Source organism: Dama dama, chromosome 5, assembly GCF_033118175.1.
Source record: "Dama dama isolate Ldn47 chromosome 5, ASM3311817v1, whole genome shotgun sequence".
Lineage (NCBI taxonomy): Eukaryota > Metazoa > Chordata > Mammalia > Artiodactyla > Cervidae > Dama > Dama dama.
Window position 1 is genome coordinate 102,475,238 of NC_083685.1, and position 72,089 is coordinate 102,547,326.

The window sequence follows — 72,089 nt, forward strand, 5'->3', positions numbered from 1 at the left end:
ATGGGATCTTCCCAACCCAGGGATAGAACCCAGGTTTCCTGCATTGCAGGCGGATTCTTTACCAGCTGAGCCACCAGAGAAGCCCTTGTTTTCACAGGGAGTGGGTCCTTCAGGAAGAAAGGGAGCCTCCGTCAAGTCCTCTCCTCCCGGGGGTGGGGGCTTTGCTCCTGGAGGTCTGGCCTGATTCGACTTCAGCAAATAAAGACATGTGACTCGTATGTATCCTCCAATATCCAAAAGCAAGCATCCTTCACAGTGTTCTTCTCTTTCTTCCCACCACGATCCTTGTTCAGACCCTGCCTCACGTTCAGACGGTGCGAAGCCCCCTAACCACACATCAGAGGATCTCCCACGGAAAGGGAGCTGGGAAACAGGTCGATACACACCCCCTCTCCTGACTTCCTCTGAGGCCAGATTTGTAAAGTGACCTGGGGAGACACCAGAGCCTCAAGCTGACCTTAGGCCCCCTGAGTCCTTCAGGCCTTTTATTCTCAATCTCGCTCTCTCAACTCTTAAGATCACTTTACAGCCTGTCTCTTTGCCATGCTAATAAGCAGAATTAGGCTCAATCAAGAACAGAGGAAACTGCACATTTTTAAAACATCAGGTTGACCATGAGTTGTGAGGAGCTAAACGCTTCCACGCCCTACAAATGTTTCCACTCAGTCCAGCCAGGCGGGGTCCGCGGGGCCAGAGTCGGTGGCCACGCGCACCACCCAGTGGACACAGCCTGGTACTGCACCCACGAGGTACAAGAACCCAGGCCCACATCCGCCTGCAATTTCCTTAAGGATATTTCCACCAATGGCCTCCCACCCCCGGTTCTTCTCTGTGTCGGTGAGCTGAGCAGATCAGATAGACTGGAACAGTATTGCCGCTGGGATAGGAGGGAATTTCAACATTCATGACTGTTCATTTCTCTTTAAAATGTGGAGCAGTGTTTAGAAAAGGCAATTGAGAAGTTGCTCATTATTAACTCGTGGTATTTAGAGAGATATTTAGAGATAATATTTAGAGATAATCACTCTATTTAGAGTGATTATTTAGAGATAATATTAGAGATATTTAATATTATAATTATCTCTAAATATAATAACATTTAGAGATAATCACTCCTGTGTAGTGATTATCTCCTCACATCCACCTCCAAGTCCCAAACCCCAAGTCCTTCATACAGGTTTCACTGTTTCTCTGAGCCAGGTTTTTATAATACATCCAGCATTCCTAATTCTCAATAGGATAAAGCAGAGCCAAAAAACCCAAAACAAAACAATTAAAGAAGTTCCTCCCTGACTCCCAATCTCACAGGTGTACACAGACGTACACAGGTCCACCTAATGATCTACAGTGGCTGTAGCATCTTCTAGAAATTCAAGAAATATATTTGTAGATGTGAAAGTACAAAAAATTAGGAGTTCCCTGGAGGTCCAGTGGTTAGGACTCTGAGCTTCCACTGCAGGGGGCACGGGTTTGATCCCTAGATGCCTGCTCCTTGGAAGGAAAGCTATGACAAACCTGAGAGTCTTCTGAGAGTCGCTTGGACATCAAGGAGACCAAACCAGTCCATCCTAAAGGAAATCAACTTGAATATTCATTGGAAGGACTGATGCCGAAGTTGAAGCTCTAATACTTTGGCCACCTGATGCAAAGAGCCGACTCACTGGAAAAGACCCCAGTGCTGGGAAAGATTGAGGGCAGGAGGAGAAGGATGCACCAGAGGATGAGATGGTTGGATGGCATCACAGACTCAACAGACAGGAGTTTGAGCAAACTCTGGGAGATAGTGAAGGACAGGGAAGCCTAGTGTGCTGCAGTCCATGGAGTCGCAAAGAGTTGGACACGACTTAGTGACTGAACAACAACAAGATACTAAGATCCTGCAAGCCATGTGGCAAAAAAGAAAAACCCACTTAAAAAAAAGTGCAGAAAATCAAAATACACCTTAAATGACTGTCCTCATCCCTTCTCAAGTTGTAAGCTAAAAATTTTGAAAAATGGACCATAAGTCAGGCACAGAACCTCTATGTATAAGTTTAAAATTCTCCCCCAAATTGTGCAAGTTAGCCTGTATCTACCCACACCTACGATTCTTCTTGAGTTCATCAGAAATGGCCATTTGTTCACGTGAATGGTTGTAGTAATCCACCAGCAAGATACTTCCTTCTTGTACCCACTGTTTCTCAAATGCTTTTGGTCAAAAACATTTCACGTGCCCAGGGGCCATGTTTGGGGCTCACGTGTCCTGAACCTGGCCATGTTTGCCCGCATGCATGCTAAGTCTCTTCAATCATGTCCAACTCTTTGCAGCCCTATGGAATTTGCAACCCTATGGATCGAACCCATGTCTTTTGCTTTGACAGCCGGATTCTTTACCACTAAGCCACCTGGGAAGCCCAAAATCAGCTGTACTTCAATATAAAATTTAAAAATAAAATGGGGCTGCAGATATTCACCTCGTGAGATGGTATATGTAGGCGCTGATTCCCTGCTGGGTTACACAAGTGTGTGCGGTGAACGAACCCTTGCAGGTACAGGGTTGGGGGTGGTGGAGTGTGGTCACTGTCGCTCTGAGAGATGTCGGACTTTCTTAACCTTAATACCTCTCCTTTTTTTGCTTTTGTCTTCAGCTCTGGCCCTTGCAGAGATTTCTCCTGGGTCTGAAGTCTCTCAGTCCATTAAGGATGACCCTAACCTGACTCTTTGTGATTCCCTGCAGTTACTGGCCCCACGCTTGTCAGTGTTGTCCACACCTCACTGAGTGGTTGCTCCTCTTTCTTGAGGAAGAAACTGGTTTTAAAATTCATCTGGACGTGTAAAGGGACAGATCGGACCTCCAGGGAATCCCCGAGTTGGCAGCTCGGTGCCTGTCCGCCCCCATCACTCCCGGGGACCGCAGCCCCTCTGCCCGCCATCCTCTCGGTGTTGCTCGAGCAGCTGAGGTTGCTGCCCCATGCCCTGCTCTGCTCTTAGTGCACCTGTGGACAGAATGTCTTTCAAAACAGAGATCACCAACTTTCCTCTCTGTGAGAAGTCTCCCTAACTTTTCTGATGAATGAATTCTACTGTGTGTGCATATAGGTATAATATTCACTAACATAGAGGGCTCCCTAGTTTTTTGATGAATGAATTATACTGTATATTACAACTTTAGAAGACTGCAAAGTACACAATTATACAATAGGGTTAACCCTTAAAATGCATTCCAGTATATAATAGATGCAGACAAATACTGTTTGATTCTGCTTATATGAAGCACCTAGAATAGGCAAATTCATAGAGTCAGAAAGTACATTGGTAGATGCCAATATCTGAATTTTAAAAGCTGGCTGTTTCCAGAGCTCCACGTTCAAGGCATCTGATGAGAATGACTGTGAAATACACAAAACGTCTCTGCCAGTTTTCCTTGAGTCTGATCTCGGCACCCAGACATAAGACCCATGACAGATCCACGTTACCTGGTGAAACCCTTGAAAACTGAGAGCTTATCGAGAGGGACCCTTCATCCAGCAGCAGCTCTCTTGATTCGCTAGCGAGTCCACATTTGGGTCTTTGAAGGAGAAAAGACAGTAATAAATGAGGTCAAGCTGGGATTTTTCAAGCTGAGTTAACAGCTTGGAATGAAGATGTAGGAATGTCTGTCTCTCTGTCCTGTGAAAAATCTGCCAGGGGCTAAACCTTGTTGTTAAACCGACCTCAAAAAGCAAGACAGGTTAGCTGGGGTAAGGAAGAGGCCTGAGAGGGAGGGAAGAAAAACGTGCCTTCCTGTGGTTTTCTGAGGGTCACAGCAGTCTTAGGAAGTAGGGATACTGGGGCCAGCTAAACATATGCTAATAAAATGCAACTTTTCAGAGGGCATTTGTTGAGTTCCTTCATTAGCACCAAGGCCAAGGGCAGTCCAGAGCTCACGCAAAGCAGGTCTGAGGGTTTCCTTTTGTTTGTTTCAAGGTCCTCCCAGCAGTGGGAGTAACGGGGTGAAAAGGCGGGCAGTGCTGGCCTTGAAAAGGAGCAGGACCTGTGAGCGATCCCAAGTCCCTTTGGCTTGAATACCCGCCTTTGTCTCCAAAGGGCCATGGCTGGGCTCCCCGAAGAGAGTCCCAGTAATGAAGCAGTTGATTAAGACCTCATTAAAAGTTCATTGACATTCATCATGACCTGGAGGCATCCCAGCAGCCCAGTGAGAAGGAACAAGTGAGGACCAGACCAGCCAGAACCTTGAACCCTGGGTCTGAAAGCTCTTTCTGCCACCTCGCAGTGTTCCTGGGTGAGTGTTTTGATCCGTTCTGAGTGACTCTGATTCAACGCTGCTGGGAGCAAATTCTTTGAAAGGTTTAGTCCTTTTGTGCATCTTTACTCTTAGCACCACCCCCTTCCTGTCTTCATCTGGTTGTGGTCTTAGCATTACCCCCTCATCTGCTCATGGCAGGCCCTTTAGGACCAGCCAAGACATGCATTTCTTGCATCACAGCACCGTGAAGCTTCTTAAGACACCAGGACCTCTGAGGAATACCACCGGGAAATATGGGATAAACAAGAGCCTCTGGCCTCTGGCAGGTGCTGACGGGACCTACCCTGGCTCCAAGGAAGGAGAAAGTGCAGGCAGAGTTTAGCGTCTCTGCCCGAAGGTGTCAGCTGTGCCCTTCTGCCCAAATTCAAGCTCCTGGCCTCAGACCCAAGATCTAAGGACAACAGCAAGTTGCAAAGTGTCCCCTAGGGATCACTGGTTCTAACAGACATCTAGCCTTCCACCACGGGGCCGGGGCAGGGAAATCTGGCTGCTTTCCCCCAAGGAACCCAGGAATCTTGCAAGGCCACCTTATTTTATTTCACTTTTTAGTAAAATAAAGTTGATTTACTATGTTGTGCTAGTTTCAGGTGAACTGCAAAGTGATTCATATATATACATATATATATACATACACACATCATATATGAATCATAATTCATCATATATGAATCCCCAGCTCCTAGGTCCAAGGGATTTCCCAGGCAAGGAGCCTGGAGTGGGTTGCTATTTCCCTCTCCAGAGGATCTTCCTAACCCAGGATTTGAACCCAAGTTTCCCGCATCGCAGGCAGACTCTTTACCACTGAGCCACCACGAAGCCCCACAGCAATGCTAGCCAACACGCTTATCAGGTCACATAATTGTCATTTCTTCTTTGTGTTAAGAACAGTTAAGATCTAGTCCCTTAGTAACTTAGTTACAGTATTTTTGACTACCATCCTTATGTTGTGCATTAGATATCTAAACTTATTATCAACCAGTTGCCATATGTATCCTTAAACATCATCTCCCCAAATCCTCCACCCACAACCCCTGGTGACCACCAGTCCACTCTGGTGGACCACCAGTCCACAACTCAGTTGTTTTTTCACATTCCACATATAAGTGAGATCACATAGTATTCGCATTTCTCTGTCTGACTTATCTCAGCCTCACACCCTCAAGGTCCTTCCATGCTGTCGCAGATGGCAGGATTTCCCTCTTTTTCATGGCTGAATACTATTCCATTTCCTATCTACAGACCACATCATCTATACCCAGTCATCAACTGACAAACACTTAGGTTGTTTCTGTGTCTTGACTGTTTTGACAAATGCTGCAGTGAACATGGATCTGCAGATATCTCTTCAAGACAATGGTTTATTTCCTTCAGATAATACACTCAGCAGTGGGAATGCTGGATTGCATGGTAGTTCTGTTTCTAAGGAATAACCATACTATATTCTATCATGGCTTCACCAATTTCCATTCCCATTGACAGTGTACAAGGTTTCCCTTTTCTCAATATCCTTGATGCTGGCATATTTAAAGGCTAATCAATTAACAGTTTATCTTCCTCCCAAGTACAGAATGAATAAAAGATAAGAGGAATTAGATAGAGATAAATATTAGCTTGATTACTGATTAAAAACTGAATTGGATGACATGGCCTAGATGCATAGCTAAATGATTTTGCTAATTCTTTGCTGCTGAATTAAATAACTCCCCCTCTGGTCACTGATCCAGCGTGGAGCCCAGAGGCCCTCCCTGTGATGCTGGAGAAGCAGGGGAGGCTTACTTGCCATGGAGAAGCTCATTCTGAAACAGACCCAGCAGGCTTAGTGTCCTCTTCAACACATCCGTGAAGCCAGTCATTTCTCCTCCCTTGGGAAGAACAGAATAAGGAGGGAAAGAATGGGAATTTTCCTTGAAACATGAAGAACCAAAAAACAAAGTGTCCTAAAAATATATATGTGCTTAGTCACTGAGTCATTTCCACATCTTTGCGGCCATTTGGACTGTAGCCCACTGGGATCTTCTGTCCATGGGATTCCCTAGGCCAGAATACTGGAGTGGGTGGTCATTTCCTCCTCCAGGGGATCTTCCAAACCCAGGGATGGAACCCATGTCTCCTGTGTCCCCTGTATTGTTGGTGATTCTTTACCCCTGAGCCATCAGGGAAGCTCAAATTCTATATAGAGAGAGAGAGAGAATTGAAATAACAGCCAGCCCAGCTCCACAGCATTATTTGCTAATAGTATCCTTATCGAGTTCTGAATTCAATTTGCTAGTATTTCTTTTTTTTTTTTTTTGACATATGTAATAGTGGTTTTTTTTTTTCCATTTATTTTTATTAGTTGGAGGCTAATTACTTTACAATATTGTAGTGGTTTTTGCCATACATTGATATGAATCAGCCATAGATTTACATGTGTTCCCCATCCAGATCCCCCCTCCCGCCTCCCTCCCCATCCCATCCCTTTGGGTCTTCCCAGTGCACCAGCCCTGAGCACTTGTCTCATGCATCCAACCTGGGCTGGTGATCTGTTTCACCCTTGATAGTATACTTGTTTCAATGCTATTCTCTCAGAACATCCCACCCTCGCCTTCTCCCACAGAGTTCAAAAGTCTGTTCTGTACATCTGTGTCTCTTTTTCTGTTTTGCATATAGGGTTATCATTACCATCTTTTTTAATTTCATATATATGCATTAGTATACTGTATTGGTGTTTATCTTTCTGGCTTACTTCACTCTGTATAATGGGCTCCAGTTTCATCCATCTCATTAGAACTGATTCAAATGAATTCTTTTTAATGGCTGAGTAATATTCCATTGTGTATATGTACCATAGCTTCCTTAATCCATCCATCTGCTGATGGGCATCTAGGTTGCTTCCATGTCCTGGCTATTATAAACAGTGCTGCAATGAACATTGGGGTGCACATGTCTCTTTCAGATCTGGTTTCCTTGGTGTGTATGCCCAGGAGTGGGATTGCTGGGTCATATGGCAGTTCTATTTCCAGTTTTTTAAGGAATCTCCACACTGTTCTCCATAGTGGCTGTACTAGTTTGCATTCCCACCAACAGTGTAAGAGGGTTCCCTTTTCTCCACACCCTCTCCAGCATTTATTGCTTGTAGACTTTTGGATTGCGGCCATCCTAACTGGTGTGTAATGGTACCTCATTGTGGTTTTGATTTCCATTTCTCTGATAATGAGTGATGTTGAGCATCTTTTCATGTGTTTGTTAACCATCTGTATGTCTTCTTTGGAGAAATGTCTGTTTAGATCTTTGGCCCTTTTTTTTTTTTTTTTTTTTTTTTAGTTGGAGGCTAATTACTTCACAACATTTCAGTGGGTTTTGTCATACATTGATATGAATCAGCCATAGATTTACACATATTCCCCATCCCGATCCCCCTTCCCACCTCCCTCTCCACCCGATTCCTCTGGGTCTTCCCAGTGCACCAGGCCGGAGCACTTGTCTCATGCATCCCACCTGGGCTGGTGATCTGTTTCACCATAGATAATATACATGCTGTTCTTTCAAAACATCCCACCCTCACCTTCTCCCACAGAGTTCAAAAGTCTGTTCTGTATTTCTGTGTCTCTTTTTCTGTTTTGCATATAGGGTTATCATTACCATCTTTCTAAATTCCATATATATGTGTTAGTATGCTGTAATGTTCTTTATCTTTCTGGCTTACTTCACTCTGTATAAGGGGCTCCAGTTTCATCCATCTCATTAGGACTGGTTCAAATGAATTCTTTTTAATGGCTGAGTAATATTCCATGGTGTATATGTACCACAGCTTCCTTATCCATTCATCTGCTGATGGGCATCTAGGTTGCTTCCATGTCCTGGCTATTATAAACAGTGCTGCCATGAACATTGGGGTGCACGTGTCTCTTTCAGGTCTGGTTTCCTCAGTGTGTATGCCCAGAAGTGGGATTGCTGGGTCATATGGCAGTTCTATTTCCAGTTTTTTAAGAAATCTCCACACTGTTTTCCATAGCGGCTGTACTAGTTTGCATTCCCACCAACAGTGTAAGAGGGTTCCCTTTTCTCCACACCCTCTCCAGCATTTATTGCTTGTAGACTTTTGGATAGCAGCCATCCTGACTGGCGTGTAATGGTACCTCATTGTGGTTTTGATTTGCATTTCTCTGATAATGAGTGATGTTGAGCATCTTTTCATGTGTTTGTTAGCCATCTGTATGTCTTCTTTGGAGAAATGTCTGTTTAGTTCTTTGGCCCATTTTTTGATTGGGTCATTTATTTTTCTGGAATTGAGCTGCAGGAGTTGCTTGTATATTTTTGAGATTAATCCTTTGTCTGTTTCTTCATTTGCTATTATTTTCTCCCAATCTGAGGGCTGTCTTTTCACCTTACTTATAGTTTCCTTTGTAGTGCAAAAGCTTTTAAGTTTCATTAGGTCCCATTTGTTTAGTTTTGCTTTTATTTCCAATATTCTGGGGGGTGGGTCATAGAGGATCTTGCTGTGATCTATGTCGGAGAGTGTTTTGCCTATGTTCTCCTCTAGGAGTTTTATAGTTTCTGGTCTTACATTTAGATCTTTAATCCATTTTGAGTTTATTTTTGTGTATGGTGTTAGAAAGTGTTCTAGTTTCATTCTTTTACAAGTGGTTGACCAGTTTTCCCAGCACCACTTCTTAAAGAGGTTGTCTTTTTTCCATTGGATGTCCTTGCCTCCTTTGTCGAAGATAAGGTGTCCATAGGTGTGTGGATTTGCCTCTGGGCTTTCTATTCTGTTCCACTGATCTATATTTCTGTCATTGTGCCAGTACCATACTGTCTTGATGACTGTGGCTTTGTAGTAGAGCCTAAAGTCAGGCAGGTTGATTCCTCCAGTTCCATTCTTCTTTCTCAAGATTACTTTGGCTATTCTAGGTTTTTTGTATTTCCATACAAATTGTGAAATTATTTGTTCTAGTTCTGTGAAAAATACTGTTGGTAGCTTGATAGGGATTGCATTGAATCTATAGATTGCTTTGGGTAGTATAGTCATTTTCACAATATTGATTCTTCTAATCCATGAACACGGTATATTTCTCCATCTATTTGTGTCCTCTTTGATTTCTTGCTAGTATTTCATTTCAGTGTTTTTGCATCTCTCTTCAGAGGTTAGGTTGTTCTCCACCTGTATTCTTTGTGCAATGCTTATGAGATTGCAGGACCAGGGGTGTGACAGGACTTCCATCAGCCCCTCCAGGGCCACCTCCACTTACCTCCACCTGTTGTCTCTCCCCTGGGAGGCTGACTCACAGGGATCACATCAACAGACTCCACTGACCTGTGGCTTCCAGTTGCATTTGGCCAATGGGGAACCAGGAAGGAAATTGGAGGATGAGAGGAGAAGGGGGTGAGGACATCTATTCTCCCAGGCCTGCCCTGCAAGGTCTCAGGAAGCTGACTGGATCCCAGGAGCAAAGATCATAGCTCCTACCAGGCCCTTCTGAGAAACTCTGATAAAGCCTGCTTCCTGGTCCCTTCAAGCCAAGGTGGGGAACAGGACTGCACTGCCACCTAGAACTTCTGAATCCCCCCCACTCCTTAACTGAGCTCTCTTCAAATTAGCCAATGTGAAAGTGACATTTCTTTCCTGCTGGAAACATGATGGACGCATGTGGTTAGGCCAACTTAGTAAAATGAGTTGGAAAGTCTTCTATTTTTATCTGTGCTGTGGAACACACAAAACAGTGCAAGAATCTTCTAGTCTCAGAAGGTCAAAGAGCTAGTTTTTAGTGCCCCCTTGGCCTAGAATTTTCGGGATGGGACAGTCCTTTGACAAACGCTTAAAAATTTTCTCATGGTGATTGCTTTATTTCGGTCTCTTCTTCTTGCATCAACATCTGAATTTCCAAGAAAAGCATCTGTTTCTGTAAGAATTTGAAATGGGTTTGCATGGAATTGTTTACAAAATCCTCTCTTTGCTCTTTTTACCCACTCAGAATCTATGGTCAGCTTTCACATCTCACTTCTAATGTTGTGTATTTGTTGTCCCTTATTTTGATTAAGTTTATTTTGTGTGTGTGTGTATGATCTGACCCAGGGTCATATGGGTATCAGGATAAAATATTTTGTAGTGCCGTGGTAAAGAATCCACCTGCCAATACAGGAGACTCAAGAGGTGTGGGTTTGATTCCTGGGTCAGGAAGATCCCTGAGAAGGAAATGGCAACCCACTCCAGTATTCTTGCCTGGAAAATCTTTGGACAGAGGAATCTGGTGGGCTACAGTCCATGGGGTTGCAGAGTCAGAAGCAACTGAGCAAGCATTTTGGTTACATTTACCCAGTCTGTGTGTATACGTGTATGTATGTGTGTGTGATCTGCCCCAGGTCACATGGCTGTCGAACCAAAATATTTTCTCTGTAGATGGCAGTCTTTCCAAAGCCTCTGCCTGCCAGTCATCCTGGCAAAGAATCAAAATGAGCCTCAGATCTAACCAGAGTCCCCTCCAAGGTGAAAATATCAGGAATCGACTGAAGAAGGAAGTTCTTTCACAGCTCTGGGTCCTTAAGGCCAAGTCATACCTTGGGTAGAGCCTGTGATGTGGGTGATGGCTCTTGGCCAGATCACCAGGCACATGAGAGAGAGGGCAGGAGAACCCCCACTCCGCTGATCAGGGTCCCTTGATCTTCTGGGCGATAATACTTTTAATTTTCATCAGTGTGAGATGCTGTCCCAAACCAGAAGGGGTTTGCCTAATTCATCATGCTCCCTGGCCACACAATGGGAGCCCTGACAGGCAGAACACTGGGCACTGAGAGAAACAGACATCCTGAACGCTCATGAATTGCAAATGATTCTTCGTTAAAGGATGCTCTCCTGCTTGGGACCATCTGCTTGATGTAACAGGGCCCAGGTCCTCAGGCTAGAAACATCTGCCACTTTAATCATTTTACCTCTTAATTAAAGCACACCCACAAGGGGGCCAAACACAGCTATGACCCTGGACATATCAGACCTCAGCCACACAGAGGAGAGCGTACATCTGCCTGGACAAGCCATGAATGAGAGCATGTAGGTGTGCTGTTCACCCAATACATGTGCTCCCCACTGAGATAAAACAAATGTGGGCAAATGAATCCCCTTTCTTTATTAACTTTGTGTATTCTTTCAAAGACACTTTGTCTTCAAATTTAATTGATCTTCCACCCAGGGCCCCCTGACCAGTTGTCTCTGAGCTGCTCTGCCCTGAGGCATCTTTGTCAAGTAGTTAATGATCTATAAATAAACACATTAATACACAGGGGAGATGCCATTTAAAGGAACCCCATGCTAATCCTCTTGTACCACAAAGAATTCTTTTGTAATGCAAATAGTCACCCTTTAATTGATCTATTTTGTAAGTTCAGATTTTCATATCCATTTCCCAAGCGGTGTCAAAGAAACAATGTGTGGAAACACTCCAGTGCATGCCCAGTAAAGCACTTAATAAGTGGTGGGTGACACCATTATTTCTCAATTTGGGATGTGCCCATATTGTTTTGAGCTTAGGTCAAATTGCAAGGATGCCACAGAGATTTTGGGTGTACATCTGTCCACCCTACCCCATTGGTCTGTAGTTTCTCTGAGAGCCTAGATGCTTAGATTTAATTCATTTTGTTTCTCATAGAGCTGTTTTGTGCTTACTTCTGTACCCCAATTGGTAAAATGTTGATATCAATAAAAATCATATATATATCTTTTAATATTTAAAATGCTAAAAAAAAAACTATACATGGATATATACTCAAAAACACTATACAAGATACCTAAAAGAATTGAAAGCAAGATCTCAAAGAGATATTTGTACACCATGTTCACTGCAGCATAATTCACAACAGCTGAAATGTGGAAGCAACTCAAGTATCCATCAATGGATGAATGGAGAAGCAAAGTGTGGTCTAAACATACAGCAGAATATCGTTCAGCCTTCAAAAGGGAGGAGATTCTGACACCTACTGCAATAAGGATGAACCTTGAGGACACTTGTGCTGAGTGAAATAAGCCATCACAAATGGACATGACCTCATTTGTACCTGTTGTGGTCAGGTTCACAGAGACAAAGAAAATTGGTGGTTTCCAGGGGTTTGAGAGAGGAGGAATAGGGAGTTAGTGTATACTAGACGTAAAGTTCCACTTTTCCCAGATGGAAAGAGCTTTGGGGGTGGATGGTGGAGATGGCTGCACCACTTTATGAAATATTTAACACCACTGAACCGAATACTTAAAAATGATTGAGATGGCAAATGTTATGCATACTTCACCAAAAAAAGGGGGGGGGGGAACACTCTAAAAGATCATTGTTTAGACAAACTCTATAACAAAGTAATGTGAGATTGGTAATACATGTGAAAATTAAATATATAACAATAGCACAAAATGCAAAAGACACAGAAGGGCCACAAGGACTTGAAACAGATCAAAGTATGGTAGTTGTGTAACACAGCAGGACACACTGGGACCCTCCTTCCCAGGACAGGTCTTCCCCCTTAGCCTCTGCTTTAGCTCCTCTCAGAAGTACCCAGATAATAGCATTTGATGCAGATTTCCTGAGTTGTTTCAGTTCAGTTCAGTCGCTCAGTCATGTCCGACTCTTTGTGACCCCATGGACTGCAGTACACCAGGCTTTCCTGTCCATCACCAACTCCCGGAGCCTACTCAAATTCATGTCCATTGAGTCAGTGATGCCATCCAACCATCTCATCCTCTGTCGCCCCCTTCCCCTCTCACCTTCAATCATTCCCAGAATCCGGGTCTTTTCCAATGAGTCAGTTCTTCGCATTAGGTGGCCAAAGTATTGAAGTTTCAGCTTTAGCATCAGTCCTTCCAATGAATATTCAGATGTGAAAACCTCCCACCAAACAGAAGATATTAGACGACTTGAGGACCATGAGCACATGGCCCCAGGCCTCCTGGAGCCTCAGGACTGAGAAGGTTAACCCCTGTGACATCACCGTCTTCTCTCACCCATCAGCCAATCAGAGAACTGTACCAGCTGATCACGTACCACCCCTTCCCTCGCTTGACTTTTTAAAGCACTTTGCTGAAACCCTTAAGAGAGTTAGGGACTTTGGGGGACGTGAGCCACCTGTCTCCTTTCATGACCCTGCAATAAACCTTTCTCTATTCCAAACTCCAATGTTTTGGTGTGTTTGGCCTCACCATGCGCCAGACATGCAAACTTCCATTAACAGTAACACTATCTAGTTTCCAGACTTATTATAACGCCACAGAAATCAAGATAGTGTGTTTAAGCATCAAGATAAACAAATAGATCAAAGAAACCAAGTACAGAAATAGACCTAGACTTGCCGAAAAACTGACTTTCCACACAAAAAGTTTAGTGTAGAAAAAAGATTCTTTTCAACACACAATGGTAAGACAACCAGATATCTACATGCAAAAAAAAGATGAAAGGAACTTTAACCCACACCTCACACTATACGCAAAAATTAACTCAAAACAGATGAGAGACCTAGATGTAAAACCCCAAAACTATAAAACTCCAAAAGAAAATACAGGAGAAAATGATTACAACTTTAGGTTTGGCAAAGGTTTCACAGCCACAAACACCAAAAACATAATCCATACAATTAAAAAATCTGTAAACTGGGCTTTTTCAAAATCAAAAACTTCTGCTTTTTGAAACACACTGTTAGGAGAATGGGAAAATGAGTCACATCAGGAGAAAATATTTATGAATCCTGCACCCAACAAAGGGCTTGTAACCAGAATAAATAAAGATATATCAAAACCCAATACGAAAAAAGCAAACAACCCCATTCAAAAATGACAAAAACATGTGAGCAGGGAGTTAAGCAAATATATGCAGCTTGAAAATAAACACTTTAAAAAATGTTCAGCCTTGTAAGTCATTTGAGGGTGAGAGTTAAAACCATAATGAGATACGACTACATACTGATCAGAATGTGTAAAGGAAGAACTCAGTTATCTATCTACCTCCTGTGCAGGGAAAAACCAAGTTCTATTTCTTCTCTGTACAATGTACACACGCACTTCAATCCTGACGCTTCTGGTCACAGAATGAGTGAAGACTCCCCCCACCCCCAGCAATTCTCGGTGACACCAGCTGGGGGGTCCCATAATTTAACTCAATTCTGACACTAGTTACCCAAAGATAGTGTCAAATCAGATGGGTTAAGGGCTCAGTCCCACAAGACTCACACATACACACACACACACACACACACACACACACACTCTCCCCCTCAGACCAGTGATAACCTGGACTTCTGACCAACCAGCTAGAGATGGGAGATTTCAACGAATTCAGTTAACTTGCTAAAGTGGCTCACAGAGCTCAGGAAAAAAATGGGCTTATGCTTATAGGTTTATTACAAAGAATATGATAAAGGCAGAGACATCACTTTGCCACCAGAGTCTGTATGGTCAAAGCTATGGCTTTTTCAGTAGTCATGTACAGATGTGAGACTTGGATCATAAAGAAGGCCAAGCACCAAAGAATTGATGCTTTCGAATTGGAGAAGACTCTTGAGAGTCCCTTGGACAGCAAAGAGATCAAGCCAGTCAATCCTAAAGGAAATCAACCCTGAATATTCATGGGAAGGACTGATGCTGAAACTGAAGCTTCAATACTTTGGCCACCTGATGCGTAGAGCCCACTCATTGGAAAAGACTCTGATGCTGGGAGGGATTGAGGGCAGGAGGAGAAGGGGGCAACAGAAGATGAGATGGTTGGATGACATTACTGACTCAATGGAAATGAATTTGAGCAAACTCTGAGAGACAGTGAAGGACAGAGGAGCCTGGTGTGCTGTAGTCCATGGGGTTGCAAGAGTTGGACACGATTTAGGGAGTGAACAACAACAGGTGAACATGCATGGAGAAGAGGGGTTAGAGCAGGCTATGGAGGAAATGGGGCTGAACTCCACACCCTACTCTGCCAGCATCTTCACATGTACATCAACCCCAACCCAGAAGCTCTCTGAACCCTGTAATTTGGGGATGTTATGGGGCCTTCCTCACATAGGCATAATCCATCATTAACTCCATTTTAGTCCTTCTTCCTTCTCAAGAAAATTGTAGTAGAATGGGGCAGCTGAAAATTCCAAGCTTCTAATCATGACCTGGTCTTTCTGGTGGCCAGCCCTCATCCAGAGTTGCCTCATTAGAACAAAAGACACTCTTATCACCCAGGAAATTCCAAGAGTTTGGGAGCTCTGTGTCAGGAACAGAGGTCAAAGACAAGTATTAGAATGAGGTTCTCCTAGTGTTCTTATCACTTAGGAAATTACGAGGGCTTCAGGAGCTCTGTTCCAGGAACCAGGGGGCAGAGAACGACATATATTTTCTATTATCTCCCAAAACTGCTAAAATCAAAGACTGACCTGAAGATGGTAAGAATGTAGAGGAACCAGATCACTCTTGCCTTGCAGGTGAATGTGTAAAATGATGCAGTCACTTTGCAAAACAGTATCGCTCCTTCTTATAAAGGTAGACTAACCCTGACTGTGAAGTCAGTCACTTTATTCCTACACCCCATGCTGCAGCCCATGGGGTCGCAAAGAGTCGGACACGACTGAGCAACCGAACAACAACAAAAAGGAAATATCAATATGTCTTCATTCAGACTCGCACATGAATGCTCATAGCAGCTTGATATATAATGGTCTCTAAACAGGAACAATCTTAATATCCATTAACAAGTGAATGGACGAAGTGTGGTAGCCAAACAGTGGAACACTTTTCCACACCTAAAAGGAATGAACCGCTGACACATTTTTAAAATATATTTTCACATATTTTAAAAAATGTATAATGAAACAATGAAGTTAATTTCAAAAATATATTCAACCCAGTGTATCTAAAATATTATCATTTCAATTTATAATGTGTGTGTTAGTTGCTCAGTCATGCCTGACTCTTTGTGACCACATGGACTGTATCCCATCAGGCTCCTCTGTCCATGGAATTCTCCAGGTAAGAATACCGGAGTGGGTAGCCATTCCCTCCTCCAGGGGATCTTCCTAATCCAGAGATCAAACCCGGATCTGCTGCACGGCAGGCAGATTTTTTACCATCTGAGCCACCAGGGAAATTTTTTTCAATGTATAATAAGTATACAAAAACACTGCACGTGAATTCAATGTAAATTATTACTGAAGTTAAAAATTCAGCTCAACACACCTACCGCATTGCAAGTGCCTGTTGGACACATGTGGCTGCTTGTTCCTGGGCAGGAGAATGCAGCTTGAAACCACTTGAGAATACTTCACACTTTCCCTGGTTCTGTATTTATGCAAAAAACAAAGGTCAGTTTAATCTTCCCAGTGCTTGCTACCCGCCTACAACGAGTGACGGCGAGTCCACATTTAGCAGCTAAAAGGCAGACATCTCTTTTCTCCTCTGGTGTCTTAACACTTCATTTTTAGAAAGTGGGGCCAGTGGCGTTTGGGAACAGCTGGGTGTGTCCAAGTGGTCCTGATCCTTTGAACTGGCTGTCCCTCCCCACTGGAAGCTGCTAGAGCTCCCAGAAAATAGTCATTTACTTTTGCAACCTCAGGTTCCCGCCCCCCCCACCCCCCCGCACCCATCTCCATCAGTTCAAAGTGAAGATTACAAGGAGAAGGAGCTTTCCACACCTCCTTCTAGGAGGGGTGTCCACAAAAATAACCCCCAACTCAACAACCCCTCCTCTTGCAAACCCTATTTCATTCCCTCCAGACCTCTGGAACGTCCTTCACCCAAAAGGCAGATCATGTAATAGATTAAAGGGAAAAGGGCAAAATCAATGGGAGAAAAAAAAGGAGGTTTAACAACAGCAAATGTTTCTTTTGTCAAAGCAGAAATGAGAGTGACTCTCAGGAGAAGTCCAATCAATAGAGACCAATTGAAGATAACCAGTTCAGCCCAGAACATATGGATTAAAATCTGAAACTGGATATTGAGGGTTATGCTAATAATTTTAGCTTGTATTAGACAAGAATTTATAAGATTACATTGGTGTACATATATTTACAGGAGATTTTTCCCCCTAATTAAAAAAGTTTCCAGTGCCTTGAAGTAAGAAAAAGCAGCATTGGATCTGTCTTTGTAGGTTTTGCTTTCTAAGACATTTTCCTCAACAACTAAATGAGATCTTGTGTCCATCCTCTGTCAACCCTGTCCCTCCCCACACCCTCTGCCCCAGTGTTTTAGGAACAGGAGAATGGTATGAGAACTCTTCAACTCCCTTTGATACCAAGTGATAAATTATGCATACAGTGTAAAGTGGGGGGGAAATTATATAGTGTATTACACATGACAATTGCCTAATTATTCGTCCTACAGTTGTCAGCAAGCTGCAAGGGTGAAGCAGAACTAGAGGATCTCAGGGTAAGAATTTAGGACCACAAAGGAAAGTTGGATTTAATAAAAACAACAACAGCAATAATGCCTAACATATAAGGCTCTTATTATTTGCCAGCATTATGTCACCTGATATTCAATATTCAACCCTGTAGGGTAAATACTGACATTCTCTTGGAAAGGTTGCACAATGCTTCCAAGTGACAGTCAGTGAATGAAAAAGCTGGGATTTGAACGTAAGGCACCTGATTCTGAACCTCAGGCTCTTAGCCTCCACCACCTTCAATTCATTCCCACCACAGGGCTCAGAATGCCCCTCTGGAGGGGACTAGTGAGGCCTAGACTGAGCCAGGATCCTCTGTCCATGGGATTCCCCAGGCAAGAATACCGGAGCAGGTTGCCATTTCCTTCTCCAAGGGATCTTCTTTATCCAGCGATCAAACCCGGGTCTCCTGTATTGCAGGTGGTCTCCTGCAGTGGCAAGCGGATTCTTTACCAACTAAGCCACAGGAATGGCCAATTACCAGGCACCAAAGCCAGGATCTGAACCCTGGGCAATTTTTGCCCTGGGGTCTAGATATAGAAATAGTCATTTGGTTTGTTTCTGCAAAAAAAAAAAAAAAAAAAAAAAAAGTACTTAGTCTACACATAGAGCTGGAATAGTGGGGTGGTGGAGCTCAGTGATAGCGCATTTGACTACAAATAGAGCTGGAGGTGGAAAAATTATGCTAATGAATTCTATTCAAAATCTTCACTTTGTGAGTTTTAACGAAGGTAAAAGGAACACTCTATTACCCAAGCAGGGGCTCCCCCTGCTGGAAATCTACTTTGAAACCCATACAGTGTAATTGACTCTGAATTACCTCCTTGGGAACGGAATGAGAAAAGCACCCATAATTTAACCTTGCCAAGACTGACATCCCCTGTCTATGTGGGTAATGAAAGCCTTTCTGGTGTTATGAAGCCGAGTTGCTGATTTAGTAAAGTGAATGTTCACTTGCTCTCAGATGAATAGGGTGAGTATAGAAAGATGCTATAAGTTTTAGGGAGGCACTCTTAGAGAATGGTTTTCTTGTTGTTAGTCTTAATTTGGCAGGCAATAAAGTTATCCTGGGATATACCTAATGGAAACCAAAGGAGCACAAAGAATAAAGGGAATGATTTTTCATTCAGTTAGAAAATGTGTCTTGGCTGCAGTCCATCGGAGATGGGGACTCACCGTATATTTCTCAGAGATTCAGGTTCTGATAAATAGTGTAGGAGCCTCAAGATGATTCCATGCGTCTCCAGCTCTTAAACCTACATGCCTGCCCGCTATGGATCAGTGGGTTGAAGATTTTACGTTGTAAATCTGAGTGCAGTAATAAAGCTTGGGCATGTTAAAGTCTTGTTTTCGCTTTCTTCTTGGCTCCATTTGGAATTCCAAAAAGAAAAGGACCAATTTAAATTCCAGACAAGATCCACTTGAAATTCTAAACATGTGGAGTTAAATTTTGGAGTCCACTGATCAGACTGTGAATGACAGCGTCTAAACGTCACTATCAATTATGTCAAGTCGATAAGTCAATCGATTGTGAACTGTCTTACAATTTCCAGCAGTCACTTGCACAGAAGTGTGCTTTACATGAAAACTGCCAACTGTACAGAAAATGAGAATCCCCATACTGTACCCCAGAAAAACAAGCCAGTATTTTCTCTGTACTAATACAGATGGAATGCATGTCACTTTTCCATCCTCCACACACACACATCCCTAAAAATCAATCTTATTTACAAATGTAAATACCTTAATAAAATATAAAAAGCCTTAATAAAATGCTAGCAAAAATATTCCAACAAGGGCCTTCCCTGGTGGTTCAGTGGTGGAGAGTGCAACTGCCACTGCAGGAGACACGGGTTCAATCCCTGGTCCAGGAAGATTCCATATTCAGGGGAGCAACTTAGCAAGTGTACCACAACTAGTGAAGCCCTAATGCCCTAGAGCCCATGCTCCACAACTAGAGAAGCCACGGCAACAAGAAGCCCCTATACCACAACTAGAGCGTAGTCCACACTCACGGCAACGAGAGAAAAGCCCTTGAAGCAACAACGGCCCCAAACAGTCAAAAATAAATAAGTAAATAACCCATCAATGTCAAAAGAATGCTACTTTCCCAAAATTGGCCTTTATTTCATTTACAAAATGAATGAGTCAATATTAAGAAAACTATTGATAGGGTTCACCAGAGTAACTGGTTAAAAGTATAACAAAATTAAGTCGTCTTGATAAAGATTGTGGAGAAGGAAATGGCAACCCACTCCAGTATTCTTGCCTGGAGAATCCTGTGGACAGAGGAGCCTGGTGGGCTGCTGTCCATGGGGTCGCAGAGTCGGACACTACTGAAGCAACTTAGCAGCAGCAGGAGATTAAGACTGGAAACATTGGGTAATACGTAATATAAATTCTTGATTAAAATTCCTATTAAGCTGAGAATCAGAAATATGCACTTACCAAAATAAATTATGTTTAAAGAAGTTAACTATAAACATTAGCATTTCCATTAAATTTAGGGGCAATAAGTGAAACCGTGTTTACCATCCCAACTATTACTTGGCATGTGCTGGAAGATCTAGAAAATCAATCAAATAATTTTTAAAATGAAGAACTGTAAATATGGAAAATGGGGAAAAAAGCACATTACCTCTCTCTCTTTTTTTTTTTCTGTTTTTGCATTGCTGTGATTATCTATGTAAAAAGCCAAGATAATCAACTGGATAAATATGGAAAACAGTAAGACAATTCAGTCAAAGAAACAATTATAAAACTGGCTGAGAAAAATCCATGTTTCCAACACACTCACAAGAGCTAACAATAAAACACCACAGAATAAAAGAAATTCATAGAGGCCATAAAGCATGTAAATGATTGAAATAGAGTTAATATAAAAGTATAGAACCTATATAATGAAAACAAAAAAAATGTTATGAAGGTGTAAACAAAGAACAGACTCATTAGAGTTGGTTTAGACTGGGAGTCTGCCTGAGACAATATCAATGTCTCCCGGTTGACATTCATTTATACATTTAAATTAACTCTTTCAGAACTTCCCTGCCAGCCCAGTGGTTAAGACTCTGCTCTCCCAATGCAGGGGGCTTGGGTTCAATCCCTGGTCAAGGAACTAGATCCCATATGCTACATAAAAGATCCTGCATTCAGATAAATAAATTAAATAAATAAATATTAAAAATTAAATGACCTCTTTCAAAATAAAAACTGAACTTTTGTTTTCGAAACAAAAGGGCCTTCTTGTAGAATAGCTTGTAGCATCTTATAGAAAGACAGATTCTTCTGGCCAGGAACTATTAGAAAATCTGGATTAGATTTTTCCTTCTGTTTAGCAGCATTAAGAGATACCAAAGCCTCCAGGATTCAGGAGCTCGCAGGTATGATATGAAACCCTCCCCCGCCCCGCCACTGGGACCAGTCCAACATCTTCTCTTGAATTCCTGCTGAAAGAGTTTGCCAATTAATAAGCAACAGACCAAGAGACTGAAAAGCTGCCCTGAAACCACTTGCTGAGGGCAGGAAGGATAACATCGTTCTCAGGAGCTCAAAGAGCTGGGAGACAAAATTGGACTTCAGGGTTTCTAAGACATGAAGGGTTCAAGGTCTTGGAGAGAAGACAATTGCAACGAAGCCAGCCTGACCCCTCTCTGCACTCACCATTTCCTAAATGGTACCCTCCCTGAGTGCAAAGCACAAAGAAACTGTCAGGAGGGTGGTTTTGAATCAAATTTCCATTGCTACAAATTCTTAAGATTGCATTATTTCTCAGAAGAGCTCAAGGACGGAAAATAAATGTCATTAAAACAATCCTCTGGGAAAACTCAAGATTCTGAGTGAAGAACTATGTTAACTGTTCATCTCCAATATCCTGTTTTGCTTTAAATTGCTCAGAAGGAGTAAGAATCTCTTCCCTTTAAAACATAGATCCAAAACCACAGGAAAAAAAAAGAGGTATTACTTTCCAGAGAGAACAGACTGAATGAGAAAATTAGGAACAGCTACAGCAGACAGCTGTCACTTTTCTTTTTTAGAAACTTTGTTGAGATGTATTTCTCCTCCTATACAATTGACCCATTTTAAGTATACAATTCATTGGATATTAGTATATTCACATCTGTGAAAAGGAAAGCAACCGTCACCGCAGTCCATTTTAGAACATTTCATCAACTTGAACGGAAACATCACACGTGTTAGTTTTTACAACCCTACATCCTCACCTGCCTTTTCCCAGCTCTAAACAAACCATAGAGGACTTTCTGTCTCTAGGACTTTCCAGTTGAGAATTTCATGGGAATTCAATCACATAAAATGCAATCTTTTATGACTAGATTCTTTCATTTAGCATAAGATATCCTAGGTTCATCCATGTTGTAGCACATAGCAGTATCTCATTTCTTTTTTCATGGCCAAGTAGTATCCCGGCACATGGACAGACAGCCTTTTATTCATTCATCAGTTGATGGACATTTGGGTTGTTTCCATCTTTTGACCGCTATAAGTAATGCTGCCATAAACATCCAAGGAACACACAAGTTCCTGCTCAGACATATTTGCTGATGTCTCTTGCTTAAGTACCTAGAAGAGGAATTGCTGGGTCCTAGGGTAATGCTATGTTTAACCCTTTGAGGAACTGTCAAGGTTCTCCAAAGTGGTTGTACCATTTCCATTCCCACCAGCAGCATATCAGTTTCCAATTTCTCCACCTCCTCAGCACCCTGTGCTATCATTACACTTTTCAACCCAAGTTCACCTAGTGGATATGGACTAACAGCACCGAACTGTGGTTGGATTTGCGTTTCCCTGATGACCCATGATGCCGAACATTTTTTTCATTTGCTCACTGGCCATTTGTATATATGTTGTTGTTCAATCACTAAGTCGTGTCCAACTTTTTGTGACCCCATGGACTGTAGCCCACCAAACTCCTCTGTTTATAGAATTCTCCAGGCAAGAATACAGGAATGGGTTGCCATTTCCTCCTCCAGGGCATCTTCCCGATCCAGGGACTGAACCCGGGTCAGCTGTGTTGCAGGTAGATTCTTTACCATCTGAACCACCAAGAAGATCCCTTAATTGGATGGCTTGTCTTTTTATGTTGAGTATGAGAGTTCCTATACTTGCTGGAAGCAGGAGAAGGGGACGACAGAGGATGAGATGGCTGGATGGCATCACCAACTCTATGGACATGAGTCTGAGCAAGCTCTGGGAGTTGGTGATGGACAGGGAAGCCTGGCGTGCTGCAGTCAATGGGGTCACAAAGAGTCAGATACAACTGAGCGACTGAACTGAACTGACTGATAAGAGTTCCTTATATATATTCTGAATACAAGTCAATTTCCAGATAAACGATTTGCAAGTATTCTCACACTTAGAATAATCTATAGCAGACAGTTTCCCAAATCAAAAAGTCTGGCTTGTGGATAGAAGATCCATCACAGTCACATACAAAGGAACTGGCAGCAAATACCTGTTTCTACTCAAGTGTTTTTATTTTAACATACATCTGTATTTGGCAGTCCTCATGAGGTATGTTTAGAAAATAAAAGCTCACTGTCAGAGTTGGTGTAATTTTTTTGGAGACTAAAACTGGCCATTGCTAGTACATTTTTTAAAATATGCATGTCCTTTTCTTGGCAATATCCTTACCAGGAATTTAGCACTTGGATGTACTCTTAAAATGCACCAATACTCACATGTAAGGATGTTCACTGACATATTTTGGGTAATAACAAAAACCAGGACACAGTCAAAGTGCTTATCATCGAGGAGCTGGGAAGTCAATGTCTGTGCAGCTGCACAGTGAAATACTATGCGGATTCTGAAAGGATGAAGCAGAGCTCACTAAAAATAGAATAAGGTAAATGTTGCTATAGAAAGATCTCCAATTTATATCCTTACAGAGAAAGAACAGCATGGTGTAGAATAATGTGAGTACTTTGCTCCATTTTGTGGAAATCTTACAAATACTTGAATAGATATCTATGTGGGTATCCCTTTTTATCCTGGAAGAAATCATAAACCATGTCTTCTAGTTACCTTTGGCAAGAGACTACAGGGGAAAAAAGGAGGAAAAGAGGCTTTTGCATCTTATCTTTCCCTCTGGATAACTTTAGGATGTCATGATCCTAGACTTCCTTTTTTTTAATGCCAAAAGGTTTATCTGGATGGAGGAGGAAATGGCAACCACTCCCATATTCTTGCCTGGAGAATCCCATGGACAGAGGAGCCTGGTGGGCTACAGTCCATAGGGTCGCAAAGAGTCAGACACAACTGAGCAACCAACAGGCTTACCTGGATGGTGAGATTCGGGCCATTTCTGGTTTTCTTCTTTGTTCTTAACTGTATTCATTTTAAATTTCTAGTTAAATGTTATAAAGAAAGCTTATGAAATGAAAGTGTGTATCTTCAGTGTTCGAGCTCATGAAGTGAAATTCCCAGTTTTCTCAGTCACCTCCCGGTCATCTGTGCCAACTTACCCAATCTACCCAAGTCAAAACAGAGCTTGTGGGTCACTATCAGAAACCTTGGAAGGGAGAAGGCCTTCCATCACAGATATTCAAAGACATGGGAGCATGAGGTGCCTGAAGGTGGCCTCATTCGACATCCTTGCTGCTCAGAGTGTGATCTGGGCTGGTGGCACCGGCATCTCTCAGGCTCTAAGTTGGAAATACAGCACCTCAGCCCCCACTCAGATCTGATTCTACAGGACTACAGGATTCCCAGGAGATTCACTAGCAGGTTCAAGTCTAGAAGCCCAGGACGAGCTCAGAGCTTGTCACCCCGAGCTGAATGCTGCAGTCACTGGCGAGGTTCTTTAAGACTATCCAGGCAAGATGGGTCCCACCACCAGCACAAGGAACCTGCATCTCTGGGTGAGCCCTGCACAGGCGATTCTAATATGTAGGTATTGATTCCCCAGAACAGCCAACATCTTCCAATACACCTCTAACATGATTTTGGGGATAAGCACTCATTTATAGAGTGCTGTCTACCGCTGGTCCCTGGGCTAAATGCTTTACACACATTGATCACCTCCTTTTAATCTCCACACAATCCTATAAGCTTGGAATCAGCATCTTCATCTCACAGACAAGGAAAAAGAACCTTAAGAGTTTAAGGAACCTGTCTGGCCTCACATAGTTGGTAACGGGCAGAGGGCAGGTTCAAAGCCAAGGTCTCTAATTTATGTTTACCCTGAATATTCACTGGGAAGACTGATGCTGAAGCTGAAGCTCCAATACTTTGGCCACCTGATGCAAAGAGCCAATTCATTGGAAAAGACCCTGATGCTGGAAAAGATTAAAGGCAAGAGGGGAAGGCGGTGGCAGAGGATGAGATGGTTGGATGGCATCATTGACTCAATGGACATGAATCTGAGCAAACTCTGGGAGATATTGAAGGACAGGGAAGCCTGGCTTGCTGCAGTCCCTGGGTTCACAAAGAGTCAGACACAACTGAGCCACTGAAGAAGAACAACATTGTAACATTGTTAATTCTCTGCTCTGCCTCTCACTAAAATGTGACCTTGGAGATCAAGAAGTATGTCCATCAATATATACACTGGATAATGCTGAATAGCAAGGTCATCATTAGCTCAAAGTACTGAGTAAAAGAAAATGTGTGAGTGAGACACAGCTTGGGACCCTGGAGCTGACAGCACTGTGACCCCACCTCCCTGGGGACAGCCATGGGGAGGAGTTGGTGCTGACTAATGTCTGACCTGAAAGCCTGGCCTCAGGTCATCATCATGCAGATGGTCCACCGACAATCCACCGGATCACACCTGCCCCCCAAAGGTTAGGGACCAGCACTGCTCATGCCAACATCTCATACATTACACTCAGTGTGTGCTGTGCTCCACACCCCACGTGGGTCATCAGAGACCAGAACAGGAGAAAGATGGTTTGGCTAAACAACACTGGAGTCCCTCCAGCCCACTTATAGGGTCTGTTTCAGCCACAAGGCCTAGCCTCTCCAGCTAGCAAATGTTTGCACAGGCTTCTAGAAGGTGTAAGATGCCCCTGGGAGCCTGGACAAAGGTGATCATTCTGGTTCCTTAGCACCAAACTACAACCCAGATCATCTACCCAACAGCAGCTTCACGACCCTCTTCCATTTGCTCCAACACACACCTCACACTCTCGCCCACAAAAACCCATGAGAGCTCAGTGAGTTACTCTGATGTTTATTTTAATGCATCTTAGTCCACACAGTTGGTATAAAATCAGAAAAAGCAAAGCAAAAAAGAGGGAAAAAACAAGGTCTGGAGTCTTGGCATCAGAAGGGCCCCGTATATACATCTACAGTTGGTGGCCAGTACGAGTCATTGCCAGACAGTCCTTGGAGGCAGAGGACAGTCTAGACTCCACTGCATCCTGGGATCCCACCGTCCCAGGGGGTCTAGAAGCTTGTCCGGATGCTCCGACCAAAAGGAAATGTGGGAGTGATAAAGGCAGTGCGTAGTTATGTATTATAGTAATAATAGCAGCCTAGCCAGGTACAAAAGCGGTTATAAACCATTTATATTACACAGAATTATTCAGGTCTCCGTTCGACTTTATGTTGTAAAATTGTTAATTGAATTTCCAGTGAGGCGTTTAGATGATTAGTGATCGTAAGGAATGGTAAATACATAGCACCACTTCGTAGGTTTGTTGTCACCGATTTCTAACCTAGATGCGTGACTGGGGATACCTCGCCCTCTCCAGGGCAAGGAATCCAAGGTCACAAGCCGTGATCCTCCGAGGGCTCCAGTTTGGGGGTTCTGTTGAGTGCAGGTAAGGCTGCATACAGAGGCATGGGCAGCACATGTCTGTGTCACACAGTGGGCCACCCACAGTTAAAGGCTTTGGGCCATTCAGGGTTTCTACCCACACTTTGGTTTTCTAAATGAGGTGGAGTGGGAGGGAGGTAACTTCTTTCAGATGAAGGGGAAGGGGCGTTGATGGGCTTACTTTCTTTCTGGGCAAAACAAACAAAAAAAAAAAGAAAAAAAAAAAAAAAACTGAGCTTGATTATATGGTTAGGATGTCAAGTTCCTTAGCTACTTTAAGGTTCAACCCAAGGCTGATGGTCAACACGTAAAGCAAACAATACTATGTACATATATGTAAAAAGTGTTATAAATAGGTTTTATAAACCGTCGATATTATATACATCTTCAATCAACACTAACCACCCCCCCCACCCCCCGCACTGCTTTCTGTTTGGTTTGGTTTGAGTTTGGGTTTTTTGGCTAGCTCGTTTTTTTGTTTGTTTTCCTGGCTTCTGGTTTGCTTCCTCCCTCCCCACGTGAGCTCAGAGCCTCGGCCGTCCCATCCCCGGGCCTCATTCACGCTTCCGCAAGATCACATAGATGACACCGCTGAGAAGCGCCAGGGGGAAGGCCACCCAGGCCAGGATGTAGGCAAAGCCGTAGGAGTTGTCCGAGGTGGAATGCCATTCCGGGTGCCGGACCGTGTAGATGGACGCCGCACTCATCACGCACAGACCTGGGAAGGAGAGGGACCAGTTAGGAGCAGGAGGGGTCACGGGGCAGGGACCCTGCGCCACCCCCAACCCAGACTCCCCAAGACCCCGGGCACCTCCCCCACCCACTCTGCTCTTCCCCCAGACTCCAGCTCACCTCACACTTGCACACACACACCACACACACACACACACACCAGGGCACCCCTCTCTCTTTCTTAGGGGGAAGGATGTAGGCTGCAGGCAAGCAAGTCCATCTCAGGCAGGAATCTGCCACCAGACCCAGAACTGCGAGGAGGAACAGGAAGGTACAGGAACCAGGAAACAGTCTCTCTGCATCCAGTCCGCCTGACCCAGGTCACGGGCCCCTCAGCCTCCCTCCTGCCTCATCTCCCTTAACTGTCACCCATGGCCAGTCAACACTAGGGCACCAGCGAGAATTCAGGTGGCAAGAGATGCCCGTCCATCTCTTTGCAAGGATGGCTGGCTGTGGAGCCCCTGGAAGCTGGGAAGCACTCCACAGACGGGTGGTAGCAGTCTCTGAAACCACGGAAAGCGACACTTTATCATTATCTGAGTGGGACTCACGCCAAGCGCACGGAAGAAGGCTGTGCTGACCCCCTTGGCATTATCACTACATCAGAGACAGAGCAACAACGCCCATGAGCACCACTAGGCAGACAGGAACACGTGGGGAGGAACAGGGTGGTGGGGGGAGGAACGCAAGAGGAAGGACACAGCCAAGAGAGGAGGCCATCACGGACAAGCTTCATGGCGCTGGGTCCCTTTCGACTCCCCGTGGTCCCCCAAGGTTGGTCTGTAGCCCAGATGAAGGCAAGAAGGTCTCAGATGGGCAGGCTGGTGAGGCCACCCCTGTTTCATTGACCATGCAGCCTCTGGGGTGGGAGGGACAAGAAAAACCTCCACCTGGGACCTCACGCAGCAGGCAAGTTCCAGCGTGACGGTCCCTGCCCACGAGGACGGTCAGCATCCCTGCGGGGAGGGGTCCAGTGAGGTCAGCGCCCCAGCCCCAGCAGCACAAAGGCCACTCTGTCCCCTCCTGAACACAGGGGCTTTGACAGGCTCTGAGTGACTCTATTATGAGTCCAGCAAGCATGTGGGATGCCTGTGGGTCCAGGGCCCCCTAGGCCGGACCACCTACATCTAACCTCACTGCTATTTGGGCTATTTCACTGGACACTGTGGCTCTGTCTGAACAAAGTGCAGAGGTGGGAATGTGTCACGTTCAGCGTCCCGATAAGACTGTCCTTCTACAAGTCTGAGAGAGGAGACTCCCACTGCATTGCCCCCCCGCCCCTTAAGAGAGCCACACAGCAGGCCTGGGACCCCAGGGGGGTCAGCTCCAGGACCTTCTACCTCCTGAAAGCCCAGGAGACGCAAAGACAGCTGAGTCCATAGGGATGTCATAGCTGGTGAACTGTCATGGAGGGGAACTGCAGTGTTGACCTGCTGGAGACACACTATCTTTGCCTTGAGGTCTATGGCTCACCTCAACAGTGTGCTAATTCATTGTCTGACCTCCTAATGAGGGCAGAGCTCTCAAAGGGGAGGCCTGACCAAGGGACAGGGAGGTTTAAACAGAGCATCTGAAGGATAGGACGGTGCCCACCCCCTTGGCAGGGCTTCCGGATGGGGCCCATATCCACCCAGCATGGAGAAATGCCATGACACCTGCGCAGAACAGTTGGTCCCAGAATTCCCCAGCAAAGGGAAAACACTCCATCTGTGACCTAGGGGGGAGAGAAACAGGACGCACAAGTGCAGTGACTGAGTCTATGGCTTAATTATACGACATCTGCCCTGGGAGAATCTCAGAAGTAAAGGAATTTGTGCTTCGCTTCAAGAAGCCGTAAGTTTACGCACTTGCAAAGCCAACAAGAAGAGACACACTTGTTAATTATTGTTGTCGGGAGACTGATGTTTTAGGGAATATATCATTAGGAGGCTGTCTGTGTGCAAAGCAACAGACATGCCCTGGAATACAGAGCAGGCAGTGCCATACACGAATCCTGAAAAGTCAAACACTTCCCCCGTAAGAGGACTGTGGCTCGCATTCTCAGCCACCAGTAGGTGGTGATACATTTATGAAGGTTCCCGTGGAATAGATAAGCCGCTGTCCCTCCTTCCACTCTCAGCCTCCGAGTGACTCCTGCAGCCTCACACATCACCCCCAGCCTTACTAGATGCCCATCTTGGCCCGGCCAGGATGACAGCTGGGATGAGTCACCCAGAACCAACGTTTCTAAACATGGTCTCCAACTTCAAACCACTCAGAACAGAAACGGCCCTGGGTTTTTATTCTAAATGCCCTTTTGTTGCTGTTCAGTAGCTAAGTTGTGTCTGACTCTTTGCGACCCCTTGGACTGTAGTCTGCCAGGCACCCCCGCCCGTGGGATTCTCCAGGCAAGAATACTGAAATGGGCTGCCATTTTCTCCTCCAGGGGATCTTCCCAACCTAGGGATCAAATCCACGTCTCCTGCATTGAAAGGCAGGTTCTTTATCATTGAGCCCCCTGGAAATCCCTTTTTAAAAGCACCCCCCTTTAAAAATAATGTGATTCTGATGTACAGCTAAGATTGAGAAGCACCAAAGAGGATGACAGGGTGCCTCTCAAAACGTCTCCAGGAAACAGCCAAACTGAGAAATATGTAATCAAGGAAAGATAGTTCTTACAGGTGAAACTCTCAGCTTATTATAAGTGGAGAAGGGATGATGCAGCAAGACAGGCAGTGCCAGGCAGAGACAGCTCCCAGGTCTGCAGCCAGCTGAAGAGCTCCACACACCTTTCACCTGCCTTCCCTGCACACTCACGTGCGTGTCTGGAGTCCACATAGCCAGGCCCTCCAACAGGAAGCTCCACAGAGACCCTCCAGCTGCACAGCCCCAGGGATGCTCAGCAGATTCTGGGGGCTTCTACTCAACAGGTTGCAGTGTTTGAAGAAGCACCTGCCCTGCCCTGAGTGGACCTTGCCTACGGTGGCCGACCTGCCTGTGGACCGCACCCCACGACTGTGGACCTATTTCCTACTTTCCTTCCTTCCTTGCTCCATTCTACTCTTCTTTTTGTTTACTGCTTGGCTGTTTTTGCTTTTCTGATTTTTTCCTTCATATTTAGGGGTAATTTCTCAGGCTATCACCAGCCTTTATCACCAAGAACCCTCCCCGAACTGTCTCCCTAGTTTGTTGCTGTTGTTGTTCACTCAGTCGTGTCCAATTCTTTGCAATCCCACGGACTACAGCATGCCAGGCTCCTCTGTTCTTCACTGTTTCCTGGAGTTTGCTCAAATTCATGTCCATTGAGTTGGTGATGTCATCCAACCATCTCATTCCCAGCATCAGGGTCTTTTCAAATGAGTCAGTTCTTCACATCAGGTGGCCAAAGTATTGGAGCTTCAGCTTCAGCATCAGTACTTCCAATGAACATTCAGGGTTGATTTCCTTTAGGATTGACTGGTTTGGTCTCCTTGCAGTCCAAGGGACTCTCAAGAGTCTTCACCAGCATCATAGTTCAGGAGCATCAATTCTTTGGCACTCAGCCTTCTTTATGGTCCAACTTTCACATCCATACATGACTACTGGAAAAGCCATAGCTTTGACTAGATGGACCTTGGCTGGCAAAGTAATGTCTTTGCCTTTTAATATGCTGTCTAGGTTTGTCATAGCTTTCCTTCCAATAAGCAAGCATCCTTTAATTGCATGACTGTAGTCACTGTCCGCAATCTCCCTAGTTACTGGATCCTTTCGATCATGAGAGGAGAAACACACAAGAGCAGGGTTGTCAGATGCTGAAAGTCACGAAATCTCTGAGGGAAGTCCCCACTGTCTTAGATCCCAACTAGAGTGGAAAGATGATTCAGCAAGTTCAAATGCAACATTCTAGAGAGCTGAAGTTTCTTAGACCAGCTCTCGGGTTCTTCTGCCCAGAGGGAACAAACACAGAACACTCTTAGATGTATAGAGTACAACTGCTATTCTGGATCAACATTTCTAATTCAGTAACTTCCTATTCACAGATGGACTGCTAAGCGGACAAACCAATAACTGAAAATGAAGTCTCATGAGAGATAAGAAGCTAGATTTGGAAGGGATAATGCAAGAACAAATCAAGTGCTTCTGAATTTAGAGGTTTTCGTGACAGAGTACTGAACAGCTTGGACTGAGTTCAGAGAAGAATCCAAATGGTGAAACAAATAGGAATGAGTAAATAAACTTTAGATTAGAAAAACTCAATGGCTAAGAGTGTTCAGGCTGCAAGGAAGTACTCAGCTCTGGACTCTAGTTTTGACTGAAAATGACCTTGCTAAAAAGACATTGTTAGAGAATTTTAATCTAAAATACCTCAGAGGAAAAAAGATAACATACTCCCTGCCTTGAGATGCCCCTTCAACAGTAGTAAGTTCACTCCATCTGATGTTTTCAGTCTGACTACTCATCAGTTCTGACACATAGACTCATTCATCACAGATGTTTGGGAACTTGGAGATCCAAAAGGATGTAGATTTGAACTCATCTTCCATGGTCAATCAGGTTCAATGAAAGATCACATAAAAAGCAGTTTCTGCCTTGGATGTTGTGTTCATTAAAAACTGAAGTGGATCCTGAATCTCTAAATATATTCATTCCATGCGGGATGGGAGGAAGTGGGGACATCCCAGTGTCCTTGCATGAGCTGCACTTTCATGTAGCCTCTCCTAGTCTCAGCTTATTTATCAGTAACATAACAAGAGTGTATAGAGCAAATATAAATATTTTATGAAACTTCTGCTTCCTAAGTCTGTGTCCCTTTTTCTTGAGGACACAGTCACTGATACAAAGGAGATGATCACCTCTGATAGCAAACAGTAAACAGGGAGCCAAAAAAGAAATCCCAGAATACATCCTAGTTCTCTGTTACTTCTGGAAATGGGGTGACTGATGGTCACTGCTCCTAACGTCCCCAGAAATGATTTCTCACGGCAGAATTAGTAATTTAATAGCACTGGCAACACCTGAGAAGCTTAGCTGGTATAATGAAACCTGTGCAACTAGCCAAGCTCTATTTGATTTTGAAATTCTAAACTGTGCACATTGACCTGCTGTATTTAGGGATTTGAGGAGAAGCAGTTTCCTAGTTTACTTCCTTTTTCCAGGAAAAGGGACTCTCTGTCTTCTAGAAAAGGGTCATCGACGTCCAACTTCAGGCTGTGTCTTGTCCTTTTTCCAGGAAAAGGGACTCTCTGTCTTCTAGCAAAGGGTCATCGACGTCCAACAGCCCTGCATAAGCCATGAGATCTGCCTGCCCGCCCATCCATCCATCTAGGACATGTGGGCTGTTTTCAACCCTCCAGTGACTGCTTGGGATCCAGCAACTAAACAAGAGATGCTACCTACTGCCCAATCCACGGTCAGAATTGAGAATACTTCACAGTCCCCAGATGTACTCCAGCACATACAGGGTTTGTGGGTTATTAGCCTGGACTACAGAATCCACCACATCCACCTCCTATGTCTCTCTGGTGCCCTGAGGACTCAGTCAGCTGGTCATCGATGGACAGAAGGATAAGAGGCAACAAAGCGAGAGAAGGGCCAGAATCCAGAGGCAAGAGTGGGAAGGCATCACATCTAAGGCTCTGCACACAGACCATGTGAATAACCTGTGTGAAGGGGGTTGCTCGAGGCAGTTTCGGGAGGGGGCAGAGCAGACCTTGGTGTCAGGGCCCCATGTCTGGAACTGACCATGCATTACATGTTACACAAAAGGAAGATGCCAGTAAACAAGAGCCCAGTGGACTCCAGGGGCTGGAGTAAAGGAGAGAAAGATTTGGCAGGTGGCTCCACCACCGCTTAGAGAAGGAGACATGTACCCTAGAGCAATCTGGGCAGTACATCCAGGCCATTACCACACTGGAGCAGGGTTGCTTCCCAGGGCACACAATGTGAGCTACAGAAATCCAGCCTCAAGACTGGCCTCTGCTCTATGGACACTCTCAACATTTACCTCCGAGGATGCACCCTAGACTGTAGCTCCGTCCCACGGTTAGGGACCCTCCTTCCAGAGCCCCTAAGTCCTATTTCCCATGCACCCCTTTCCATGGAGAGTTCCCAGATTCACACCCACACACACGCCTGCGCAGTATGAAATCCATCCAGGGGGCGGACTCACGCACATAAGTCATTCTGGAGCCACGCCCCCCTGACTGACCATCCTGCCTGCAGTCTTGGGGAGCCCAGCCCCCACGGGGACTTGTCCTCTCCAACTTACCAGCGAGGATCTGGAAGACCCCAGTGATGTAGAACCGGCCGCCCTTGGTGAGGGTGAAGAGCTGGCAGAAGAACAGGAACAGAGACAAAACGCTGAAGATGACGGACAGGATCATGGTGGCCTGGACAGACTGCAGCCATTCTAGGAGAGGAGAGACGGGGTTAGGAAAAGGCAGCCCTGGCCAGCCAGGGGGGCGGGGCTCTGCCATGGGGCGTGGCCTGGGCAGCAGAAAGCCACACCCACCCCCCAGGCAGGAACAGCTGCCCTCTTCTGAATGAAACTCAAGCTATTCATTTTCCCACTCTCAAAAGTCATTCTTTAGTTCATGCTTTCTTTTGGAGGAAAAAAAAAGAGGTATTAATACATGTTTGACTGTAGACATTTTAAGAAAAGGCTGTATGAAAATACTCAGTCCCACCACAAGGAGCTAAAATCAAGTTAAAATATATTAAATTTCCTTCCAGTCTTTTAGCCAAATGAGTTACTTACACAGATATGCCTGTGTTCAAGGGGCTCTGAACCCTGCCCTCTGCCTCCTCTCTCTCTCTGTCCTCAGGGGGTTTGAAGGGCTTCTTGGAGCCCCTGGATTCTGAGAATAGTTCCAAACTACCGTTCAAAATGTCAGCATCCCCCAAGGAGTCAGAGAGATCCTGGGGACGGCTGGGACAAAGAAAATGACATTGGAGCCAAGACTAATTTTGCAGAAAGTTGGAAGAAGATGCTGATGGGAAGAGTATGCTTTATTTAGCTATGAACCACTCACTCAGCTATACTGTGTCTGTTCCCAGCTCATCTCAGAGCAGTCAGCGCTCAGTCTGGTCATCAGATAGGAGCACAGATGACACTTCCTTATCTTAGCTGAACCACCAGCCTTAGATCAAATCTCCAAGTGTCCAACTGAAATTCAGGCAAGGAAGAGAACTCTGTAGTTCACCATCTACTACAAATGAGTGTCAATTCCAGAAGAAACCGACAAGAGGCAAAAACCTGGGTTTGGCATCAGAGACAGGAACCCGCCAGGTTCCCCCTGGAGACCTCCAGGGTCCTTGTCATCCTTCCTTCCTGCCTCCCTCCTTCCAAGTGCCAAAGAATCCTGGGGGTGGGTGCTGCTCTAAACAAGGAAGATCAGTTAGAGAAGACCCAGAGTCTGCTCCTCCACAGTCAGGAACAGACTAATGTGCAGTGGCTTAGAAAAATACATGCCTATGCTTAGCACAGTAGAAAAAAGTGTGAAATCTGGATGGCTTATCATCAGTACCTCACGAAGATGACCCTGGTTTGAGTTGCAAGTAGTTCATGGAAGAATTTTAAGGATGCTGATTAGGTGAACTGCGACTAGAGTTTCGTGGAAGATTGGAAAAATCTTTTGGAAGCATTTTAGAGTTGGAAGAAGCCTGTGGGATCAGCTAACTGAGGCCCTTTGTACTGAGAGAGATTTCCGGAGATGTTCAAATGAGCCCCATTGGCATGGCCAAGGTTGGGAGGCCCTTGGTTCTAGTCTGGTGTTCTTTCTACCTTGATGGACCATATGCTTTTTTTAATCTTTGCAATTTCTTTGTCAATTAAGGTTAGAAAAGGATATCTAATGGGCTGTGAGCCATCCTGACTTCATTTTTATATCTCTCATTGAACCACTCCACCCAGTATAGTTGGAGAAGGAAATGGCAACCAACTCCAATATCCTTGCCTGGAGAATTCCATGGACAGAGGAGCCTGATGGGCTACAGTCCATGGGGTCACAAAGAGTTGGACATAACTGAGTGACCTTCACTCTGAGCAACTATCACTCACTCACTCACACCCAGTGCAGTGGTTCTTCTGGAGGAGCAGTCTGCAACAAAGCTACTGCCACAATAATATTATCTTTTTAATATTTATTTTATTTATTTGGTTGCACTGGGATCTTCATTGCAGTATGTGGGATCTTCAGCTGCAGCACGTGGGATCTCGTTCCCTGTCCAAGGATCAAACCCAGGCATCCCGCATTGGGAGCATGGAGTCTTAGCCACTGGACCACCAGGGAAGTCTTTACGTTTTGAATAAAGCAATTATCCAGCAGTCTGGTAGGTGAAGCTGGAAACATAAAGAAATCTGAGCCACAAAAATAAATCTAGAACTAAGTACAGAACTAAAACAGAGATCATGGGGAATGTCCTTCAAGGCACACCCTTAGAAGGAGCACGGTTAGTACAGGCAACATCCTAGATTTCTTTCTCCAATTCTGCGATCTTTTACTTAGTCTCTACCTCCACTCTCATTAATAACAGAAACTTCTGCCAGGCCTCACATTTAGAGAACACTCAAAATCATACAAGTTAAAACTACATCAATAGGAAACGTCTCTTAAATTTAACAATGTCACTAAATTCTTCTCAAAACTTCTTTTACCAGGAACTTGAATTTTAATGCCAACCTCATTACAACTGAGTTGATTTTCCATAAGTTAGTTCTCTAATCAAATCAGAGTTAAGGAATCAAGGAAGTTTTTATTCAGTGGGCCTTGGCTAAAAATCTACTGTTTTGAGTTTTGGGAATACAAAGTTGAAGAAGAAAGTTTTCAACCTGAAGAACAATAAATAACACACATACATGATGAAAGTAGGATAAATTCAACTATATTATCAGTCACAGTAATGTAAATCATTATAAGATGTAGAATTCCATCCTGAATTATGTAATTCCTATCTAGAGTCTGATAAGAGAGATATACCTAAAACCAACAACAGCTAAAAGTTAAAACGTTTTTTAAAAGAGGCACCAGGCAAATATTAACAAAAAGATATAGTAATAATAGCATCAGACAACTGGAATTCAAACTGAAAAAGATGAAGATGGCCAAAGAGGGATATTTCATAGGGTATTTCATGGTATTTCCAGTTTATCATAAAGAAACAAAAGTCATAAACCTCTGTGCACAGTGTGACCTGGAAAAAATATAAAGCAACAAATGACTGAAGTATAAGATGAAACTGATACAGCTACAAGCACAGTGGGAGACTTCAGCATACCTCTCTCAGAATAGGTAAATCAAGTAGATCAAAAATATGATAAGATATACATTATTTTATGTCTCTATAGTGATTATGATAAAATCTTCAAACACACATAGGATAGTCTTACCAACTATGCAGTAGGCAACAACAAAAAAAACCTCAATAAATCTCAAAAGAAAGCACACAGGATGTAAATATAACTAAAGAAAAACAGAAAGTAGAAATTCAAAACAAACCAGCCAAAATAAATTTGGAAATGTTAAAAGACTATTCCAGATAATCCCTTGGATAAAGAAACCAAGATGAGAAGTAAACCTTTCTGCAGCAAGGAATTCTACTGACAGTATGTACCTTAAACCTACAGGCTGTGGCCCCAGCCAGGCTAGGCCATGTGCTCCATCAAAACAGGCCTGGGTACCCCCTGCTTAACTGGCTAACAAGAGGGACCAACTACCTCAGAGGACTGTAAGGATCAAATAAGAATGTTGATATAAAAGCTCTGTATAGTACAAATAACCCCATTAAAAGGCTGAGCTCAGGAGCAGAGTAAATTAGTCTATAGACTATGGTGGAGGGTGGGGAGGGGGTCCTTAGGGTATCTTTATCTGCGCCACACCAAGGAATAAGGTGGACAACTGTGTCCATGTAAGCCATTATAGGGTGCCAATCAGAATGCCACTTGAGAGCAGAGCCCATTTCAATACAATTCTGATACCAGTTCTTATGAGAGCTTCAGCACAGAGGTTGGCAAATTATCCGTGAAGGGTCAAACTATAAATAGTTTAGGCTTCTCAGGTCATATGGTTTCCATGGCAACTGCTAAAGTTTGCCATCTTAGCACAAAATCAGCCTCATTAAATATGTAAATGAGTGGGTGTGGCCTGTTCACCTTAACAAAATCTTATCTACACAATCAGGCAGTGGACCCAACTGGATCTGCTTGCCAACCCCTGTTGCTGTTGATCAGTTACTTAGTCATGTCCAACTTTGTGACCCCCTGCAGCACACCAAGCTTCCCTATTCTTCACTGTCTCCCAGAGTTTGCTCAAATTCATGTCCACTGAGTCAGTGATGCCATCCAACCATCTCACCCTCTGCTACCCTCTTCTCTTTCTGCCTTCAATCTTTCCCAGCATCAGGGTCTTTTCCAATGAGTCGGCTCTTTGCATCAGACGCCAACCTCTGCCATAGCCAAATATGTCCAGTGTACGGAAAGCAGTGATTAGAGTGGAGAGACCAGGATGCAGAGGAAAATGCTGTCCACTGCAGTCCTGTTTTATACAAAGTCAAATTAATGTGAGGCCAACAGGCCAGGTGGCGAATCTGAACTTCTACCCAAGCCCCAGGGCAGTGATACTCTATTCTCTCAAACTGCAAGTTCAGGGTCATTAGCAGAGCCCATGACCAGCACCCACGGTCATTCTCCAGGCCTTGCTCAGTGTCCGGCAACTATCTGTGGAATGCCCAGTGACAGCGTTTTAACCTCCAACGTTGGTGCCGAGCCCGGGAATTAAAAACCCCCGAATTCCTCGCAGACCTGCTGTTCTGATGAGCCTGTCAGGTAATACGTTGCTGACAGCTTTCTGACGTGGGCTAGGCTGTGGCGGCCAGCAGAGACCTGCTCCCCGCCACAGAAGGGAAAGCTGGAGATGCCCAATGACCAAAGGTCAGATTCCTACCGCTACAGCAGCTAAGCTACGAAGGAAATACATCTGCCCCCTCAGCTATATTCTTAGCCCAGGGCCAACAAGCCGGTAAGCGAAGGGCTCAGGGAGGCTGCAACCCTCTTCAATGCACCGGCCCCTCTGCGTCCTTCTGCCTCCTTTCCTCCCAGCCTAGAGCCCCACCCGAGTGCCTGCCCGCCCAACCTCAATTCCCACTCTGGCAATTCACAAAAGCTCTCTGACTCCATCAAGAGTGAAAGGAAGGGCAGTGGCAGTTGAGTCAGAGCATGAACTGGGGAAGCCAAGCCAGGAGGAAGAAGCCATTGGGGTGAATCACCACTGGGGGAGTGAGAGCCGCCCTTGTCCAGAATGCTGGGCCGTTTTCAAAGCAGCTGACCCACCCGCTAACCTCCTTACCCACTGTTGTTGTTGTTTTTTCTCTCAGTTGTGTCTGATTCTTTGCAACCCCATGGACTGTAGCCCTCTAGGCTTCTCTGTCCATGGGATTGTCCAGGCAAGAATACTGGAGCCAGTTGCCATTTCCTTCTCCAAGGGATCTGCCCGAGCCAGGGATCAAACCCACGTCTCCTGCGTTGGCAGATCGATTCTTTACCACTGACCTACCTGGCACCCTCCCCACTGACATCCCACAAATTGCCACTTTCCTTCCTTCTTGGGATGGATGTCATTCCAGAGGCTGCTGACTAGCGAGCAGCCTCCATCCTATCCAGGAGGACTTTGCTGTATGTTTGCTTTGCCCACTGGCAGGAGCCTGAGCAGGGACTGAGTGGTCCTTGCCCAGGGTTCCAGCTTCTTCCCATCCCACCCAGCTGGGAGCTCTGAAATTGGGCCCCAGGTTCACTTTCCCTGGGACCCACAAGGATGCAGCCAGAGGGGAAAGCCATATGGGGTCTTTCAGCCCACAGACCCTGGCCGGGAGCTCACAAGGATGAGGAAGACCATGGGGGAGGCTCTTTCAACTCAAATCCTGAGTGACATTTCAACTCCAGCTAAACCTCTGGCTGACGATGAGTGAACTCATGTTCCAGGCGCTCAGGCTGCACCTGACACTGTCACTCTTAACTGCCCTCCTGACCAAGAGGCACCCTCATGGGCAGAGGAATTTGTTCCAGCGTCTAATTTATAGGTGTGGTTTGACACCAATAGTCTTATTCCCACTAGTCTTCAGACTGGAACAGGGAATATAATACAGTCACTGAGGTTCCGAGGTTACTGAAAATGTCCAGCTATTTCAGGCTTCCTCCATTCCCTGGTTGGAAAACTCTAGTGATAGGAGGGTCAGGTTAGGCTGTGTGTCCCCCAAAATTGCTGTTGATTAAACAGAAAAATGGAGGGCTTCCCAGGTGGTGACATGGTAAAGAATCCACCTGCCAATGCAGGAGATGTGAGTTTGATCCTTGGGTTAGGAAGATCCCCTGAAGAAGGAAATGGCAACCCACTCCAGTATTATTGCCTGGGAAATCCCAAGGACAGAGGAGCCTGGTGGGCTATAGTCCATGGGGTCACAAGGAATCAGACAACTGAGCCACTCACACACACACACACACACACACACACACACACAGAAAAACAGAGGAAGTGGCTTCCATGGTCAAGTATATTAACGTCCCTCCTTGAACACTGCAATGTACAGTAAGGTACTCAAGGTTCTGAAAAGTCTTACCATTAAAAAGAATAGCCTGAGTAGATTTTAAATAGTCTTTTCCAAATTGATTGATCAGAGAACCCTTGTGTTGGTGTTGTCAAGAACACTTGAACATGTGGAGTCTGGCCACAGACAGTGACTTCAGAAAGGAAGAAAGGAGAAAGACATTTCAATTGCCCAGGGGAGGTAGGGGATGTACAGAGAAGAAGGGGATGCCTGGTGAAGGGAGGGGTTCAGGATCTTTGGGTTTAAAAGGTATTCTCCATATGCAAACAATCAGAGGCCTTCTGTCCAAAGCATCATGGAAATTAAGAGCCACCAGCCTACCAAGCTCAGTACACCATGCACTCTCCTCTCTCCCCACACCTACTGAAGTTCTACCCAATTTCCAAGGCCCAGCTCAAAGGCGATGTCCACTCAAGATCCCCCCATGTCACAATTATATCCTGAATGGGGAGAGGACTCAGGATGCATGGGACGTGATGGGCAACCACCCCAGGTCTTGCCTCCACAGTCACCCTATTAGGCCATGAGGGCACTTGCCCCAGGTAACTAGCTTGTGAGAGGCAGACCCCATGCAGAAAAGCAGGGACTCCTGGTGCCCATCCACTGGGGTGTTGAAAAGTTCAAAGTGTTGTTGGTCTCTCAGTTGTGTCCAACTCTTTGCAACCCCATGGACTGTAGCCCACCAGGTTCCACTGTCCATGGGATTTCCCAGGCAAGAATACTGGAGTGGGTAGCCATTCCCTTCTCCAGGGCATCTTCCTGACCCAGCGATTGAACCTGGGTCTCCTGCATTGCAGGCAGATTCTCAACTGTCTGAGCCACCAGGGAAGCCCAAGAAATTCAAAAGCATATTTGAAATCTAAGGAGTTAAATGATCCTTCAGCCTTTCTTTAGGCTTGGCATCCGCAGAGCCTGGCGGGGAGGAGAATTAATGGGGTGGCCACAGGAGAGAGCCCCCGCTCTCTGTGCATCTACCTGCCAGGCCAACCATAAGCCAGCAGCTGAGCGGCACCAGGAGGCCAACGCCTATGGTCCAGAGACAACACGTAACATAGGCGGGGATGGGGGGCAGAGGACTCTCACCAGCAACAGAAAGGTCACTGCAAGGAGGAAGCACCACCTGGAGAAGGGGAGACCCAGGAAGATAAAACCACAGCTTCCAGGGACACGACAGGGATTTAGACACCTTGAGGATGAGGTCCAACTCTCCAGGTATGAAAGAAGACAACCAGAAACCACTGAAAATTTAGGGGACTGACGTGGCCTCAGCTGAGTGATTTCTTTTTTTTTTTAAAGTTGTTTTATTTTCTTATTTGCTGTACCATACAAATAGCATGTGGGATCTTAGTTCCCTAACCAGGGATCAAACCCATGCTCCCTGCAATGGGTGCTCAGAGGCCCAACCACTGGACCGCCAGGGAAGTCCCACAGCTAAGTAATATCTTATCCCACAGCAGTTTGCCCCCTCCACATCATGGGGCCCTCCTCCCCAACCTTTCTGCCCGCTCCTTCCTGCCCCCATCACCCACCAGATGTCACAAGACTCACACTGGACCCCTTGCTCCTCCTGCCTCTCCTCTCATCAATTCCCCTGAAGACATTAAATATCCTCCTGCAGACACCGAAGACCCCAAATCTGAATGTCCATCCCAGACGTCTACCCTGAGCCACAGATTCCTAAATCCAAGTGCTTTGTTGACACTGTACCTTCTCAATGTATCAGCCAGAATGCGTTTTCAAAACACAAATCAAATCACAGCCCCCTTCTGCTCCAGACCCTTCCGTATGTCCAGCCTGGCTTTTTCAGCATCAGAGCCTGTCCTCTCCACCTGCAGCCTTGCACTCAGTCATGCCAGCCCAGCACTGGTGGACACACCAGACTCCTCCCTGCCTAAGGACCTGGCCCTTTCCAGTACCTCCTGGAATGTTCCTCTGGTGGTTCTTCATACAGCTGGTCCCTCCCATCTTTTAAGCCTCCGTCCACGTGACTCTGGCAGGAAGAGGCCTTCCGTGACCAGCTGCTTCCTCCCCAATGGCGACCTGCTATTCGTTGCTCTGCTCATCTCCTGCAGAGCACTGTCTACTGCCCACAGTGACTCATTAATTGTCTTTCCTCCATCTCCCCCGAGTAACTGTGAGCTCCATACACTGGGGCAGGGACTGGTATTTCTTGTTCAGCTCCATCAGCTCCGTTTCTGGAAGAGTGCCCAGTACCTAGCACACACTCAGTCTAGTTAAAGAATGGATGAATGGACCAATCTGTTAGCTCAATGAAATGAAAGGGAGTCTCTTGAAAGGTAGTGAGTTCCGCATCACTGGTAGGATGAACATATAATGCTCATTGCAGGGGGGTCTGAAGTGAGTGACATGGGGCAGGCAGATGGGTCTGATGACCTCTAGAGCCCCTGCTAGCGTCAGAATCTATGTGTGTGCTGAGGAGCGCATATCAGAAGGCTTCCTGCCAGGCATCCTTTTCTTGGGCACCAAAAACCAACATCCATGCCCTCAAGCCACCTCATGGCTAATCCCGACTTCTGAACTACAAAGGATGCTTTCTCAACACTGGTAAAATCCCGGGAAAGCAATTTACATTTTTTAAAAAGCAAAGACTGAGCATCCAGCACCAAATGGTGAGACACAGGTCTGCACAAGCCTCTGAATTTACTCCTAGGTGCTGGAATCTGATGAGAGACTCCAAGGGTTGAAACACCAGCATCAGGATGCCTCATCCCACCCCTGCACCTCCCTTGCCTGCCAGGACCTCCACATCTCGCAAGGGCGTGTAGAATCCAGAGCCATTGCTGGGGCAGAGCTTGTGGGTTAGCCCAAGGAACCACAAAGATGCTAAATTGCAAAACATAAGCCCCTAAGTGCAGAGGGCCTCCTGTGTTTTTAAAATTGTTGACCAAAAGCTGAGCCACAGATGAGGAAATGGTCTGATGTCCTTGCCGAAATGGCGATGCCACCAAACGGATAAACAAGATAAACCTGGCAATCACAGGAGATACAGTCCCAGCACACACAGAGTGCTCAAGTCAGCGAGGGGCTCCTGAGACTGGCCAGACTTATTGTTTTCTGACTTTCAATCCAAAGGACTGGTCTAAGGCTGCCCACAACCTACTGCTGGCCATGAGGTTGCTACTGCTGGAAATAGATAGGTGGGTTTCCACTCTGTAAGATTTCTGACATATTCTGCCTTATAAAGGCACAGGATTGTTACTCCAACTTGGAACAGAATAGCTGAGAAATGTATACAAGACAGAGCAGGTCTAAATGAACTCATGAAACTTAGAACCCCATCCACATGCCCCAGAGTCCTTCCTGGGATCTAGAAGACCCTGCAGGCTGGCTTGCTTCTCCATCCCCTGTGTTCTCTGCGCATCAACTTTGCCAGGCTCCTTCCCACCCCAGGGACCTTGTCCTTGGGAGTCCCACTGTCTGGAATCTGCCCACTGATGTCCCTGTGGCTGACTCCTTCCTGGTCATCCTCACGAGGTCACTGCTTCCCCACCCCAATCCCTCACATCACCGTGTTTTATTCTCTTCCTCCTTCCTATCACTGCCTCCTGATTACCCACATTTATTGACGGATCTACCAGTAAAGATCATTTATTTACTGATCTTTAGTAAAATGGAAGCTCTCATCCACTGTCACCCTAGGTGTCTGCAGTGGAATCTTCTGCAAGACAGGTGTTCGGTGAACAGTCCTGCATGAAAGGACACAGGAGAGAAGGGAGGAGACTGGGGAGAAAGGGGAGACAGGAGGACAGGGGGCATCCTGAGGTAGGAAGTCCATGATCACTGAAGTGAGAGAAGGCTGAAATTCCAAGATGAAGAGGAGAGGAGATGGGGTGAGGTTTAACAGGAGCAGATCATTCAGGTAGACATATGGACCTTAGCAAAGATGTTCACCTGAAGATGGAGACCAAAGGGACCTCTGAGAGGTTTTAAATTGAGAGTGATATGACAAGGTTTGTATTTTTAAATATCACCCTGGATTCAGTGTACAAAAGGAGGAACAATGAAGAAAGATCAGGAGTAAGGAGGCTGCTACAGTGGCCCTGGTGCGATGTGGGTGGGGATGACGAGTGACCAGTGGGACCAGGACAATTCTGAGGAGCAAGAAGAGACACATCCAAGGCAGACTCTGAGTGTGAAGCTCACTGGACAGTGAGACAGCATCCACTAAAATACTGGAAACTGTCAAAGGGGGAGACTGGGTGGAGGAGGACAGAGGCTGGCTGGTTTGGGGATGCCTCTGAGACATCCCAGCAGAACTGTCCAGTGGGTGGCTGGCCAGGCTGGTCTGGAGGTCAGAAGAGAGGACCAGACTGGGAGGAAACAAGGATTCAACAGACGTCATGAAATAGTAAAAGCTGTTAATGACTGGGGAAGTAAAGAGAAAGAGAAGGAAGTCGAAGGATCATCCGATTGCCAACACGGGTCACTGTGCGACTGAGAGGACCCAGGACACGGCAGAGATGGACTGTTTGCAGAATCCTAAAGTAATCTGGCTCCACTCTGAAACAGCATAGGACACACCAGAGCTATTGTCAGAGTATAACTGGGTATGGACCAGGGGTGGTCACAGCCTTGAAGTGTTTCACGCCAGGCTTACTGGGAGGTGCTTGCTATTAAATTTCTGTGAATTAAGAAGTCATGCATCCCGTGAAGTCAAATGACTCCATGCTCAGCCTCCCTTGACACTGGGTGTGGCTCTGTGACTGACTTCCAGGAAAAGACAAAAACAGAAGTGTGTGGTCTATCTGAAGATGTTTCATTAAAAGGGAGGGGGACACATTCTTCTCTTCCTCCTTTCTCTATTCTGTGGCTTGAAGAAGAGATGAAATGGCTGGCGCTGTAGCAGCTGTCTGCTCCATAAGGATTAGACAAAGAAATGAGGTAGAAAGTGCCTAGGGCTCTGACAGTTTCTTGGAATTACCATATCTATGTTAGGCTGCCTATTTCCATACTTATTTTGAAAGAGAGAGAAATAAGCTATCTTATTTAAGTCACTACCATTTAAAGATGTTTTGTTTTATGGGGTCAATCTTAATCCCAACCAGAATGCTAGCTGATTGATCTAATGCATCCCCCCATTGCCTTTCCCCTAGCTTTAGGTCATGTCATTGCCTCAACAGGGAATTGCCTCCTCCTTGCCTGTGTTTATGTAAATCCTGCCCATCCTTTGGAGGATGGATCAAATCCCACCTCCCACAGGAGACCTGCCTTCCACTTCCTCCCCTGAATTCTGGCTCTGCCTGCCTGCCCCGACTCCTCAGGCATCTGGCCTGTGCTGTCTTCATCCCCCCGCAGTGATCTCCTGACTCCTCACAGAGCTCAGGACCATCAAGGCCAAAGTCCAGAGTCTACAAGTCCTTGTAGGCCCTGGGTCAAGAGGCACTCAAAACAAGGTCATGATAAATATTCCCTCACTGGCCTCCTTCACCTCTGCCTGCAGCCAGGATCAGGATAGAGCCAGGGATTTATATTTTAAATGTATGTAAGTGCATTTAGATAATTGAAAAGCAGACAAAGTTGAGGGCATTTAGTAAGAAATCTAAAACCAACTCTAATACAAAGAGGGAGTTCAAGGAAAATCTAATATGTCTCCTTCCAGCTATGTAACACAGATGTTTGACTGTCATGCAGTCAATGTGGTAACGAGCACCATTCATATAAGAGAAAAAAAAGAAGAATGAAGCCCTGCAGAGGTGCAGGGTTCCAGCACCACTCCCACAAACACATGCCCCTTCAAAAAAAAAATAGCAAGTCATGTAAACCAACGTATTTTCACATAACAAACTTGCTGACATATTCTTCACAAACAAGTATCAACAACAAATTACTTTCAATGACTTAAATAAAAGGTATGTTTGAAACATTCTAAGAGCAAATACAAACCAAGGTGACTGGTTTATGACTAACAGGGTTCATCTGTAAAAGCAGTCTAATTTTTTTCTTAATTATGCTTTTTTTTCGCCTCTTCTGTGGCACAGAAATGGTTAAACCCAATCCAAAAGGCAAAGGAGGCCTAATGGCTTCAAATCCATCAGAGCTTAGGCTGTAACACAAGCTGACCCATTAGAAGAACAGAGATACTGAGATACTGACCACCGGGGAAGCTGAAATGGGAACATCTTACTTAGAAGTTCAAGTGCAAACAAACACAGCTTGTCCAGAACTCCTCAAAAATGCCCTTCCTGGGAGAGACGAGAATGTAGGGGAGAAGCAGGATCTTGGAACTCCCCGCCCCAGGAAAGCAACAACGTGGATTTGGATAAAGACCCGAGATGAAACACTCCAAGGTCACTGTCAGCAAATCCAAGAAGATGAAGTTGAACACAGAGAGCCAGCTGAGCAATGGGAAGTTCCCAATTGAAACGACACTGGTGCCTCTTTGGTAGCTGCTGGGGGGACGGTACAGTAGCCATTCCTAACCTACCGTGGCCGATGCAGAAGGCAGGCCAGCAGTATACGAACATCGCTGCCCTGCTGCAGGACAATTTAGATCCCTGCTCCTCTGCCAACTCATCCCTCTTGAAACCCAGCCGGCTTGGAACATGCCTGTCAAAACTGCCCCTTCCGGGCCTGTGAGTGTAGAATCCGCTGCCAACTCCACATGGCCACACACCACTTGGGGGAGGTGTGAGTGGGTACCCAGGGTCTCAGGGAAAGCCAGCCCTTGTGGGCGGAGTCACCATGCATGGCCACCAGGTGTCAGTAGGGAGCAGAGCACCTCCCATCCTCAACCTTTCAGGGAACTTCAGCCAGACCTTGCCCAGGAGACACCGGATGCTGCGGCTTTCGGGCCAAGCAGTGCTCCAGCCACATGCTCAGAGGGTTTCAGTTACTTGGCTACCAACTCACCACGCAGCCTCTAGGCTGGTTTTAATTCAATATCCTTCACAGACTCAGAGAAAAGAATTAAGGACTGCTCCCTTCCACGAGGACTGGGGTCTCTCTTTTCTTGCCCCCAGGAAAGCAGACTCATAAAACAGTGTTTTCTACCGCTTGGCTATCCTCCTTGAGTAGTTGTAGCAGTTTCTCTTTTTGCTGAGGTTAGAGATGTTTGGTTGGTGATGCTTCAGGGACAATTTGGGTACACAGCCCAGAGAAGGAAAGTCCAGCAGTGAAACTGGACTGTGAGAAGCCAGAACCAATGGCCACTGCCCCACCTGCTTGGTTCAACTGCATATGACATGATTTCTCTCACTGGCTATAGCATCTTCCACAGAAATATTTGATCAAGGGGCAGCTGTGGCCACACTGAAACCTCATGTCCAGGCTGAGGACACATCCTTTGGACCATGAGACTGTGAAGAGCCTGGCCCACTGTTTTCTCAACACCAGGCACTGTGGCCCCTGCCAGGGTCCACACTGCCACCAGACACTTCCCAGCCAGCAAAAAGACTGCATCACATTTGTCACTGCCTCTCTACATTCACAGACCCCAGGTCCCTGCTGAGCCCTCCTTCCCTCTGGATACTGCAAGGATCTAAGACTGTGCTTCCGCTGCCAAATAATCCCTTTAACCTGAACCCAAGAAAGCCCTGTTTCCAACATCTCACAAGCAAAGATGCTGAGGACAGAGTAAAAATACCCCGGGGCTCAGCTTGGGGGTGTGCAAACAGTGTCAATGCCCCAGCCTGCAACAAGGAATCACTCTACAGCTCTGATGGCTAAATGGGATCGCTGAGGCCCGGGACCCAGAGAGGAAGTCCTGTAACTGGAGACCAAAAGGGGCCCATCAATCCCTGGGACAGCCCCTCCATCACTGCACCAGGAAGACCCAGGACACTCCTGGATATTCCACCACCAAACTAAACTTGCTTGTTGGATCAAAACTCGCAGCAGAATCTGCCTGAGATTTTGCATCATCATTGCTTATCTGCATCCATATTTCTTCACTCACTAAAAGAATTACACTAAGTGATGAGCAGAACAGGCGGGCAGGTCTAGGGCTTCCCTCCACACAGAGAGAATGAACAATTCCCTGAGATCTCAGCTTAGCCAGTGAAGCTACCGCCCCTCTCCTTTCATCTTGGCTTCCCAGCCCCTGGCCACATCTCACCCCAGCCCAGCAACACCGCTCTAGCTTTTGCGTCTTCCAAGAACAAGTGCTTCTAAGTCTGGAGAGAGAGGCATGTCACCGACAGACCAGGACAAGTTTGTGGAACAAAAAAACCATCCTCACCATTTGCTGATGACGAGAAACAGTGCTGGACACCGCCCATCGAGGAGGTGCTACAGTTTTGCCAGAGGTCAGTCGCGTGTCCATTGCCCACCATCCATTGCTAGAAAGAACAGATGCATTAAGTCAGAGGAGGCAGTGAGGAGTGACAGAGAGAGGGAGGGAGAAGACCAAGGCAAGGCAAAGAGCAGCCTCATCCACTGTCCAACCAGAGCCCACGGTGCTAGAGAAAGGGGAGAGGTGGTGCTCTGACCCAAACCTTTTGTCCAGGGGAGGGCCAGGGCTTTGCAAGTATAAAGCACTTTGTAAGTGGAAAAGAACCTCACAGATATGAATTGCTCTGTGCCAAGGTGTGTACAGCAGTAGAAGGAGCCATGGACTTAAGCCAGGACAACTGCATCTAAGCTGTCTCTCCTCCCCTGATCTCCTGAATGCCAGTCCCCATGCCATGAACTCATTTCCTTATTGGTACTTCCTGTCAACCTACAGTTAAGATGTTGGGAAGATGCTGGTAAGTGATGAATCAACGCATCAGTCCCCAAAATAATTATTTTTCAACCTTTGAACCAAGCAAGAACATCATACCTGGGACTTGTATATTAAGAAGTTAAGACCACAGCTGCATGACTGCCCAAGTCTGGGCTCATTTATAAGAAAATAAGTTTAAAACCTACTGAGCTGGATGTTTGCTGATTTTGTAATGCAAGTTATCCCAATGATCTGTTTGTACTGGGGAAGGCTTTTTTCTAAGAAGGTGCCCTGTCCACAACACAAAACAGACCTGGGACCATGAACCATTAAGGAAAATCTAATTTTAACTTGCCGGTTTCAAGTCCTAAAGGCCGTTTTATGAACTAAGTCACCCATCTGATGGATGCCATTTGGAGAAAAAACAGACCTTTCTAAATTCTCCACTTCCTTCCTCAAGGACAACCACCACTGCCCTCCCTCCCCCGCCCCATCAAGAAAAATGCTAAACAAGCTTATCCCATGAAGTGGGTAGGGGGGACCCTGGATCTGCACTGACTTTCTTTAGTTTAAAGAGAGGCCTGCGTGCTGATCTAGCCCAGCGCTTGCTTGCTTCCTCCCCTCCCCTAAATCCGCTCTAATTTTCTCAAAAACTACTGAAAAGGCGCGGATTGCCAGAAGCTGCAAAAGGCCCGAGGATGTCTGAGGCTCGCGGTCTGCAAACTTGAGGGGGCGCGGCGGGAATCGTGGTCCAGAGGCCAAACTCGGGGTGAGCTCCGGGCGCCCGGCCCCGCGCGCGCACTGCCCGGCCGGACACTCACGCTGACGATGGTGGACACGAACAGCAGCACCAGCACGGCCACGTGGAGGACGATGATCCCCAGCAGCAGGAGCAGCATTCTGGCGGCGGGTTCTGCTCAGCGGAGTTTCCGTCTGGTCTGACAGGAGACACAGCCGAATTGGACGTGAGGTCGGGCGAACTGGCCCGAGCGGGCGAGCGAGGGAGGGAGGGAAGAAGGGAGGGGAGGAGGGAGGAGAGGAGGGAGGGTCCTGCGCTCGGAATGCCCGGGCCTGGCTCGCCGCCCGCCCACCCCGCCCCGCGGCCGCCGAGAGAGGGCAGCAGTCGACCGCAGCATCCCCGCCCCGCAGTCCGCCGGGCCGAACATCTTTTGCTTTTGGAACAAAACAAGCGGTACGCACGACGCACGTCGAAGTCTCCCCGGGAGGGGAGGTTTTTCCAGAGTGCCAAGCAGAGGCTGCAGCGCGCCTCCACCCACCCGGGCGCTCCGGGGACGGCCCAGCTTGTGGAAGGGGGGCAGATAAGGGAGAGCAAGCGCTCTCCCGGTGGAGTGGAGGTGGGGGCGAGGGGCAGGGGCCTAGGTCTCTGCGACAGGCCCAGGGATACCAGCGGCGTGCTGGGAGGGAGAGCGCGCGGCGGGGAGCCGGGTCCCCAGACCCCAGAGCGCTCCGCATTTCGTTAGGCTCCGAGTTTCCACCCAAGTTTGGCCCGCGCCGGGGAGCCGCCCCGACCCCAGCACCGCTTGGCAAAGACACCCGCGGCCCCGGAAAGAAGGCGCAAAGCCGAGGGAAGAGGAAAGAACCGCCCGGGAGAATTGCTGGGGCCGGCGCCTCCTGCCCTCCCCGGGCGCTGGTCCGGCCGATGCGCTCAGGGGCCTGGCTGGAGGGGAGCAAGTGTCCGTGCGAAGGATAGGCGGAGGTAACGGGGTGAGCCCCCCAGAAATAAGTGCAGCCGCACGGAGCCGGCAGGACCTCCTCTATCCGCCGCGGTGCGGTCCTCACCCCACACCTCACATCCCGCGTCTGATCTGCGGGAGGATCCGCACGTTTGCGAAGACGGAGCTGCGTTTAGGGAACTGCTGAAGGACAGAGTCTTGGGCTAGAAACAACGATTCAATAACTTAAGTGTTTAAAGTACCCAGTCGCAGGCCCCTCCGTCCTCTCCTTCAGCAACACTTAAAAAAAAAAAAACCTGGAACGTGCAGAGGAAATAAGCAGGGTTTTCTGACGTCTCCCAGAAGGTTTAAATTAAATCCAGTGACTCCTCATGCCGAGGAGGCGGGAGGAAGTGGGGGGAGACAAGAGAAATAAGAACGGGTATGTAGCTAGAAATTGGGGGGGGGGGGGGGGGGGGGCGGGGACCCTGTACCCTGAAGATGTCCACCGCAGGGACTGCTTTGCCAGCGAGTCTCCGAGTAGGCGACTCTCCAGCGAGACGAAAAGTCCTCCGCCCCTGCCCCACATCCAGACATCAGCACCCGCGCCCCCGGCGATTCACAGAGCCGCAGGCTCTCCATACCAGACCCTTACAAGCCCCGCAGGAACGACGCCAGACAGGCGGTGTTCTGCCAGCGATCGGGGAAGGCGCCAGCCCGAAGCCCCCTTGCTCCGCGCGTTCTGGCGCCGTCGATGGAAGATGCCCACATTCCTCCTCCGTCTCCTCCACTCTCCCGGCCAAAGCACTTACGGCCCAAAGGATAGCTGTCCCCGATCCTCAGAGATCCTCAGAGCTGCCTCGGGCACACACTCCGTGCGTCCGCTCAGCGGCTGGCGTCCGCAAAGACAGCTGCGCTGCGGGGCTACGCGCGCCAAGCGAGGGGCAAGAGGGAGGCTCCCGGCGTTCCCCTTTAACGGGAACAACGCCCTGTCTGCGTCGCTGCAGTAGGGTGTGTCCCTGGGTCAGCGTGTGCAGGGGGGCGGGACTCGGGGAGGGGAGAGGGCAGCGGGGAGAGAGGGAGGGCAGGAGACAGCCTGGGCCTTACGCTGCGCCCCGGGAGAAAGTCGATGACGGCAAAACTGCTGGGACTTATCCTGGAAACTAGCAGACCGCGCAGCTTTCTCACCTCCGTTTCCCCTGACTTCGCTGACTTTACCGAGACCAAGAGTTGACCGATATACTGGCCCCTCCGCCCACGTGGGAAACTCCACCGGAGGTTGCCCCCGCGGGTGCCCAGCGCCCGGGTCTGCGGCGCAAGTATTCGGCCCGCGCCCACGCGGAGGCCCATCCTGGATGTCCCTCCCACGGATAGGGGGAGATGGCACTTAAGCGCAGGCAGACATCCCTCCCCTGGAGTCCTGGCGCCCCCGGCCTGCCCCGGCGTCCTAGCGCGGCTCACCCGCACCAAGCCCGCCCGCGCGATCCCGTCTGCGCCCAGGCGGTGCGCCAGGTGCCTCGGATTCCCGGGACGGATCTAGCGGGTCCGCTTGGGGGAGAGTTGGAGGAGGAGGGAAAAGGCGGCCCACTGCAGGACAGCGTGCCCGGGGGTCGCTGGGCAAATCCAGACCACAACTGGGTACGCTCCAGGCGAGTTTGCCGGCTTGGTGCCGGGTCTGGGCTGGCGTCCCCGGCCACAGGGTGGGGAGTTGGCCATTTGAGGTGGGGGAAGAGCAGCCAGGGAAATCAGCTGATTCATAGCCCGGCTGAAGGCGGTCCGCCCAGCGTCACGGGGAGAGAGGATAGCCCTTCCGGGCGCAGGGTGGGTGCGCCCCGGTAAGAGGGTAAGACGCTCCGGGAGCGCGCCTTGATGCAGGAACGCGGAGCGGGAAGGTGGGCGTTACAGGTCTGCCTGCCAACGCAGCAGGTCATACACAAGTCACCAGCACCTGCCAAGGCTCTGTGTCACAGAACATCACCGCTCTGAATGACTCAAATACCCCCATCTACTTATTTTACTATCTGAAAGCAGCTGCCTGTGGTAGCTAATTATACATTCTTCAAGCAAAAATAATTTGGAAATTTTCTTCAAACAATGGTCTTTCAAAAATCCTTAGATTAAAAAGACGAATCCTTGGGAAATTTTTGTTCACTGCCCGGTGATACGGCAGGTGGGTTAGCAGGACTCTGAGGCGGTGTGGTCCAGTGGTTAGGCATGGAGGCTCAAATAAACCTGATTTGCCTGCTTACTCAGGGCTGTGGATTTGGTCAGTTTGCTGAGGTTCGAGGTGCTTCAGTTTTCTCATCTGCAAACAGGACTGAGAATGCCCATTTTAAAGGGTTATGGTGTTGATTAAAAGAGATAGTGTGTGAAATAGCATAGTGTCTGGAACCAAATAAAGGATCAGTAGTAACCAAGAAATTGTCACTATTATTATTATTTCATATTTAATCCTCACAACAACCTTTTAAGGAAAGCCCGACCCCCTAAACTAAAATCACTTATCAGCCCCCTAGATTGAAAGCACATTCGTAGGTAGAAGGACTAACTAAACGAATGAGAGTGATCACTTTCCTCCTGGGTCATATTCTAGGCTGAGTTTGCCCTGGGAGTTATTGCCTGCCTTTGTGCCATTCAGACTTTTTATTTATTAAACCAACATTGACATGATCACCAGGTTCCCGGGACTGTTCTAAGCACTTTATAAATATTAGCATATCTACTCAGGATTTTCTTCCCTTCTTGTCTTCTTTTCCAGCTAAGCTTCTGAATGAAATATAGACATCTAGAAAAGTGCGTACATGGTAAGGTGTAGCTCATTTCTTCCTTTCCTTTGCACCCAAGGTTTTAGTCATTAACCAGGTCACACAATAGTCACACTGCAGGACATCTGAACCCACCCATCCCTGTCAATCAGTCACTTCACTGCCCCTCGCCTGCCTCCTACCCACTCAGCTCAAAGCTGTGGAAGACAAATGCCACCTCCTAGGGCGATGTCACCAGCTCGGCCACACCCAGGTCCCAGCCAGGGTTCCATTACAAGTGGAAGCCTCTCCCCAACCTGCTTACAATCCAAGGTCACCGGCCAGCCGTGTGCGTGGAGCTGTTTTCAATCAGGGCAGGCATGTCTGGTCCCCTTCCTCCCTTCAACTTTGGATGTGCCGGAGTTTCTAGATGCTCCCAGAGGGCCCTTCTGGCCTCCCCAGCCAGAGTGTATATCCAGCTCTCAGCCAAGGATTTTAGAAACCCTCAGATTCTCTGGTCATTTCCAACACACACGTGCTGTCTCCCCTGCAATCCTTTCCATCTGTGGTTTGCAGGGCGTGGAGCTGGGCAGCAAGTGCTCTGTAAATCATGAGCACACACCATCCAGAGGCACAGTCTGCCAAGACAACTCACCGGGCCAAATAGGGTCACCCCTTCCTCCACGCGGCTCTCTTCGCACTCAGACGCGTGTCAGGCAGGCCCCTCCCAGAACAGGGCAGCCGAGACACCAGCAGCTGGCAGGTCTAGTCCTGCTGCTTCCCACCAGGATCCCCGAAATGCGCCCTGGTGGTGCTCCCCAGTAACTGAAGCCAGACCAGGCGTCCATCCAGTTTATTCAGGGGCTGGTCCAATGCTGGGATATGTCATGGTGGCCTGAGAGCAGCTCAGCCTCTACTGTTTAAAGAGACAGCACCCAGCTTTGTGTCCTCACCAGAACACAGTGATCCCAAGAGGCCCTTGGGGCGTGGGGAGCCTGGACTGGAGGGAGAGGAGCTTTGGGTGTGCCCAAAAACCGGGATGCCAAGGCCATTCTCACCACCAGTGCCAGCCTGTGTCAGAGCAAAGAGATCACCCAATCCTCAGTGCCCACCCCCCCACCCCCAGTGAAGTCTGCAGAGATGAAACCTAGGGTTGGCCAAAAGGTTCATTCAGGTTTTTCTTTTATGGCGTATGCACAAGCTCAAACAGACTTTGAGGCCAATGCAGTACACTATGTGTATAATGTGTGTGCAGGTAGGTTTCATCCTTTATCAACAACATCATTTTAAGGCACTCAAACATTTCACAGGTCATCTCTTCACAGGATCTCATCAGGGAACCAAATCAGGGCCCCCGTCCCAGCCCCCAGCCACAAACGGCCCCCGCCACCTGCCATGACTGTCTAGACCTCGCTCCGCCCTGTCACATGGGCAGGCATTGAAACGCAGCTCCTGGAAATGGGTTCCTACGGTTCTGTCTTCCGTGGGCTTTTAATCGAGTCAGGGTTAAATGTAGACCTCCATGAGATAATTCAAATAAACAAGCCTCTGTTGAGAACAGTCTAACCTGTCGGGCAGGACAGGTTGGAAGAATGATGGAAAATCTGCAGAGGCGCACAAAAGAAAGGAGGGTGCTTCTCGGCCTCTTTGCAGTGTGGACCCCTTCAAACTCTCAGAAAATGTTCTCCAAACGGTGGGAGAACTGGGAGACTGGGATGGACACCTTTGACAGGTTGATACTATGTTTAAGATAGATAACTAATGAGAAATGAGAACCTACTGGATAGCACAGGGAATTCTCCTCAATGCCCTGTGGTGACCTAAATGGGAAGGAAATCCAAAAATGAGGGGATGTATGTATACGTATAACTGGTTCGCTTCATTGTACAGCAGAAACTGATGCAACGCTGAAATACAACTGGACTCCAATAAAAATTAATTTAAAAAAATAAAAAGAAAGAAAGTGTCCTCCATCTCTAGCAGGTTCTCTAGGTGTAAGCTTCTGGGCAAGGGGGCTTCGTTTCAGTGAATGAGTTTCCTGAAATTCTGGCAGTTTCTCTCCCTCTTCTGTGAAGGGTCTGCAGCACCCATGCATGCAGGGAGGTCCTCCTCTGCCACAGACACTTTGTGTTCTGTTCTGCTGGACTCCACAGTCAGGAGAGAGTTCTGCCCCCAGGCAGCATCTCCCCAGTCACAGGGAAACAATTTAGTCTGTTTTCATATCTCAGATTTCAGCTCTGGCTGCTCCTCAGAGTCAGTCCTTGATTGGGAACATCCTTGCCCAGACCCAGAGCCACACAAGGACACGGTGGTCTGGGAGGGGGCTCAGGTGTGGGAAGTTTCTAACATTCACTGGGATGTTCCAGCATCCAGTCAGATCGTCATGTGGCATCAGTTCAGTTCAGCTGCTCAGTGGTGTCCGCCTCTTTGTGATCCCATGGACTACAGCACGCCAGGCTTCCCTGTCCTTCACCATCTCCCAGAGTTTGCTCAGACTCGTGTCCATAGAGTCGATGATGCCATCCCACTATCGCATCCTCTGTAGCCCCCTTCTCCTCCTGCTATCAGTCTTTCCCAGCATCAGGGTCTTTTCCAATGAGTCAGTCCTTCACATCATATGGTGTCAGGTGGTCCCAAATCGAGGTAAGTCCCAGTGCAGGCTGCTGTGTTACACAGCTGTGGTCAGTCTTGGTAGGCATAGCAGGTGCTTGTGTGTATATCTGATGTGTGTGTATGTGTGTGTGAGAGAGACAGAGAGAGACACACAGAGAGAGAGAGGAGTTTCCCACAGTCCTCTGCTGACATGGTGGTGATGGGGACCAATGAGCATTGTGTCCCAGCAACCCCCCCCTCAGACACCCACCTTCCTGGATGCTCCCAGGATCTGACTCTGAAGACTGCACTGCAGAGGCTGCTGCCACTCAGGCCAGGACTCAGCCTGGAGATTCCTACTCCAGGGCCTAAGAATTCAGAGGACGGAGACTGGGGCAAGATGGGGTGTGGGGGAAATCAAGGCACAGTAAGACACGGAGTGACTGTCTCAAGATGCCCCATGAGGAAACGGCAGAGGACGGCTTCAATCCGGCCAGCTGGCTGCAGAGTCCACTCTTGGTACCCACTGCTTTTTGGAGCCTCTTATTGGTGTCTGGGGGCCTTCCTGGTGGCTCAGTGGTAAAGAATCTGCCTCAACGCAGGAGACCTGGGTTTGACCCCTGGGTTGGGAAGATCCCCTGGAGGAGGAAATGGCAACCCACTCCAGGATTCCCATGGAGAATCTTATGGACAGAGGAGCCTGGTGGGCTACAGTCCATGCAGTCACAAAAAAAATAAAGAAGTCGGACACCACTGAGCGACAAACACACATAGCTGTCTGGATTCATAGTACATCTATACCTTTTTCATGGTGCTTCCATAGATGTTATGTGGTCTAATTCCCTTTTTTCACCAAAGATACTGACATGTTTTATCTGTTTATGCATCCCAGTTTATTTTCTCATTTAAAAAAGCAAAGTAAGAGAACGTCCTACAACTTCTACCCTTTGCCCCATCCTGTGTGGCCCCCATCCCAGTGCCCTGACTCATCCTGCCTCCGAGATCTCAGCGTCACTCACCTGTGCAGCTGGCACAAGGTGGCCCCAGCACACGGCTGGCGGTTTGATTTCATGAGACCCTCACTGCTCTCTACAGGGAGAAGAATCAGAGCAGATGCATGGAAGTGAGAGGCAACCCTTGTCTTCTGCTCTTAGAGCGGCCAAAATGCCATTCCGTATAGTATTTTACTAGAAGGGAATCAGGACTATTCTCTAGCTGGAAACTGAGGCTTGGAAAATTGAGGGTCTTTCCTCCGCGGACCAGCGAGTACCTGCTGGGACTTAAAACCAGCTCCTCTGGTTTCCAAACCTGTGATGTTTTTCCATTATACAGAATTCCCCAAAGGAAAAACAGAGATGAGTCTCAATCGGGCATTTGTCCAGGGGATGAATGTCGTTGGCGCATCGGCCCCACCAAGCACTCAGTCAATATCTGGGGAGTGTTTACGCCAGCAGGGTGGCCTTTCCTGTTTCCTTACAGCCTGCAGCCTGTGTGGGCGTTCCTGGCGGGGCTGGGACACAGCTGGTCTGAAAGGGCCTCGGAAGGCTGGTTACTGCCCCATCCAGACCCATTTAGACTCTCTGAGCAGTTTGTTATTAAGAGAGTGAGCCTAAGAGGGGGATGAAGGAAGAGAAGGAGGGAGGAGAAAGGGAAGAGGAGGGGAGGGGGAAGGGGAGGAATGAAGCTAGTGTTGACTTCCGTGTGCAGATTCCACTATAGCTGAACGTGTCTGAAGTTATGTCATCTCCAAGCCCCTAGAAGATATTCTCAATGAGCAACGAAGACGCAGGTAAAAAGCAGCCTAGTCACACAAACTCAGGCTGGCACAGGGCCATTCCCTCAGTTACACAGACCGGCGGTTTATCATGGGATACATCGCATCTTTAGTTGCCCCACCTATGGGAGAGAGAAAGTACAGAATGGTCGTGTGGAGCTATTGGCACCATACGAAGTACAAAGAGCTCTTTGTTCCCAAACACATTGTTGCTGAGAAAGGCCGAATTCCATAGATGCAAGTGGAGGGGCAAGGCGGTCTTCTCTGGCATCTCACGAGCAGGCGAGAGCGGGGATTCCGAAGCAACCCAAGAAAGAGAGGGTCCCATGTGGATTTGCACTTGGGACTGAGAACTCTGAAACTTTTCTAAAAACTCTTACTCCTAAGGAATGTTTTTCTTCTCCTGATGGAGAGAGGCTCCCTTGGGTGGAGGAGGTGACAGTCTTGAGGTGAGGGGATTGGAGAGGCGTGGACGGACTTTCCAAGTCCCGCAGGTCAGGAGAGACAAGGCCAAGAAGGAAGCCTGGGTTGGCTGGCAGAGGCCGGTTGTTTTTGAGGGAGGTGGACAGGAAGGTCCACTCTAAGCCAAGGGAATGCTTGATTCAGGCAGGTGGACCACACCAGGCATCGAAGCATTCCTTACCAGCAAAGCAAAACAAAACAACGGGCACACACAAAGCATCTCAGCAAGGGACCTGGAGGAGCATTCCCCAAGCTACCTCATTGTCCCCACGATGCTTCCTTTTGTTCCATGAGCACTTCTGAGCTGGAGGAACGAGGCTGCACTTCAACTGAACTTGAAGACAGATGTTTTCTTGCTCGTGACCTCCTGAACCACTTATCCAGTGGGAAACCTCAGCGAAAGCCTAGGAAGTTCACAGATCAAGGTCGAAACCTTTGGAGAGGTTCAAGGCGAGACTGGGCAAAGCTTCAAGTATTTTTACTCTTCATTGTTTGAGACTAAGAAATACCTCTCCAGGGGACTTCAGTGATAAATCCCGGACCTCGTGTGGCAATTACCTTACAGTTTTGATCCAGAAAGGAAAATTCTAGAAATATGGATATGCAAGAGAAAAAAAAAAGCAGCTATTTGTTGCAGCACTTTTATAATGAAGGAAAATGAACATGCTATATCTCAAACAATATGGGATAAAGGTTGGTACAGTCATAAGATGAAATGCTGTGAAGGTATTAAAAATAATGTCAAGGAAGATAATTTAATGAAATGAAGAAAAGTCAGCATCGTGTGGTTGGGGAGGGAGTTACAAAACACGATCCCTATAACTGATCAGGCACTCCCCAGATGCTATGCTGAAACCTCAACTTTAATACCTACAACAATCGCAGGAGGGGTGGACCGCTGTGACCCTTTGAGCCCCCAGAGGTTACCAGAGCGCCCGAGGGCACACAACTGGCAGGTGATGCAGCCCAAACATTCACTTAGACCATAAGCCACTACATCCCATAAATGTGCCTCTGTGGACTCAACCAATTTTCATAGTGACAAAAATGAAAGTGTTGGACTTCCCTGGTGGTCCGGTGGTTAAGAATCCGCCTGCCAGTGCAGGGGACATGGGTTCGATCCCTGGTCCAGGAAGATCCTACATGCCAAGGAGTAACTAAGCCCAGGCACCACAAGTACTGAGACCACAACTATGAGGCCACTCTATCCGTGGGATTCTCCAGGCAAGGATACTGGAGTGGGTTGCCATGCCCTTCTCCAGGGAATCTTCCCCACCCAGGGATCAAACCTACTTCTCTTACATCTCCTGCATTGACAGGTGGGTTTTTTACCACTAGCACCACCTGGAAAACCTAAGAATTGTTATAACCCTCAGCAAAAGCAAGGTCAGACATGGTTCAGATAAAAAGTGTGGTCCATTCGACCACGGGGGTTAAATGACTCGCTTGTCTTGTTGTCTTTTTCTTTTTAAGGATTTCTGTATGTGCACCTTTTTTTAAGTCTTTATTGAATTTATTACAATATTGCTTCTGTATTTTTATGTTTTGGTTTTTTGGCCACGAGGCATATGAGGTCTTAGCTCCTCGACCAGGGATCAAACCTGCACCCCCTGCACTGGAAGGCGAAGTCTTAACCTCTGGACCATCAGGGAAGCCCCTCCCCTTGTCTTACTATCTTAAGTCTCTGAATCTCTCTGTCCCTCTTTCACTCTCTCTCCATCATTGCTCTCATAGCTCATCCATCCTTTATGCTGTACAACCATAATGAAATCAAAACACCATTAAAATCCGAATTTCACTACCTTGTCAGCTTCTCAGTCCTTGGAAGAACTCAGGACTCTTTTGCATTTTCCTCCCCAGCAAGGTCCTTTCCAGAATCTCCCCAAAGGATGCCGCACACAACATACTCACTCCATTATCATCTTGGATCCTTGGACCTACAACTGTGTCTTGGGAGGCCCTAGGAGGGGACTAGGTGATGAAGCCTTTCCTAGATGTATCAGAGTACTGAATGCTTGTTCTCAGATTGTCTCCAAGGATTAGATTCCCTGGAACTCACCACTGGAAACACTGGGCTACATGACCCTCCTGGGCCCTGACATTCTAGCCTAAATCAATGGAGACAAATGGAAGAGATGGCTCCAGGCATTTCAGGAAATGAAGAGGCAGGTGTGGGGGCAGGAGGCATCGGCCAAGGCCTCCCCACCCCTGGCAGGGAAGAGGCAGTGTTCACAGGGGCTGTGATCCCCAGCAAGGAATAGGGAGAACGTGGTCTGAGGCCATTTGGGACACGTGGTTTCCAGTGACCACTCAGGCTCTCCCCTGTCAGGTGGTCATTCTCCTCTCAGGGAGACCACTGAGTCTTAGCTCAGGGTGTGGCCTCATCATGGACTTTGGAAGAACACCCAGACCCCAGTTACGGGGTTATAGGAATGATCTGAAGGTGGCCTCAGGGTGGTTTACGTCTTCACTGCAGGCTGAAACCCATTACTTAAAACCTCCCTGGCATCTAACTCCAATGCTTACACATCCAATTATTTAAAAATAGCCCAAAAGTTTTAGCCACTTAGAACTTGGCTGCTTTGCAAGCCCCATGAGACCTCACCCCATGACTCCAAGCCATTGATGAGAAAGAGTCTGTGGTTGTAAGACCCCCGCAAACCGCTACAGTCCTTCGGTCCTCTGACCCAGAGATGTCCCACTGGAGACACACGTAAGCCCTCGCTCCTGGCCCCCCTCCCAAGGAGTCTCTTTCCCTCCTTCCTTTCTGGATGGTGGTCGCTGTGTATGGTCTCTAGCTGTGATGAACTGACCTTGTCTCTCATGCAACCCTGTCCAAGATCCACCGATGAAGCTTGCTGTGTGTTGCAGACTCTTGTGGCCGTGTGTTTTCTCCTAGGTCAGCTCCGGGACCCCCTAACACACCTCCACACCCAGAGACCAGTGACACACAGAGGAATATTGAGCCGGTACACGGAAGCCCAGCGATGCCCCAGGAATGCAGGCTGCAGGGGAGGGCAGGAACTCCTCCAGAGAAACGAAAGCATCCTGATCACATTGTTACTCAGATCACCCCAGCTTCCTCAAATAACCCCCTCCCAAGAGGTTCTTCCAGAGAATCCAGGGTGAGAGTGGTTGGCGAGGGTTGTCAGGGATGGGCCCCCAACAGGAAGACCCTCTGAGAAAGATGCTCCACTCCAGCAAGCTGAGGAAGATGACCACTGAGGGGCTGGATACCGGGACCCCTCGGCTGTGGAACTAGAGAAAACAGGAACCTGGTCCACCAGCCTATGCACCAGAGCCCCGCATTCAGACAGCGCACCAGCAGGTATGCGTCCACCCAGGTAACTGGTGGAGCATTTTTCTTTTTCTTTTTCCTGAGCATGTGAGGTTTATTACAAAAGGCAATAAGACTTTTTCTGTAAGTTCAAGTTTTTCTATCCTCTTTTTCCTTTTTTTTTTTTAATTGAACTATAGTTTATTTACAATGTATTAGTTTCATGTGTATGGCAAAGGAATTCAGTTATGCATGAGTACCTATATTCTTTTTCAGATTCTTTTCCTTTATAGATTATTACAAAATATTGAGTAGAGTTCCCTGTGCTATACAGTAGGTCCTTGTTGATTATTTATTTTATAAATAGTAGTGTATCTGTTAATCCCACACTCCTAATTTATCCTTCCTCCCTGCTGTTTTCCTTCAGTAACCCTAAGTTGGTTTTCTTTTCTATATCTGTGAGTGTACTTCTGGGCTATAAATAAGTTCGTTTGTATCTTTATTTTTAGATTCATATATAAGCAGTATCACATGATATTTGTCTTTCTAACTTAACTTCACTTAGTATGATAATATCTAGGTCCATCCATGTTGCTACAAATAGCATTATTTCACTCTTTTTATGGCTGAGTAATATTTCATTGTATACATATGACATATATACATGACACCTTTATTACTCATTTCTCTGTCAATGGACACTTAGGTTGCTTCCGTGTCTTGGCTGTTGTGAATAGTTCTGCTGTGAACTTTGGGGTGCTTGTATCCTTTCAAACTAGAGTTTTCTCCAGAGATAGGCCTGATAGAGCCGTTTCTCACCCAATAATTTTAGCGGCTGATTCTTACCCCCTACTCCTTGTACACAATGTTATGTGTGAATACCTGGGTGGAGCTGAAACCAGTTGGTGTTGTTCTAACAACCACACAATGGATGAAGACTGAGTTCCCAGTCCATGCCAGTGGCTGCTTCTATGAAGGAAACAAAAGCTATACAGTTGCTCTAACTAAGGTCACTGGACTTTACTGGCTTCTTCCATGATGACAGAGTAAACAGACGACTAAGCATTTTTGGCATCCACAGTCAGAACCAGCCTCTGGGAGCAGTGTATTTTGAGCATCTTAACCTCAACTATGTGAAAAGAAGGAAAAATAAAGTCTTAAAATCTTATTCATTTAATAACTCTTTAGTGAGCAGCTACTATGAGCCAGGGGTGAACATTGTCACAGGGTCTCGTCAATCTTTATTAAATTCAAAAATAGCCAAGAAAGCTTATGGTCCCTGTGTGCTCGCCTCCTTACCATGTAGCTTTTCTGTTTCTTCCATGAGGCGGTACAGTCTGTTTCTGCACCGTTTGAATCCAGAGCTGACCTGCTTTAGCCAATGGGATGTTAGGAGGCTTAAAGAGCAATTGCCCCTTGAGGGTTAATCTCCTACTGCTGGGGACTGTTCCCCCATCATCACAACAAGCCCAGGGAAGCCTGCTAGGTATGGGAAAACCTCATGGAGCATGATCTCAACCATCCCACCCAACTCCGAAGATCCCAGACCCATGAGCCACCCTGGATGGGACAGTGGGTTTGGGGCCAGATCAGAAGGGATACCAAATGAAGCCCAGCCAGCTCTCAGAATCTTGATAGTCAATAAATTGTCATTTTAAGCCACTGAGTTTAGGAATGGGGACTTCCCTGGTGGTCCACTGGTTAAGATTCTGAGCTTCCAATGTAGGGGACAGAGGTTCAATATCCGGTGGGGGAACTAGGATCCCACATGCCGTACAGTTCAGCCAAAAAAATAAAAGTTTGGGGATGATTTCTTATGCAGCTAAAGCTAACTGATACATGGAGAATCATAGAGTTAGGATTTCATATCAAACAGGTTATAATCAGAAGCAGGACTCTGTCAGCAGAGGCGATTGGAACCCCCCCACTCTGGCCCCACCCATGGTCATGGATAGACGTCCTCACATTCCTGGTTCCTTGGAGCCTAGAAAACAGGCTTTCAACACTGGCTCAGCTGCATCTCTGAGGAATGAGAGTGATAAATAAAGAAATTGAGAAGACTCAAAGGTTCTATAGGATCCCATAGATACGCTAGAGGGACATGTCCCCTGGTCACACACTGGGTGTCATGCCATGTAAAATCGCTCTAAAAGCTTCTAAAGTCTCACTCTCAATGTGTACTTCCTCGTGGCAGCCCTGTTCCAGTTGGTGAGCTGTGTGCGCACAAAGCTTCCAGCAGCATCACCGTGGAGACAGCTGAGGCCAACCCCGCAACTCATACAGCCCCCTCCCTGGAACCGTGAGCTCTCCTCTGTAGCGTAAGCCTGACTACTAACACTTTTCCTTTGATGCAGGTCTTCAATCCCCAATGCAAGGTGTATGGAAAATCAAGTAACAGGCACATTTTTATGAAAAACAGCACCCTTACTTGGGAAGAGCACTGAATAATGAAAAGAATAACTCTCAATGTTCAACATGTCCTTGGCCAGAGAAAATAGCCATACCAGGAAGCATTGCTCTATCACCACCATCTCTGAGCCACAGTCTATTTTTTAAGTATTTATTTACTTACTTTTGGCTGTTATCAGGTCTTCCTTGCTGTGCACGGCTCCTCATTGCAGTGGCCTCTCTTGGGCAAAGCGCAGGCTCTAAAGTGCAGACTTCAGTAGTTGTGGTGCCTGGGCTTAGGTGCTCCGTTGCATATGGGATCTTAGTTCCTGGACCGTGTCCCCTGCATTGCAAGGCAGATTCTTAACTGCCAGACTGCCAGAGAAGTCCCTGAGCTACAGTCTTGATGGCAGCACTACTCTGAGGCTGGCCCTGCCCAGAGCACTGGGCGAGGGTCTCAGGGCTGCAGGAACCACACTCTACCACACGCTAAGCAGTCACCCCCCTCCACGGAGCCACACTATCTTAACAACCTGCAGACCCCAGGACCATAAAGCTGTCATTTCCAGAGAAAATCTGCAAAGCACTTTAAAGAATGTCCCTTGAAGCACCTTCCTGAGGCAGAGTCTTGCAGCCTTAAGATATTCCTCTCACTGGTGGAAACAAAGCTTGACATGTTTTGCCTTGCTCTGTGGAAGCGGGGAAGGTGAAAAGAGGAGCTGACATGTCAAACAGTCAGGGCTGCTGCAGCTCCTACACTACGAAACCGCCTCGGGTCCAGGACATTCTGGAGCCTGCTCTCCTTCATCCAGAGAGGATGGGCCCCTCTGAAAGGTAGAGGCATCCAGCCACCCATTGTCAAGACCAGAAGCTGCAGCATCACCCCAGACTCTATGCCTTCTCTCAACACCAGTTACCCGTGGATCACCAAGTATGAGCAGCTCCACCTCCAAATTGTTTCCACCACATTCATTCTCACGGCAGCCACTCTATTTTAGGCCCTGGTTTAATTTCTCTGAATGACTGCCAAAGCCAAATGCTCTCTCTGCCTGCACTTTGTCACTATCTAATGACCATTAAAAATAACCATCATCACCAACTTGTTACGTTCTGGACATTGTATTCATACAGTGAGACCCCTACATACGAACCTCCACGTTGCCAACTTTCAAAGATGCAAACGTGTGTTTGCATGTCCAATCACATGAGTTAGTTCATATGTCTATAAGATTATTGTACTATAAAATTTTAAATGTTTTATTTTTTCTTTGTTTTTTATGGAGTGTGTGTTAGTCATGTCCAGTTCTTTGCGACCCCATGAACTGTAGCCCGCCAGTCTCTTCTGTCCATGGAATTTTCCAGGCAAGAATACTGGAGTGGGTTGCCATTCCCTTCTCCAGGGGATCTTCCCAACCCAGGGACCAAGCCCGTGTCTCCTGCCTTGCAGGTGGATTCTTTACCATATGTGAAAAGTATTATAAACCTATTTCAGTTCAGTACTATCAATGATGGACAGGGAAGCCTGGCGTGCTGCAGTCCATGGGGTCATAGTCAGACACAACTGATTAACTGAACTGAACTATCAATATATAACCAATCACGTTAGTTGGGTACCTAGGCTGACTTTACTGGACTTATGAACGAGTTGGACTTAGAAACGTGCTCATGGATAGGAACTCATTCATATGTAGGGGACTCACTATACTGAAATTGACCTGAGAAATAGTAATTATTACTTTTCCCCAACATTTTATTATGATAAAAAACAGAAAAAAAGTTGAAAGAGTGGCCCAGTGAACACCCAAAGTCCTACCACTTAGAATCTACAATTGCTACCTTTGAACAGCATTTGTTCTATCATATATGTATCCATCTATCAACCCATTTTACTTTTTATTCATTTAAAAGTTAGTTGCAGATGTCAGGTTATTCATTCTTAAGTAATATGACATGAAAACCATTAAATAAAGTGCAATACATGCTTAACATTTTTAAGGTAAGATTTACATACAGTAAAATGTGCACATCTCAAGGGCACCACTGATGGAATTTGATGACTGTCTCCACCTGAGTAATACAGCACATTATTGTCAACCCAGAAAATTCCATCAAGCTGCTTTCCAGTCAATTCCTAGCCCCCAGGGGCAACCACTGTTGACAACTATTATTTTTGGAACTGCTATTCCAAAATAAAACTAAAATAAAATAAAACTATTATTCCAACTATTGTTCCAAGTTTTCCCTTGTGAGGGAAGCAAAGCTAGAAAAATTGAACATTTTGCTCATAGAATCGAAGTCAAAAAGCCTGGATCTTTCTAACTCCAGAGACCATGTTCTCATCCTGGCTTTGTCCCAAAGCTTTAGCTGAGTGTCTCTAGTGAGGTGGCCTGCCCACTAAGGCCTCCGTGGAACATGCTGAAGGTTTCTTGAGAGAAAAGTCCGCTAGAGGATTTCTTGATGGATATGAACATCTAAAAGAATTTCAAAGGTTCTGAGAAGTCCTGCAACAAAAAACATCAAAACAGAACAAAATAGAAACCTGGTTATAGCCTGCTTATTGTTGTTGTTTAGTCACTAAGTCAAGTCTGACTATTTGCGATCCCATGGACTGTAGCCCACTGGCTCCTCTGTCCATTGGCGTCTCCAGGTAAGAATAGCAGAGTGGGTGGCCATTTCCTTCTCCAGGGGATCTTCCTGACCCAGGGATCTAACCCATGTCTCCTGTGTTAGGAGGTGGATTCTTCACCGCTGAGCCACCAGGGAAGCCCATTTATTAGCTGACTTAAATCCTTTTGTCCTGTAACAAAACATGCTGTGATGGTGCTTTGAACTATTCCCCGATACCTTCTGTACTCACTGACAGGTGGGCTGCAGTTTGTAGTGTCTCTACCAGGCGTGTTCTGTCCTGCCTTCTGACCCCTGCCCTGCCCCTTCTCCCTGCCTGGAATTCTCTCAGCCTCCATCACCGCTCTGACTTGTGCTAGTCCTCCAGCTCTCAGTCTATTACTTCTTGGAAAGTTCCCAAATGCCCTGAAAGGACCGGTTAGGAATGTATCCCCTGTGTTGCAATGGTCCCTGCCCCCGCCAACATCCCCACAAATAGCACTCCTCTCTGTTGCCTTGGAGATGCCTTTTTATTTGTGTCCTTTTTTACTTATATGTTCTCTGTTTGCTAAATATCCACAGACCCTATGACCACCCAGACACATTTATTTGCTCTTATCATCTCATTCCATACCTGGGTTAGAAGGAACTGTATCAAGCTGGAGAGTCTCTGGGTCCATAATAATTCCCCAGTTCCCCCTTCAGGGCAGCCAAGAGCCTTGGACAGCCCTCTCCAGGGAGGAGGAAGCCTCAAGTGCTTAGAAAAGACCTTTACCCACTGACCAAACAACGCCCAGCTCTTCCCAGAGGCCAGACCTGTCCTTGAACCTCTCTATTTCCATTTCAGCAGACACCTGGCAGCATGTGAAAGGACTGTTAAAATGATCATTGTTTCCTTGTTCTTCTGGTCCCTCAACATCTCTTTCAGGAAAACAATGTATAACATGGGGAGACTGTGTCTTCAAACCAGGCTATAAAACCTACTTAACAGAGAATATAGTTGAAATTCCCTCATATGGAGGAAACAGGCTTTTGTGCATCATCCAGGAATGAAACTGTCACTTAAAACCAATTCTGTGGGGGAAAATATTTCAAGGACAAACAACCAGCTTATGAACTTTCCTTGCCATGATCACTTTGGGTCGTTTCTGGTCAAAGGGTAAATCCCTACCACCCTCCTTGGCCAGAAACAGAAGTCCCTTTGTTTGGTTTTTGCCCAGTATTTTCCAAACAGGCAAGGGTCTTTCTGAACTTTTGATCTTAGCCACATGGTCAGTGCATGACTTATCATCCAAGAATCTGCTCCAAGTCACTCCCTTCAAGAAGCTTCTAACACTTTCCGTCTACCATCACACACTTCATATAGAATAGAGCCTTTCTATACATGAGGAATACATTCTGAGCCTGGGAAAGAACCTATTTTAGTTAACTAGCACCAAAATGCCCACGAGGCTCCTCTGTCCATGGAATTCTCCAGGCAGGAATACTGGAGTGTGGGTAGCCATTTCCTTCTGCAGGGAATCTTCCTGACCCAGGGATCAAACCCACATCTCTTACATTGCCGGCAGATTCTTTACCTTCAGGCCACCAGGGAAGCCCCAAAATGCCGGTAAGCGTTCACAAAACATAGTTGCTTCCCATTTGGAACTGAATGCTCTTTAGGAGAAGTGTGCTACCAAAGACCCAAGCACACAGAAGGCAACCTACAGTCCATCAGTATCAATGGTTACTGTCAACAGTCATGTCCTTAGAGGTCTTTCATTTCTTCTCTTCTCCATCATCGCTGCTAGCAACTGGATTTTTCTTAAGGGTGTTTCTCACTACACTGAGATAGATTCTTATCAGTCACACTATGAAGGTAACTGTGCCAGTTACCACCATACCCCTCCCTCCAACCAAGCATCAGCTGGTGGTGGAAAGTCAGCTGGTCTCCTCATTAGTTTGGTGACTTGTTCCTGCCCATACATTTCACACTGTGCCCTCAGCCACCCAGGTCACACTGCACCCGAGCAAAATTAAAGTCATTGCATGTGTCAATGAACTGGTATATCCAGACAATGGAATATTATTGAACACACACAGTGAGCTATCCAGCCTTGAAATGACATGGAGGAGGGTAGCTCAGTTGGTAAAGAATCCACCTGCAATGCAGGAGACCCCAGTTTGATTCCCAGGTCAGGAAGATCCCCTGGAAGAGAGCATGACAACCCACTCTGGTATTCTTGCTTGGAGAATCCCCATGGACAGAGGAGCCTGGTGGGCTACAGTCCATGGGGTCGCAAAGAGGTGGACATGACTGAGCAACTAAGCCCAGCAAACTTAAATGCATATGATTCAGAAAAAGAAGCCAATCTGAAAAGTCTACATACTGTATGACTCTGACTACATGACTTTCTGGGAAAGGCAAAACCTTGGAGACAGTCAAAAGATCAGTTGTCAGGACTTTGGGGAGCAGTTAGGAATGAATAGTTAATAGCAGTTAGGGCTTCCCATGTGACTCAGACAGTAAAGAATCTGCTTGCAATGCAAGAGACCCAGGTTCAACCCCTGGGTCAGGAAAATCCCCTAGAGAAAGGAATGGCTACCCACTCCAGTATTCTCACTTGGAGGATTCCATGGAGAGAGGAGCCTGGCGGGCTACAGTCCATAGGGTCTCAAAGAGTCAGACATAATTGAGCAACTAACACGGACACTAGGAATGAATAAAGTACAGAAGGTTTCTAGGGCAGTGGAAATACTCTGTATGGTATTGTAATGATGGGTACATGTCATTATACCTTTGTCCAAACACCAATGTACAACACCAAATGAATGCTAAGGTAAACTGTGGACTTTGGATGACTATGATGAGTCCTTATAGATTCATCAACTGTAATAAACATACCATTTGGTGGGGGACATTGATAATGGGGAGGCTGTGTATGTGGGGAGGCAGGTAGAAGCTGTATGGGAAATTCCTATACCTTTTTCTCAATTTTCCTGTAAGCTTAAAACTTGTCTTTATTATTTTTTTTTTTTCTTTACACGTATTCCCCATCCCGATCCCCCCTCCCACCTCCCTCTCCACCCGATTCCTCTGGGTCTTCCCAGTGCACCAGGCCCGAGCACTTGTCTCATGCGTCCCACCTGGGCTGGTGATCTGTTTCACCATAGATAATATACATGCTGTTCTTTTGAAATATCCCACCCTCACATTCTCCCACAGAGTTCAAAAGTCTGTTCTGTATTTCTGTGTCTCTTTTTCTGTTTTGCATATAGGGTTATCGTTACCATCTTTCTAAATTCCATATATATGTGTTAGTATGCTGTAATGTTCTTTATCTTTCTGGCTTACTTCACTCTGTATAAGGGGCTCCAGTTTCATCCATCTCATTAGGACTGGTTCAAATGAATTCTTTTTAACAGCTGAGTAATATTCCATGGTGTATATGTACCACAGCTTCCTTATCCATTCATCTGCTGATGGGCATCTAGGTTGCTTCCATGTCCTGGCTATTATAAACAGTGCTGCAATGAACATTGGGGTGCACGTGTCTCTTTCAGATCTGGTTTCCTTGGTGTGTATGCCCAGAAGTGGGATTGCTGGGTCATATGGCAGTTCTATTTCCAGTTTTTTAAGAAATCTCCACACTGTTCTCCATAGTGGCTGTACTAGTTTGCATTCCCACCAACAGTGTAAGAGGGTTCCCTTTTCTCCACACCCTCTCCAGCATTATTGCTTGTAGACTTTTGGATAGCAGCCATCCTGACTGGCGTGTAATGGTACCTCATTGTGGTTTTGATTTGCATTTCTCTGATAATGAGTGATGTTGAGCATCTTTTCATGTGTTTGTTAGCCATCTGTATGTCTTCTTTGGAGAAATGTCTGTTTAGTTCTTTGGCCCATTTTTTGATTGGGTCATTTATTTTTCTGGAATTGAGCTGCAGGAGTTGCTTGTATATTTTTGAGATTAATCCTTTGTCTGTTTCTTCATTTGCTATTATTTTCTCCCAATCTGAGGGCTGTCTTTTCACCTTACTTATAGTTTCCTTTGTAGTGCAAAAGCTTTTAAGTTTCATTAGGTCCCATTTGTTTAGTTTTGCTTTTATTTCCAATATTCTGGGAGGTGGGTCATAGAGGATCTTGCTGTGATTTATGTCGGAGAGTGTTTTGCCTATGTTCTCCTCTAGGAGTTTTATAGTTTCTGGTCTTACATTTAGATCTTTAATCCATTTTGAGTTTATTTTTGTGTATGGTGTTAGAAAGTGTTCTAGTTTCATTCTTTTACAAGTGGTTGACCAGTTTTCCCAGCACCACTTTTTAAAGAGGTTCCACAGTCATCAAGACAGTATGGTACTGGCACAAAGACAGAAATATAGATCAATGGAACAGAATAGAAAGCCCAGAGATAAATCCACGAACCTATGGACACCTATCTTTGACAAAGGAGGCAAGGATATACAATGGAAAAACTTGTCTTTAAAAATAGTCATTAAATTTAGCTTCACAGTGATAAGAGAACAGACTCTATGATTTCAATACCTTTAGACCATGAAATTTTTGCACCTTGTTTTATATCCTTGGGTATGTTCCAACATCTCCTAGTTTATAGTCTATGGGAACTTGAATACAATTCATATCCTACTGTTGTATGAAAATTGCATAAATTTTAATTACTTTGAATTGGTTTATGGTGCTGTTTGAGTCTAGTATATCCTTTTCTGTATATTCATTCTATTAATTTTTGAGCATTTGATATTGAAACTCCAACCAAAAATCTTAAATTATCTACTTAAAAAATAATTGTAATATATAGTGAAACTACATATAACTTTGTTCTGTATTTTCCAAGTCTGCTGTAAAAGTGTTAACATACTTTGGCAATTTAAAAAATAAAAAAGAAAGGGAAAAAAATAGTCAATAAAAAAACCACTGGATGGCACAGGCCTGTGTCCTTACTCAGATACTGCTGACACCCTGAATACCAAGTCCAGCTGTTGAGAATCTAATTACACTTTATTGCATTTCTTTCTTTTTTTAATTTCCTTATTGATGTTCTCCTTCTAGGCTCTAGTCTTGGAAGGCTGAGACTTGTCTTACCACTCTTCCATTCCTATGGCTAACTTCAGTCCCTGACATAACATAGGCACTTTATTAATATTTGTTGAATGCATAAATGAAGGAGTTGTTGAAAAAACATACAAATCTCCAAACCTCTGTTTTTCACTAGAAATCTGCACATGAAGGTGGGGATCCCGGGTTTACATGCACCACATTCTGGCTGTTAAATATTGCTTTGAATTGCTTTACAACTCATTTATTTATGTTACTTCAAACATTTAAAATTTCCAACCTCATGGCTCATCCACTATCCTTTCTGTTGCTTGGACCTCGAGATGGGTTTAATAGACTTTGGTACAGTAGAATCATAGGATGTCTCAAGAATGCTGGGACATGGAGAAGGAAATGGCAGCCCACTCCAGTATTCTTGCCTGGAAAATCCCATGGACAGAGGAGTCTGGTGCACCACAATTCATGGGGTTGCAGAAGTTGGACATGACTGAGCAACGAAACCACCACCACCACCATGTATAAGAATATATGTTTGTTCACACAAAGTCATGAAGTGTGCCATTGTTACATGCTCTTAAAGCCTGAAATTTTGTTACCAAACATCAGCAGAGCATCCACCCATAATAGGAATGACCTTCCCACTCTTTTATGTTTCTGCTACATGCATTCTCATGCTTTCGTCTCCCATGTACTCAAAGCATCCATCTTCCATCATTCCTGGTTACAGGAGGCAGCACTACTAATGGAATGAGTAATTTGGGGGACATTTATTTCCCAAAGAAGAGGGAAGATATATAGATAATAAAATGCATTCTGCAAAATATAGTTTTCTTTCAAAAATAAAAGAGTTTTAGTTACGTAAAATGAAAATGTTATACTTAGTGGAAACAAAGTGCTGCAATGCATTTCCTTATTCTGAGATGTGATTCCCCCAACATATCAGCAAAGAGACTGGTGTACATAAAGTAAGAGTTAGACATAGTAAATACAGTTGTTTTAGAAATAGCTGTGAAAAAATATCAATTGTTTTTTCTTTGGCTCCATAATTCTTTTTCTGGGAGGAAATTCTAGTGGAAAAGATTTTTAATGGAGAAAAATCAGTATTTACAAATATATTCAACACAATTCTTAAGAGCTACAATGATTAAGGA

The 72,089-nt window shown here is 46.3% G+C and overlaps 1 protein-coding gene across 2 annotated transcripts; it reads right to left on the bottom strand.

Annotated features, from left to right (window-relative positions):
* Positions 1-25,818: 25,818 nt before the first annotated feature.
* On the bottom strand, positions 25,819-51,016 carry PMP22 (peripheral myelin protein 22). 2 transcript variants are annotated; one of them, XM_061143522.1, is made up of 5 exons: positions 50,857-51,016; positions 49,193-49,309; positions 47,907-48,006; positions 33,381-33,521; positions 25,819-27,140 (listed from the first exon to the last, which is right to left on the bottom strand). In XM_061143522.1, exons 2-5 carry the CDS (start codon positions 49,268-49,270, stop codon positions 26,977-26,979), a joined length of 483 nt encoding a protein of 160 aa, XP_060999505.1. In that variant the 5' UTR covers positions 49,271-49,309; positions 50,857-51,016; the 3' UTR covers positions 25,819-26,976. The 2 variants fall into 2 exon arrangements, with proteins under 2 accessions (XP_060999505.1, XP_060999506.1); XM_061143523.1 differs by having other exon boundaries at positions 49,193-49,304; positions 50,857-51,012.
* Between the last annotated feature and the right edge of the window lie 21,073 nt (positions 51,017-72,089).

Bases quoted from the DNA above. Each gene is read 5' to 3' on its own strand.
- PMP22 (XM_061143522.1), bottom strand. From the start codon at position 49,270: ATGCTGCTCCTGCTGCTGGGGATCATCGTCCTCCACGTGGCCGTGCTG. The intron at 48,007-49,192 runs GTGAGTGTCCGG...TGTTCTTTCTAG, and splicing joins TCGTGTCCACCATCGTCAGC to CAATGGATGGTGGGCAATGG. The intron at 27,141-33,380 runs GTAAGTTGGAGA...TCTCCTTCCCAG, and splicing joins GGTCTTCCAGATCCTCGCTG to GTCTGTGCGTGATGAGTGCG.